The sequence below is a fragment of the Nyctereutes procyonoides genome, unplaced genomic scaffold (assembly GCF_905146905.1).
Source record: "Nyctereutes procyonoides isolate TBG_1078 unplaced genomic scaffold, NYPRO_anot_genome, whole genome shotgun sequence".
Classification (NCBI taxonomy): domain Eukaryota; kingdom Metazoa; phylum Chordata; class Mammalia; order Carnivora; family Canidae; genus Nyctereutes; species Nyctereutes procyonoides.
The window spans coordinates 38,654,847-38,725,712 of NW_026575134.1; the positions used below are offsets into that span (position 1 = coordinate 38,654,847).

A 70,866-nucleotide genomic window follows, 5' to 3' on the forward strand; every position below is an offset into this window, starting at 1 on the left:
ATGACCTACACACTGTGCTCTTAAGACTGCGGGCCGGGGAGCCAGCCATCCTGGGTTTGAATTCTCCTTCCAATACTTGGAAACTTAGACAAGTTTCGTAATGTCTTCGAGCCTCGGTTTCTGCATTTGTAAACTGAGAATATCATCGTTCCTATTGATCTTAACCGACCCTCCGGGTCTCTTTCGGCTAATTGTGAGGATTTAAATAAGATCACTGTCATTTGCAATGTTCGCTGAGCAAATCTCTCTGCCGGGCATCGGGCCTAGTCTTTTTGTCTAGTATCTTATAATTCTGACCACTGCAGTGGGTTATTACCTGATTTTATGGTTAATGAAACCAAAGCTTGGAGGGATAAAGTAGCAGAGCTAGCATTTGAGACCAGATGTTTTGCCTTCAGAGTTCACTCTCATAATCAGTGCAAAGCACGTTGGTCTTGCAAATGAGCCTGTTGCTGTCATGGCCCTGTGAGCCCCAACGGCAGCCCTGGGTGAGGTTTTCATCACTCACCCCATGGTGCAGGCAGATGGGTTACATGGCTGGTGCCGCCCTGCCGTGCGGGAGAGCCTCGGAGGTTCCCTGCCACGGAGCAGGTTCTACTAGGGTGCAGAAGCAGGGCCCTGCATTGGGAGAGCATACCTGGGCAGTGAGCTTGCAGACTTCTGGAGCCAAGGTCAGGGGTTCAGATCCCCTCTCTGTTTCTTGTAAGTCAAGTGCTCCTGAGCCCATGATGTACGTTTCAGAACCTCGGTTTACTAATCTGTAACATGGGAATCATGCTGGAAATCCTTTGATGAATTTTTAGTGCAATTAGGAAAAATAATTTTTTAATGAAAATTACGTTGGGGAAAGCGTGTAGAGGTGCTTACGCAGTGCCTGACAACTTTACTATCGGGATGTGATAAGCTCTAACCTATCGCTACAAGTCGTGTTTACTTGGCACTGTAGCTTAGGATCCCGACTTGAGTCCTCCCCTCAATACAGAACTTTGGTCTGGATGACTGCATTTACTTTTCCATTCTTTTTCTTTTAGAGATTTTATTTATTTATTCATGAGAGAGAGAGAGAGAGAGAGAGAGAGAGGCAGAAACACAGGCAGAGGGAGAAGTAGGCTCCCTGTGGGGACCCCGATGGGGGATTTGATCCCAGGACCCCGGGATCATGCCCTGAACCGAAGGCAGATGCTCAACCTCTGAGCCCCCCCCCGTGCCCCCATTTCCCCTTTCTAATCTCCCATCAGAGGTGCCTCTGGAGTAGGTGTCTTAAACCTCAGAGCTGACTATTAAGCTCAGTGCTGCCCAACAGGAATATAATGGGAACTGCACATGTCATCAAAAATTTTCTAATGGCCACGTTAATTAATAAAGTAAGAGAAACATGTAAAATTCTTTGTAATAATACATTTTATTTACCCCAATAGATTCAAGATATTATCATTTGTGCATGTAATCAGTATAACCAATTACTACTGAGATGTCTTCTGTCTTGTTTTTCTGGCCAAGTCCTTGCAGCCTGGCCTATGCATTCTACACCTGCAGCTCTTCTCCCCTGGCCCCGGCCACGTTCCAGCCACCTCGGCTGAGCGGTAACACACGGACGGTGCATGTCAAGCTTTTCCGTGTCACTTTAATGGCAACAAAATGGTGTTTGGCTTTTCCAGCCATCACTAACTTTCACCCCGAGACATTTTATTGATTTTTTATTATTTATTTTATTTTATTTTATTTTTTAATTTTAATTTATTTATTTTTTTAAAGATTTATTTATTCATGATAGACATACAGAGAGAGAGAGAGAGGCAGAGGGAGAAGCAGGCTCCATGCTGGGAGCCCGACGCGGGACTCCATCCCGAGACTCCAGGATCGTGCCCTGGGCCAAAGGCAGGCACTAAACCGCTAAGCCACCCAGGGATCCCCACCCCGAGACATTTTATTTATTTTTTATTTTTTAAAATGATTTTATTTATTTATTGACATACAGAGAGATGCAGAGACACAGGCAGAGGGAGAGGGAGAAGCAGGCTCCACGCAGGGAGCCCAACGTGGGACCCGATCCCGGGTCTCCAGGATCACACCCCAGGCTGCAGGCGGTGCCAAACCGCTGCGCCACCGGGACTGCCTCCCCGCCCCCCCCAGAGACATTTTAAACTCTGGTTTGGATCTCTGCACCTTTGTGGAGTCTTTGCCTGTGTGGTGTCCCTCTGCCCCCCAGTTGGGTCCTTTACCATCCTGTCAAATCCTCACACGGACCCCATCAGGTAGATACTATAACAACTCCCATTTTACAGACAAGAAAGTCGAGGCTGGCCATGGCTCCCTGACCGGTGGCGATGTGACCTGCGGGCAGTGGTGCTGTGCTCTGGGCCCTTCTGCTCTGTGGAAGACGACACTGTGGAATGAGTGGTGCTGCACCCGGGTGGAGTGGGAATGGGCTTTCAGGGGCAGGAGTGAGTGTCTGGGCAACAGAGGTATTCAAGAGGCCCTCAGACTGGGGTGCACTAGAGGAGATTTCCACATGGGATTGGAGCAGGAGGCAGGTTGGTGATCCTCTTTGCAGAAGCAGGGGTCGAGGAGGTGTCCCAGCTCCTGGGGAGGCTGGGCAGCCGCGATGGGGTGCCGTCGTCTCCAGTGCCTGCTCTGGCCCCAGGGTGGAGGGCTTGACTTCCCTGTCCCCGGGTCGTGGGGGGCCTTCCCCACTCCAGAGCCCTCATGCAGCCTGTGGCTGTTGGCGTTGGTCTTCTCCCCTGGAGGGCTTGGTCCCACATCCTCCCATTGTCAGCGCTCATACAGTACCTCATTAATTTAGACTCACTGTAAATATTTTTGGAAACACCCTGTTGCTCTCCTGAAGACTAGTAGGGCTGGGTGTGAGCGGGTCCAGGGTCCTGTCCGCCTCTTCCTGACCTCCTTCCGGCCTCTGCGCGGTTTCCTGTCCTAGCTGCCTCCTGCCCAAGCTCTCCTATGTCAGGCTAACAAAGGCGAGTGAGCTCCAAGGAGAAAGGCTTTCTCTGGACCTGATCTTTAGGGAAGGGAGGGGAAAGCACAGGGGCAGAGGGGACAGTGGGTGTGACCCGGTGGGGACACCTGGATGAGTACCCCCCCCACCCTGGGGCCTCCTTTTCCTCATTAGTGAAGCTGAGCATGTGGATAGATCACTGGTGGCAACCTTTGCACCCACAGAGACCACTTGGCTTGCTCTCCGTTCCCCACCCACCCCAGTGGCTTGTCATTTTGGAAGGGTTCTGTTTATCTGATCCACTCTGTTTGTGAAATAATAACTGATTCCTATTCTCAGTTCTTATTCATCAAAGCCATCCTGAACACCAGGGGGTAAGCAGAGCCACCATATCCAGTCTTGAAAATCCAAGCTGGAGGGGCCGCTACTTGACATTTATAGAGGGTGGTCTTTTTTTTTTTTTTGAAGATTTTATTTATTTATTCATGAGAGACATAGAGAGAGAGAGGTAGAGATACAGGCTGAGGGAGAAGCAGGTTCCATGTGGGGAGCCCCATGTAGGACTTGATCCCAGGACCCTGGCATCACTCCCTGAGCCAAAGGCACATAGATGCTCAACCACTGAGCCACCCAGGCATCCCGAGAGGATGGTCTTACTAAGGTGTCAGGGGTGACCTTTTTGCCCCCTACCCCCCTACCCCCTTTACTGTCTCCTAGGGCTTCAGCTTGGGTTGGGGGGTCAGTGGCCTAGCAAATGGGTCCCCACACATTTACCAGAGGCCCCCTAGTATAGGGAGGTGTGCTAAATAACTGCGGGAGGGTAATGTCAGGTGAGGGGTGAGGGGGTGGCTGGGGAACGTCAGGAAATGTGTTCAGACCCCCATTACTCACAGCCTGACGAACAACCCGTTAGGTGGGGGCTGCAAGCCACGGCAGGGAGAAAGGGTTCTGATCTGGTTTTGTCCGTCATCGACCTGCTACGCTGAGAGTCAGGTTGCCTCCCCTTTTTGACTGCTTTAGCAGGAAATCCACATCTCCAACCGCCTCTGGGAGCCACTGCCACAGTTCCCAGATTCGCCAGCTGATTCATTGTCCTCCTAGACAGGGACACTGAGGATCAGAGAGGGAAGAGCCCTGTCCAGGGTCACACAGCAAACGAATGGGTCGGTCAGAGTTTAGGGAGCACGGCAGCGCTCCGAAGAGGCCCTCTTCTGGTGGTCGGCTCTGTTTAACGTTGACCCTAAGTGGCTGTCCGGGTGAGCTTGCTCTGCAGCCCATCTCACTGTCGGAGCTCATTGAATCTGTTTTGCGTCCAGCTATTTTGTGTCTTCTCGGCTTCTAGAGCACATATGCAGGACGTTGGGGATGTCTGAACTGCTCACACAATTCAGCGTGGGCCCCGTGCCTCGGGTGGAATTTGGCTTATTGGAGCTGCTCAATATATATTTGCCAAGTGAATGACTTAGTAGCCAAGATGGGACTGGCTCCTGGGCCTGCAGGTTTTCCTCCGTTTGCAGTCTTCAGAGCAGCCCCCGACCCTGCCCTGGGTCCTAGGCCTTTGGAGTCCGCCCGCAAGTTTGAAGTAGCACCAAATGGCCGGGGGAGAAGGGGCTGCTGAGGGCTGAGGGGGGTCTGCTTTAATTGTCAGAGGCAGCTGGCCATTTGGTTTTGCTCAGATAAGCTGCTAAGGTGGAGCTCCTGTGTGTGTGAGTGCGCGCAGGGCTGCGGTGGGGGAGGGGGTGGTGTGAGGCTGGACAAAGGTGGGAGGAATCCCAGAGTGGGCTGGGAAGCCCCATTTCGTCCTCATCCCTGTCCTTCCCTCCCCTTCCCCTCAGATAACACCACCAGCTGTTCAGCACACAGCTGTGCTTTCTCCTGGGAAGGGGAGAAGAGGCCCCGGGGCCCTGGGTGAGTTCAAAGCAGACCTGTGAAGTGAGGGGGCTGGGGCAGGGCTGGGGGAGGAGGTGAGAAGTCAGCAAGGGGCAGAGAAAGACAGCTTCACTTTGATGTCCCCCCACCCAGAGCCTGGGGCAGGAGCTGGGCAGGTCCCTGCAGACCAGAGCCTTTGGGCCTTCTCCTTCACCCCAAGCCCTTAGAGACCCAGTGAACCACCCTTTCCCATCCCTCCAAGGAGGAGGCTTTTCCAATGCCTGAGCCTGGGACACACCGGCTTGTGAAAGCACGCACGCACCCGATGCACGTGCGTGCCCTGCGCACACGCATGTCCTGCTTGCTCACAAGTGGCCCCACGGCACACACAAGCCCTGCCCCTGAGTGCACATGCAGCCACACGCAGTCAGGGGCGGAGGGCCAAGCCAGTCTCCATTTCTAGGCCCGGGACAAACTCAGAGCTGGGGTGGGGGAGGGCCATTGAATCACTGACTCCAGAGGTCTCCCCCGCGGTCTGGGCTCTCCTCAAAGGGACCCGCAGCAGGTCTGGGGCGCTGCTGTGCCAGGAGCCAGTCATGCCAGGCTCCTCACAATACCCTGAAGAAATCTCTCAGGAGAGAGCGAAGTCCCCCGGGAGACCGATCAGCCTCTCCAGGGCAGGGCAGCCCCGGGGACACTGGCCAACAGCCCTGCCCTGGCTGCTGGTTTGCCATATGGCTCAGGGCAGATTATTCTGGGTCAGTGTAGCAAAAAAGGTGCCTTTGTTAATGCAGGGGAGCAGCCCTGGAGTGAAGACCCAGCCTTTCTCCCGTATTTTCCCCCAAGCGCACTCCTACAGCTTTAATTCAAAAGGCATTTACCAGGCTCCAATCTGAGGTGGGGGAGGGGGTTACCAAAAAAAAAAAAAAAAACGTACAGGTGTCTGCCCAGGTGTGCTCTGCTGAGGCATTCCTTCTAAGCCCTGGGGGCACATGAGATCAGGCTTCCGCTACTGGTCCTCTTCACTAAACTGTCACCTGTGTTGGGTGGACAGGGACCTTGGGTCCCAGGCTGGGTACAGTTGGCTGATTCTGCTCATTTCAGGCTGCCAGTGCTGGGGACACTCAGGCCACCTGCTTCCAGCTGGCTTTTGGCTGGAGGTCAGATCTCATCCATACTTCAGTCCAGCCCTAACTGGTAGCTACCTCCTAGTCTCGGCCCCCAATTCCTTCCCAATTTTCCCTAGTTTGGTTCCCCTGGTGAGAGCAACTGTTTCTTACCCCATCAGAGTCAGGGAACCTGGTGGCTTTCTAAAGAGATAGGCCCATAGCCTCTCCCACAGGGTCTCTATCTGGCTTAGGGCCCAAGTGGGAACAACTTGGGGGGGGAGGGGAGACCAGATTTGGGGAACACTGTGAGCTCACTGGCTCTCCGATGTTCCTAGCTGCAAAGGGCCTGAGTGCCCACATCTTTCTGGGAGAAACAAAGATCTGGATTACCTGGGGGGTCTTGACCTTGGACTTTATCCTCACATGTCCTGAGCAATTTTATTCATGACAGCTGCCATCAGTTGTGACCTGACCAGAGCCAGACTGGTTCCTGCCCACCTCTCAGGCCCCTTGTGATAGGTCAAGGCTGAGGTAGTCTGACATGGTTGAAGGTTAACCATTTTCACCAAAGTTTAGGGTCAGATTAATGAAGGCCATTATTCCACCTGCACAGACTTCTATTAGACAAACATGCCGGAGCAAGCAGGCCCCAAGCAATCCCTACCCTGTGTACTATGAGGTCAATAGAGCTCTCGCTCTGAAATCTGTGGGTGTCCTGACCACCGTTTTGCAGACTGCCAGGGTGCTAGTGGCTGGGTCCTGCTTGGCTTTCCTGCTGGCCTCAGGTGAGCAGGAATCCTCTTTGGAGGTGGTTGGCCACGGGGCAGTTTCTGGACCATGCTATGCCAACCCCCAATGATTGCCTGGCCGGGCTTCTCAGAACCTGTTCAATCAGGAGAGTGGGAAGGATCTCTAAAATATTTTAGTCAATCTTTAAAACATTTCTCTCAAGAGAGCTTATTTTAATGTGAATCACAGGTATCCTAGTGTGATCCTACATTTCTATGATGCTCAGCAGATGGCAAACCTTGCCAATCTAAAAAGGGTTGAGGTTTCCTTTTTCTTTTCTTTTCTTTTCTTTTTTTTTTTTTCGGGTAGGTTGGTGGGTGGGAGAACTTGAGGTTTAGTCCATGTGCTCAAGCCTTGGTTCAAAATCTGGCTGTGACAATTACCAGCCGAGCGACCTTGGCTATGACCTCACTTCCCCATGCCTTCATTTCCTTATCCGTAAGTGGAGATTAATAGGAGTGCCTACTTTCCAAAGTCGTTGTGCCAATTAAAGGAGATAGTAAGCACATATAAGATGCATGACCCTCTGAACCAGCTCCTTGTGAGTATTTGAGTTCGGGGCCCCTGTTTGCAGACCCCTGCACGAGGGTTTCCGGCCATCCCTCCTTTGAGACAAGGGATTCTTGTTTTACAAGCCTTTTACTTTGGGATGGGGCCATGACTTATCTCCTGATTTTGTGCCATCTTATCCCTGCGCAACCTTAGATGGACTCCTCCACTCGCGGGAGGTATACTTAAGAATGAAATCTTGTGTGGCCTTCCCTTGTTCCTGCCCAGAGGTCCTGGAAAGCTGAGCAGATGGGGCAAAGTGAGTTTGTCCGGGACTGTGCCCATAGCATCCCCTCAGTGGCTGCCCCTCCCTTGCCTCCTCCTCGGGCTGCTGGTCTCACAGAGAGCTGGTCCCCGAAGATTGAAGTGTATTGAAGTGTGCGTCTGAGGTTCCCAGAGCCTACGGGCTTTTCTTTCCACCAGCCACCAGTCCATCCATCCCTTTGCTCACTCCATCATTTAGTGATCACCTACTATCTGGCAAGCAGCGGCAGGTGCTTGGAAAGGAAGGAAAGCAAACCACAGAACTGTAGCGAGATTCATCCCTGTGACTTGGAGCAAGACATTTGCCTTGTTAGGCCTCCGTTTCCCCGCAGATTTAATCACCTGACTTAATGACTTTTGTCTGGACTTTCTTTCTCCTGCGACTTTGTCCTCCACCCTCTAAAACTTCCCAGGCCATCTGCAAACGGCGGCGGTCTGCCAACCTCGCATGAATCCTGGAGAAAGCCCCTTAACAGTGTCTGTAAACCATAAAAGTTTCCAGAGAGGGGGTCAAAGTGTGGAGGTGTAAAGGAGGATGGCCATGAGGGGGGGAAGAGGGGAGTGAGGTCTGGTCTGCGTGGGGGCTGGGAGGGCAGGAGGGGGAGGGTGGGGGCCAGACCAGCCTGCCTGCGGGGAGGGCTTGCCAGATGCTCAGAACATCCTGCGAAATCTCACACCCTCCTTGCCCCCCACCCGTCCTGGCTCCAGGCTCCAGCTCGGGCTCCATTTCAATCTGCATAATTCGCCCCATTTCTAGTGGATGGGAGGGGGTGAGAATGGGAGGGTGAGGAGGTCTGTGGAGGGGCTGCTCCAAAGGCCAGAGGAAAGCAGAGCCCGAGGCTGAGGCTGGGAAGAAGGTGGGTGGCAGCCAGAGGGTGGAGGCGGGGCCGCGAGGAGGGCAGGCTGCAAGCCCCAGATAATATTCTGCCCAGGGCAGCAGGGCTCCATTCCGTCCACTTGCCCAGGGAGGAGAAGGAGGAAAGAAGAAAAAAAAAAGTGGGCTGTAACTTAAAGATCTTAAGACTCCCAAGTGAGGGGTTGGTCTGGAGGTGGGAGGAGGGAGTGACCAGACACGGAGGAGACGGAGACTCAGGAGGGCGCAGGGAAGCGGCTTAGCTGAGGCCAGGACTCGGCAGGCAGGAGAGGGTGGGGGGACGGCTGGGCCCCAGGCAGCTCCTCGGCGGCTCCCTGGGGGGCTCTGGACGCCCTCAGCCCTTCCCGCCTGCCCTCTGAGCCGGTGCCGGCCTCAGCCTCGGGGCTGGTCCCCCGGGCCCCTTGCCCGGCCTCTGTCGGCTGCCGGCATGGAGGAGGCTGGCGATTTCGACAACTACTACGGCGCCGACAACCAGTCCGAGTGCGAGTACGCGGACTGGAAGTCATCGGGCGCCCTCATCCCCGCCATCTACATGCTGGTCTTCCTCCTGGGCACCACGGGCAACGGCCTGGTGCTCTGGACCGTGTTCCGCAGCAGCCGCGAGAAGAGGCGCTCAGCCGACATCTTCATCGCCAGCCTGGCCGTGGCCGACCTGACCTTCGTGGTGACCCTGCCGCTCTGGGCCACCTACACGTACCGGGGCTATGACTGGCCCTTCGGCACCTTCGCCTGCAAGCTCAGCAGCTACGTGATCTTCGTCAACATGTACGCCAGCGTCTTCTGCCTCACCGGGCTCAGCTTCGACCGCTACCTGGCCATCGTGAGGCCCGTGGCCAACGCTCGCCTGAGGCTGCGGGTCAGCGGGGCCGTGGCCACGGCGGTGCTGTGGGTGCTGGCCGCCCTGCTGGCCCTGCCGGTCATGGTGTTCCGCTCCACCGGGGACCTGGAGAACAGCACCAAGGTGCAGTGCTACATGGACTACTCCATGGTGGCCACCGCCAGCTCCGAGTGGGCCTGGGAGGTGGGCCTGGGGGTGTCGTCCACCGCCGTGGGCTTCGTGGTGCCCTTCACCGTCATGCTCACCTGCTACTTCTTCATCGCCCAAACCATCGCCGGCCACTTCCGCAAGGAGCGCATCGAGGGCCTGCGGAAGCGGCGGCGGCTGCTCAGCATCATCGTGGTGCTGGTGGTGACCTTCGCGCTCTGCTGGATGCCCTACCACCTGGTGAAGACGCTCTACATGCTGGGCGGCCTGCTGCACTGGCCCTGCGACCTCGACATCTTCCTCATGAACGTCTTCCCCTACTGCACCTGCATCAGCTACGTCAACAGCTGCCTCAACCCCTTCCTCTATGCCTTCTTCGACCCGCGCTTCCGCCAGGCCTGCGCGTCCATGCTCTGCTGCGGCCGGAGCAGGTGCGGGGCGGCCTCCCACAGCAGCAGCGGGGAGAAGTCGGCCAGCTACTCCTCCGGCCACAGCCAGGGGCCCGGCCCCAACTCGGGGAAGGGTGCAGAGCAGATGCACGAGAAGTCCATCCCCTACAGCCAAGAGACCCTCGTGGTTGACTAGGGCTGGCGCCTGCCCGGCCTTCCCCTGCTCTCTGAAAGTCAGGTAGCATGACAGCACCTTCTCCCTCGCACTCCACCCTTTCCCCTGCTCCCTGCCCCCCTGCCGCCTCTTGTCCTCCCTCCTTCTTGAGGCTTCTTTAGAGGTTTGTGGTTGAGTGGGAGGAGACTGAGCCCTGCAGGCTCCTGCTCGGCCACTCGGTATCCGTGTGACGGACCTTGCACGAGTGTCTTGACCCCTCTGGGCCTCCGTTTCCCCATTTGTATATACAACAAGGGAAGTTGTGCTGGCTCAACTGAACTGGGTTGCCCCCACTCCTTTTCTTGGATCTCCAGCTTTTCCTTTTCCCTCCTTTCTTCCTAATGCCCTGTCGCTTCTCCCTGCGCCTACTTTCTCCTCTGTCTGCACTTTCCAGCCTGAATTGTCACCTGCTGGCTCCAACCCGGTCTCTGGGTCTCCGGGTCTCTGGGTCTCCGGTCTCCGGTCTCCGGGACACACCTCCTCTTTAATCCCTCCTTCTTCCCCTATTCACCTCCCTGGTTCTGCAGGGCTTCCAAGGGTTAAGAATCCTGAAGCTTGCACACACTCTCTGGCTCCCCAAGAGTGAAGGAGGGACCGGGGCTGGTGTCAGCAAAGTTAGTTCCAGGCTATGCAGCTGGGAGCTCCAGAACTTTCTTGCAAACCGGACCATTTCACTGTAGTTTCGGGCACTAAGGATCCCAGAAGGGGGCCTTGCTTCCTGCAGCCCCTCCTTGATGCCAACTAGATGTGCTTTTTTTTTTGCAGATTTCCTCTCATTCAACCTCTATTCCTCATGGCAATCGGAAGTCCACGGGGTTGGTGATGGGACTGCCGGCTCCTAGGTGTCATTCTATGAGTGGGGAGTCGGGAAGGCAACGTCGAGGAAGAAGGGAGTCCGTATTTAGTCTATATGCTGCTTGGCTTCCCTTTCCAATTCCTCACCCCTCCAACCTTCTCTAGAACTGGGACCTGCAGGTGTCCCCACCACAGCCTGGCATCTCCAGGCAGGACACTTTTCTTGAGCACTGGTGCTGCTGGGTGCCAAGAGTTATGTGTGTGCGTGTGTGTGTGTGCTTGTGTGTGTACACAGATGAGTATAACAGGAAGAGCAGTGTGCCTGTGTCACTCGTCACTTGGGTGAACTACCCCCTTACTCTCTACTCTCTAATCTCTACCACTTCTCCACTCTGCTTGCAGCATCCTTGGGGAAAGAGGGACATAGTGAGGCAATATAGAACAAAAATGAGTTCACCCCTTCCCCCACTGGATTTGGGGGCTCTGACGGCTGGTCCGTGCTTTAAGAGAGATGTTCCTGTTAGGGCTGGGACCCCTCTGGGGAGATCTGTCCCCAAGGCAGTGGTCCCAAGCCCTGGGGAAACCCAATGTGCTGGGTGCCATCATTCCTAGTTCCATGAGGGAAGCAGGAGGTGGTTAAGAGCTTGCCTTGGCTCCTTTCCCACACCTCTCCCCTCTGCTCTGAGTCCATGAGTGTGTTCCCTACCACTCTTCCCTTTCCCCGGGTCTGTGGCCCCCTCCCTAAGGAACATGCCTTCTCCCTTTGCCTGGGGTGATAAGCACTGGGTGGGGTTTTTGTCACCTCACCACCAGGATGGGACCCATTGGCCTCTCCTGCTGGGCTGGGGGGCTGGGAACGATGACTGGAGCAGCTGTGGCAGGGCTGAAGGCATGACTTCAAGCCACCAGAGAGGCCTCAAGGACAAAATTGATGGTGGGGCCTTTGTGGGCTGGAGGCAGGGGTGTGTATATTCCAGGTTTTGTTCTTGGAGGCCTCCCGACAGGACGTGAAGGACAAGATTTGCGCCATGGAGGCAGGAAGAGCCCGGCGTGGTGTAAATGGAGAGCTTGACCATCCCTGGGATGGCGCCAGCTCCAGGAGCCGAGGGAGGAGGAGAAAGGAAGAGGCTCTCCTCAGCTTAATCTCCCCCTTGCAGACTGGAATCTTCCACAGACTCCCTTTCTCAGCCCAGGGCTGTCCTCAAAGCATGCGGTCAAGGTTGGAGGAAGCTACCAGAAGTGAAGAGGGTGCCTTTCTGAGGCCTTCCTCAGTGACCCCAGAGACCTCTTGCCTGGAACTCACTGGTGGCCCTGGACAGAGGATGGAGGCTCCCTCATCCCCTACCAGCCCCCTCTTTGGAACGTCTCTGCTATGTTTTCTGACCCTGATAGTCACTTCGGTTCATTCAATAAATCTGTTTTGTGTAATTGCTGTGTCCAGAGCCTCTTCTCACACAAGTGTCGTGGAATGAGGAAAGGCCCCCCTGTTTGCAGATGTCCCAGTGGGAGGTGACTTGGGCTGAGGGGGCACAGGAGGGAAGTAGGAGCTAATGGGAGTCAGGTGGGAAACTGGAATGGGAGAGGGGAGATGGGCAGAACTTGGGACAACTAGACCCAGGGCAGGGGTGGGAGTGAGCCCAGGAGAAGCACAGGAAATAAAGGCTGGGGTGGGGGGTGAGGTGGGGATAGGGTGGGGGTGGACAGCAGCTCAGATTTCCTGCTCGAAAATCGTGGGACAAATGGGTGCATATTTTGGAGTCCTGAGCGCAGGCCCTGGGAAAATGTTAGCATTCATTCATTCACTCCTTCACTCATTCATTGTCCCGTGAGCATCCAGTTAGCTTAGATGAGAAGTTCAGGTGCTGGCCTCCAGTTAGTGCTCACTAACTGGAGGCCAGCACCTGAACTTCTCATACCTGTCCCTGAGCAGCACCCCAGACCTCAGGAATCCAAATCTTCTGGACCCATCCTGGATGTTCCAACTGCTAGAAGCTCCTAAGATGATTTCCAGGGGGAGAGGCCAGGCTTGGGGACATCCCCATCCACACAGATCCTGTGGGCAAATGAAGGAGGGGTACACAGAAGACCAGCGGGTCAGAGACAGGAAACCGGGCTCTGGAGGGTCATTGATTTGGGAGAGGAAGAGTCTGAAACCATCCCCGGAGGGAAACACTAGGTGCAGAGGTGTTCGTCACCTTCCATGAGGACTTGGGGGACTGGCCGTGTCTGCCGATGACACGAAAGCAATCAGTGCAGTAGAAGGGACAGGAGCGAGAGTCACCGCGGTGTGTGCTAAGCACTTCCAAACATGTTGTCTAATCCTTGCAGTGCTCTGAGCGAGGCCTCCTAGACACTCATTCTGCTGACAAGGAAGCCAAGGCTCAGAGAGGTTAGTCACGGACTTGAGCGAGGTGACACAGCTAGTGCACGGAAGAACGAGGTCAGGACAGTTCAGGTTGTCCGCTCCCAAAGCCCACACTCTTGGCCACTGTTTCTCCTAAAGCACAAGTGAGGCAGGGCCGGGTGGTTGGGAAGGAGAGTGGGGGCTCATTGGTAAGGCACCAGCACAGGGACCGGGTCAGGATGGGGAGGGGAGAGGGATGGTGGGGAGTGCATGAGAGATAGAGACAGAGAAAAGGAGAGAGACAGAGACAAAGACAGAGATAGAGACAGAGAGAGACAGAGACAGAGAGATAGAGATGGAGACAGAGACAGAGACAGAGGTAGAGACAGAGAGACAGGAGAGAGAGATAGAGACAGAGATAGAGACAAAGATATAGGGATAGAGAGAGACAGTGACAGAGAGATAGAGACAGAGAAGGGGAAGGAGACTGAGGCAGAGAGAGACAGAGAAACAGAGAGAGAGTGAGGGGAGAGAAGGAGACAGGATGTGGAGAGAGAGAGAAGTTAAGGGGGGAGCAGTGGGTAGCAGTAGTGGTGGGAGGCAGGGAGGGAGCTGGACAGGGTGTCACAGCTTGTTTCCAAGTCTTTGGAAGCACATCAGGGAAAACCCAGCAGGAATTTACAACTGCAACAACAAACGATTTGAGGTTTTTTCTTCTCTTTTTTACAGATGCTGTAAAAGAAAAATACCTCACTAACCCTCCAGGGAAATTTGAGGTAAGTTATCCAAAAAATCATAAGATTGTAGAGCAGTTAATAATTCATTTGTCCACAGTTTCTTCATTTCTTCACCCACTCACCCACTCACGTGGTTACCCATCCAGCCCTTATTGACTACTTGGGTGACAAGCAGCGGGGTGGGCACAGGAGTAAATGGTGCACAGGACCCGGTGGGCTGCGGGCTGGTGGAGACAGTGAGAGGGGCATTTATAATCAGCAAGCTCTAAGCAGGGAGCATAAAGGTGCTTTGAGGGCCTAATGGAGGCAGTGGGATGCGTGTAGGCAGGCTGCCAGGGCAGACTTCAGAGTGCTTGCCGGGTGGTGGTGGTGGTGGTGGTGGTGTGCTCTGTGCAGAGGGATTATCCAGAGACCAGAAGGAGCACAGCCCCTGTGAGGAACTGCAAAGGTCCTCATCTGTGCTTTCTGTCACCCCCACCAGCTCTGGGAGGGGAGCCAAGCAGAGGAACAGAGAAAAATCTGCGCAGGTCTCAGAGAATGGATGACGGCAGATTGGGGCGGGACTATAGTCCAGGTCTCTAGACAGCTTGGGGGCCAGGGATTGTTTTTTAGAAGATGACTTCCGTTTCCCCCTGCCTGGGTTTGAACTGTTTTCCTTGAAGATAAAAGCCAGGGCCTCCTAGACAGGTGCTGGGAGTTCTGTCCTCTTACACTGTGCTCGTTAGAGAAGGATGCTGCAAGGGGGGGCCGATGGATCCCTGGGGAAGACCACCCCCAGAAGCCAAGATGACACAGCATGACAGGACCTAGATGTGACATCTGCCTTTCTCAGCTGGCACCACTCTGTCTTAACGCCAGGCAGTTGGAAGCTTGCGGGGCCTGATGCAGCAGGTGCAGCTCTCGTGAATTATTGCTCAAATGCTTATAAAGTCTCTGTAAGCAACGTTGGAGACAACAACAACGGAAGCTTAGAATCGAGTTGGCAATAAAGGAGTCTCAGACACGTTGGGCTGACTAGTTATAAAGAGGTTGCGAGAGTCTCAAGCAATGGTTGTTGATTTATTCATTCAACAAACTTTTTGTTCAGTGCCTACTATGTGCCTGGGCTGTCTTAGAACCTGGGGATACAGAGATGAACCTGCCACCATCCCTGGCTTCATGGAGTGACATGGAGAGCCTTACCTTCCACGTAAGGCTCTGCGGAGGGTGAGGATTTGTACGCAGGCAGACAGCAGGGAAGGGGCAGAGGTGGGACTAGAACTCATGCTTCCCGCTGCCAGGCAAGAGCATGGCTCATGGCTCCAGGTTTAGGAAACGGAGAATGTCTTTTATTGAGACTATGAAGAGCAACTGGCGAGGGTCAGAAAGATGATGGACTGCCAGCTGGGGTGGGGGAGGGCACAAAGATGCTTGAAGATGATTATTCACATTTCCTGTTACTACACCTTTTGTTTTGGATTTACAGAAAAATTGCTAATTTAATTCAGAGAGTTTCCATATATTCCACGTCTAGCATCCTTATTATTGACATCTTACATTAGCATGACCCTCTTGTCTTCATTAATGAATCTCTCTCTCTATATATATTTTTTTTCATGGATAAATTCTTTATTTAGATGCTTCAGTGATCAAGAGACAGAGCATAAACACACACACATACACACACACACAATATGTAAAGCCATTTCACAGGCAAAGGGATAGGCAATGGGGGGAAGAGGCCACAGAGCAGCTATGGGCTTCTCTGACTCAACAAAGGGGTGCCTATGATGGTTGTCACCTCTTCGAATTGCTGCTTGAAAGCTACAAGGAAAAATCCACTTCCAGTGAAGTCCCAGGCCATAAAACACAGCAGAGTAGGAGAAATCTAAGTTTGGGGCCTGGGGAACATCTTTTTCCTCATTGCCAAAACCTGTACCAGCTCTCCTCTCTTTCCCTGGGGGTCCTATTCTGTTCACTGGCCCCCCTTGGAGCTTTCCATGAGGCCTCCTCCCCTTCTAGTTTTTCCCCAGCTGCTGCAGATCCTTAGCACCATTCAGGAACTGTGGAGAAGGGGCAGGAGGGACGGCATTGCTCTGCCAGGACTATATCACTGCTCCAGGAGGAAACTTCATGGTCGGCAGGATGCTCTATACCTGGCCAGCATCTGGTCCCAGGCTCAGGAAAGCCTGTAATTTTGGGGGAAAGGGGAAGTGTCATATTAGCTCCAAGCTTCCATGGGGCAGCCACTTCCATCTACCCCTTGTCACCTAGGCCAAGGTCTGCTGTGAAAGCTCCAGGTTTCACTGGAGCTGCCTAGAGCCTGGGGAGCTCAGTTCGTTAGCTGTAGAGACTGGTTCAAAACTGAGCTGCAGAGGAAAGACAGGCCTGGGGCTCATGACATATGGCCCAAGGGGGCTGGGGAAGGGGAAAGGCCATCCTCCAAACTACTCTCCTGTGAGGACCAAGATCCACCCCCTTCCCTTGTCCTGACCTACAGGGCCCATTCTACAGGGGAAGAGCAGGGGTGGATGTGCCTGGACCAATCAGAGGCTATCTGTGCTCCACTCCTGCCTTAGGCCTCTGTGTTCTCCAGGTAGAAGAAGTGAGGAAGAGGGAGCCAAGGGCTGACCATGGTAATGGGAAGCTGGCTCATGGCTGGTTCAACCTGCGGTGCTGGACAGAAACATCTCTAGTCTCCCAAGGTGGCTGAGTCTTTCTCAATGGCCTGCCTGCCTTTGCATTGGAATCTGGCCCAGGTGTGATGCCATCGCTTTTGGTGACTAGTTCTTGTGTTTGCAGCCACTGACATGAGCTTGATACCGTTCTATGGAGTTGAGCATTATCTTACACATCTTGCAGGGGTGGGCCTTCTCAGCTGATGCGTCAGCAATAGCAGGGTCTGCCAGCCGCCCATAGTGTGCCGTGAATTTGAGCTGGTTTCCTGTTTCCTGTGTTTCTTGCCCACATAATGTTATTGAGCCATGACAGGGTCATTGTAAGTTGCATGGCCGAGGCTGCAGAACTTCACTGGGCCTATCATCTCTCTATCCTGGTACAAGGCTAAGGTGGAGGCCCCAGGGAAAGGGTTTGCAAAGCATTTTGACAGAGCTTCCACCTTAGTGGATTGCTGCTGCAGCTCTAAGTTCTTTGTGTGGGTCTTAGATAGTTGCGACGGGGCCACCACAGGGGAGGAACAGGTCATGTTACAGAAGGGGCAGCACTGGTTCTTGTCTTTGCTTCTGCTATTCTGACCTGAGTCTAGCTTCTTCATTTCCCCTTTTAATGTCTCCATTCCATGGATTGCTAGGCATCTCTTCACTTTGTTGGCATGTTTTTTGCTCTGGTAGCATGCCAGCTCCTGGGATTCGGAAATGAGCAAGGCACAGCAAACCTTACACTGGGTACTGGTAAGGAGATACTAGTTCTTCTGGATCATGAGTTCCACTTCTTCCCTCCCCACTGGTTGGGCCCCCACACACTGCTTCCTAGAGGTGAGGGGCTCCTCGAGGTCAAAGCACAGCCCGTGAGGTTCTTGTCCTTCTTGCTCCTGAGAGCTGCTGTGTGGCCTGGCTCTTCCACTGTCTGTGGCCTCCATTGTGCCCAGCACAGGATACTCTGTCTTTCCTCTGAATCAATATTGATACATTACTATGAGCTTAGTGCATATTTTCTTCTGTCTTCTTCACTTTTTACCTAATGTCCTTTTTCTGTTCCAGGATCCCATCCAGGTTACCTCATTGCATTTAGCCATCCCGTCTCCTGAGGCTCCTCTTGGCTGTGACAGTTTCTCAGACTTTGTTTTTTGATAACCCTGAGAGTTTTGAGGAATACTGGCCCAGTATTTTCTTCCATGTCTTTTTTAAACAAATATATTTTTATTTCTATATACCAGGCACATGCTAGATGATAAGGAAAGAGCAATAAATAATGTACAAGGGATTCCTCCTCTGTTGGAGTTTAATGGTGGATAATAGCATCATTTCAGGGGACAGAGAGGAGGCTCTGCAGGCACACACCCATCTTCTGATGCACACCACAGAGTGATCACAGGCAGGACTGATGTACTGGCTGAAGTCACAGGCTCATCTTTGGGTCTATTAGGCTCTAAATGTTTGACATTGTCTCCCACCTCCAAAGCCACTTTAGGGCTTATTTTCTTGCCTGAATAACTGCAAACCTGGCAATATGAGACAATATTTGTGTTCAATGGATATCTTGCCTGATGTCGTTTCGTACTTTATTATTTAGCCATATGGCATATATCTCTTGTCTGCTCAAAGCTGTGTCCTGTGTGGACATAGGATAATCAGAAGCGGGTACCCCCAAACTGCTTGAACTACCTTACTTGACCAGCACACTGTTCCTCCTCTACTTCGTGTCCTTTGAGCACTGGGACTTGGCCTCACGGTAACAGCTGTGAGAGCTGGTCTGTCTCCTCTGCCCTATGGGCAGCTGCTCTAAGGCAGGGGCTGTGTTTACATAGTTCTGTATACCCAGTGCCTGGAATGTGGCAGTGTTCAAAGGGTATTTGTTGAATTGAATAACGTGAGAAAGAAAGGGCGGGAGGAAAGATGAGAAAAATCAGATCTTTATTTGATAAGTTGATCTCTTTTGTTTTCATTTTTTAAAATTTAAATTTAATTAGCCAGCATATAGTACATCATTAGTTTCAGATGTAGTATTCAATAATATATCAGTTGCATATAATACCCAGTGCTTATCACATCTCATGCCCTCCTCAATGCCCATCATCCAGTTACTCCATCACCCCACCCACCTCACCTTCTGCAACCTTCGGTTTGCTTCCTCTAGTTAAGTACTTTTAAAAGAGCCCAGAAAAATGAAGTTAAAGACTGGTGCCAGAAAAGATGAACTGGGATTGATGAGCACTAAGATTCCTAACCACTGGCTCAGACCAAATAACATGGTCCTCTTAGAGCTGTTGCTTGGGAACCACAGAGCCAGAGCCCAGGGGGCACTTCTAATATTCTTGTAAGTAGGACACCTCAAGTTATAGCACTGAAACACTGTTCAGTGTTTGTGCTGGAAACTGTGTCTTCAAGTCTCTTTGGTTGGATGATGTTGTGCAAGGCTGGTTGGCTTCCTGGGGAAGTTATCAGTGAGCCAACTTGAGCCAGCACTGAGTCAAACAAATTCTGGGAATCTATGCTTGGACATCCACTGTTCATGGAGGAAGGACTCATGATGGTGGAGATGTACTGACTGAATGAACAATCAAATCTTGGACTTCCCCCTCTACAAAAATACTCAGGGAAAACTTCCCGTCTCTTAGAAAATCTGGGCCAGATTTAAGGGCATCAAAGAAGATTTGGCAGATTTTCTTCTGGGTCTGGAATATGTCCATAAGTTCAAGGAATCTTCCTGTCTGATGGGGATGAAGTGGCCTCTGGTGACAAGAGTGACCCAGACTTCACTCTAGGTGACCCAGGTCCAGTTTTTTTGGCACAGAAAGGACTTTGGTAGTAGAGATAACAGTGGCCCAGAGTTCGGGGACTGTTATCCCAAGGTGCCAGGATTGAAGGGCATGGATTTAACCCTTGCCCTTAGGAAAAAGGATGCATCAAAATGGTTGTTAGTTGGTTTCTGGGATGAGACCTGGAAGACCCTGAGTATCCTTGGGATCCAGCTGGCTGCAAGCTCTGTATTGGGAGTGCTGTTAGGCTGTCAGGCCCCTGGAGGCTGGTGGTTATTTGATGTGCTAATAAGCTATTTTTATGTTTGGGAAAAGCTGCACAGCAATTACTGAAGGAGTGACTAAAGATAGATGTTGCAGGCTGGAGAAGGAAGTGGTTTCCACTCTGATTGTGTCAGGAGACCAGGCAGCTCAACCTGCTGGCATAGAAAACACAGCATAATTGAGCTGGATAGGAGTGCTCTTACCTTTCCACTTTACTAGTGAAGGAAGTGAGGCTTTAGGGGTAGGGCAAGTGACTTTCCTAATGTCATTGCTAAATGGTGGGTGAGTTGGTTGTCTTAGTTCTCTTGATTTCCAGACCTGCTTGCTTTTCATGTCACCAAGTTCCATTCTACACTGCAGATGGCTTTGGAAGGGATACTTATCAGAGAAGACAAGCAATCGAATATAGTATTGACATGTCCAACTTGTGTCAGTGATGGCTTAACTTGTTTTCTTCAAAACAATGATGTTTGTCTCTGCTCTCCATTCTGTTAAGAGCACAGTTAGACAGGTGTAGTCTGAATCCCAATTCTTCTCTTGTTTGTGCCATCAATGCTCCTTAAACTTTAGTGTGCAGAAGAATCACTGGGGGATGTCATTAAAACACAGATTCTGATTCATAGGTTTAGGGTATATCCCAAGAATCTTGTTTCTGAAAGACCTTTGGCAAGATGCTGTTGGTTCAAGGAAGAAACTCAGAGGAGCAAAGATCTGGGGCACCATACTCATCAATGGACTGTTTTCTCATCTGTAATATGGGATAATAAAAAGTTACCCCATAGGACTATTTTGATGGTTCCATGAGGTAATTTCTACAAGGGCTTTGCATGGTCTCTGGCACATAAGAGGCAATCAATATTGTTTTAGCCCATTCATGCTGCTGTAACAAAAATCATAAGCTGAATGGCCTATAAACAGCAAACATTCATTTCTCACAATTCTGGAGGTTGGGAAGTCCAATATCACGGCCCTGGTAGATTCAATGTCTGGTGAGAACCCACTTCCTCATGGGCGGCCATCTTCTTGCTGTGTCCTCATGTGATAGAAAGGCAAGACAGCTCTCTGGGGTCTCTTCATAAAGGCACTAATCTCATTATGAAGGCTCCACCCTCATGGCTAATAACCTCCCAAAGGCTTCACCTCCAAACACTATCGCATTGGGGGTTAGATTTCAACATGTGAATTTTGGGGGGACACATTCAGTTTGTGGCAAATAGGTCTTAATTTTCTTCCATCTTTCCTTTTCACCTTTCTTATTACAAAAAAAAAAAAAAAAAAGAAAGTGACTTGACTCTACAGAAGGGTTGGAAGGTCTCTGCATTGAAAAAGAGCATAAGGAAGAAGGGAGTGTTCAACTCCAGGACTGTAGCTAATACTTTTATCTTGGTAGTAAACAGCAAAATGAAACTGGAGACTTTTGACAGAAGTTTGCATATAAAATTAATCTGGACAGAAGTTTGCATATAAAATTAAGTCTGTTGGAAAAGAAAGATTAAAAATAATACACTGCACAAATCAAACTCCAATAAAATATACAAAAAATAATACACTGTATATATATTTTTTACATTAAAAACTCACAATCTCGATAGTCTTTTAAGTCTGAACCTCAGCTTCTCTGTCTGGGGTTGAAGAAAAGGCAGTCTGATATAATTCCACAGTGCTGTTTTCAGGGCTGTTCCCTGGAAAGCCACTCCCCAGACCTGAACATCAGCTTCCTCATCTGTAACATGAGGAGACTGAATGAGATTTGGGCAGCCATCCCCTCCTCACCGTCATGGTTGGCTTTTCTTGCTTGATTGCTGCCCTAGCCAGCATGCTGGGCAGTTGGAGCAGCAAATGGGATTTTGAATTACATCACCTCTAAGAACTGACATTCTGGGATTCTAAGAGTTGCTGATAGTGGGAGATTTCAGACATTAGAGTTGAAGATGGCCGTTGAAGGATGACTGGGCTTTTGGCAACTTGAAAGCAGAATGGGGTTGATGGGAAGATATCTAGACTGACAGGACAGTGTGAGCAGAGGCAAGAGGGTAGGGAAGGGCCTGAAACGTTTGAGGAACAGGTCCAGCAAGCTTGTGTGCAGGGCATATGTACAAGGGAGTGTGAGATTCATTCATTCATTCATTCATTCATTCATTCAACAAATATTTATTAAACACTTACTGTATGGCAGTCACTTTGCTAGGCACTGGGATTACAGGGATGGATGAGATAGGCATGTTTCTTCCCCTTGGTAAGCTATCATTTTTGTGGGGGAAGATAGATAATACACAGGTGACATAAGCGAAACATTAAAGGGCAGGTTATAAAAAATGCTGTGAAAGAAATAATATTTCAGATAGAAAATGATGTTGAAAACAATTTTAGACAGGGTGTTCAGGCAAGGCCTTCTTAGAAAGTGACCTTTCAGTTGACGCCTGACAGAGGAGAGTGAGCCCACCATGTGAAGGGCTGGCTAAGAGAGTTCTGGAAGCAAGAACAGCAGGTGCAGAGACTCTGAAGCAGGAAAGATCTCAGTGGGTTCTTGGAGCTATTGTCACAGCCCCTGGAAGACTAGTGGACAGGAAGTCAGGGAAAGGGTGGCATGGGACAATGTTAGAGAGACAGGCAGGGGTCAGTTCATGTAGCAGGCAAGGAGGCTGCTACATGAGCTGCGGCAAGGAGTGTGACTTTATTCTAAGTGCAATGAGAAACCATCAGAAAAGTGATATGATCCAATTTGCATAAAATTACCCCTCAGACTGCTGCACAGAGAATGAATTGAAGGGGAGCAAGAGGGGGAAACAGAGAAGACAGCTAAGAAATCACTTCAGAGGCCAAGTTGAGAGATGATGGTGGGTTGCACAAAGGTGGGGTCCATGAGACTGAGAAGGGAGACACATTTGAACCATATTTTGGATTCAGGATGAATAGGACTTCTGATGGCCTGAGTGTGGGTGAGTGGATTAGGAGGAGGAGGAGGAGGAGGAGGAGGAGGAGGAGGAGAAGGAGGAGGGGAGAGAGAGAGAGAGAGAGAGAGAGAGAGAGAAGAGAAGAAGAAAGAAGGAAAGAAAGAAAGAAAGAAAGAAAGAAAGAAAGAGCAAGAGCTAGAGAGAGTGTCAAGATTTCTGTTTTCACTGTGGCGTACCTGAGATGCTAATAAGCTATCCTAGTGAAGATGTCTAGAAAGCAGTTTGACTTGCAAATCCAGAGCTCCGAGGAACGGAGGTTGGGCTGGTGATAAGATCTGAGCATGGTAGAGATGGAACACTGAAGAAAGTTGCTGAGGCCAGACAGGAGGAGACTGGAGCATTGTCCCCTGGATATGGCAACATGGAGGTCAATGGAGACATGGACCAGCCAGGATGGGTTGTATTCAGAGAAGACAGAGGGTTGAAGAGAGGATAGAGGTGGAGCTTTGGAGAATACTTACAGAAACCATGCTTCTTTTTTGTTTTAAAGATTTTTATTTATTTATTCATGAGAGACACACAGAGAGGGGAAGCGACATAGGCAGAGGGAGAAGCAGGCTTCCTAAAGGGAGCCCGATGAGGGACTCGATCCCAAGACCCCGGGAGCATGACCGGAGTCAAAGGCAGACACTCAACCACTGAGCCACCCAGGTGCCCCGGAACCAAGCTTTTCAAAAGCTTTGTCGGAAAGGTAAGCAGAGAAGTGGGAGCTAGCTAGAGGAGGAGGTGGGATGAAGAGAGAGCCTTTAAGCAATCAGAGCTTCAGGGCCATGTTTGTGTGCTGGCAATGATCTGAGGGAAAAAAAGGTAAGAGCAAGAGCAAGTCATAAAGGAGATAGTGCTTCCATGGAGAGGGGATGGCTCCGGGAGAAAGGCCTTCCAGGAGATCAGAGAGGGTATGAGCTGGAACATGTGTGAAAGGACCAGACTGATAAGAAGAGAGAACATTCCTTCTCCATATTAGTAAGGAAGTCAGAAAGGATGAATCAAGAAGCAGGTAAGTTGCTAGAATCTAGAAGGTGAGGGAATCCTGGTTTTGTGACTTCTCATTTTTCAGTGACTTGTAAGATGAGGTCATCAGCTGTGCATAAGGTGGGGAAGGGTATAATAAAGTTTTGAGGGCATAAAGTATTATCTTGGGCAATAAAAAAGCAACATTCCCAGGGAAGCGTACATCTCTGATTCTCCATCATGGGATTTGGGTCCATTGAACTTAAAGCAAAATCTCTTTACCAGGCTATGTAATTCTCTCTGGCAGCATTTAGCTACTGTGGTTTTAGGGGCAGAGAACATGCTCAGCAGGTGTTGGAGTTTTGCAAGGTGATTGCACTGGAGGAGAGAGACGCAAGGGTGAGTGGATTGTTTGCAAGAGAGTGGTTGTCAAGGACAATGGAATTTATGTGAGGAAGAAAACAAAGATGGGAGGTATTTGCCAGCTGGTGGGCATGGGGTGGCATCAATGGGTTGGTGGGCAGGATACGGGACATGAAGTGTGGGATGAGGGTACTGTGGCAAACAGGCTGGAACCACTGAAAGTAGAAGTCAAAGAGCAGGGTTTCACAATAGAGATTTCTTGTAATGGTCTGGTCTACAGTGTGGCTGTCGAGTGAGTAGCTGCAGGAGATAGGGGGGCAGCAGGGAAGATTCCTGGGGTGAAGAACATCAAGAAACAGAGAGGCCAGGTAGCTGGGAGAGTTGCACATGTAGAGATTGAAGTTTTGGAATTACTGTAGACATATGACAGTGAATATGATTGTAACCAGGAGCTCAAGTCTGTGGTGAAGGAAGGGTGATGACCAGAGGAGGGTAGCATGACCCCAGTGGGGAGGAGGGCACAAATATGAAATGAAAGTAGGGCCATGGCTAGCCTATATGATGCTTTTGTGAAAATTAGGAAAAAAAGTCCCTCTTCCAGAGGTAGCAGCCTGACCCCAGGATTCACAGCTTGGGGACTGTAGACTGGATTTTGCTTACTCCTCAGGTAGGCATCCTTGGCCAGGACACACCTACTTGTACAAGCTGCACAGCCCTGCCCCTTAGCCCTGGTTGACTAGCATAGAAGGAATTAGCTTTTCGCAGAAGAAATGTCCTGACAGAGGCAATGGGGAGAAAGGTGAACCACTCATTTTACAGATAGGAAAACTGAGGGCCAACCCAGCCACCACCCTTGAGTCTCTCTCCTCCGGTACAATCATCTTGCAAAACTCCAACACCTGCTGAGCATGTTGTCTGCGCCTAAAACCACAGGTCGAACATATAGGAGGTTGGGGGCAGAATTGGAACGAAACTCGGTTCTCCTGACTCAGCCCTACCTGCCATGCCCTCAGTGGAAGGGATGTTCTAGCAAACACTCCAAGTTGCAAATTCAAAAACATGTTGTCCCTCAAAGTTGCTTCTGTGGGAGGTGACAGACTTCTTTCTAGTGAGGCTGCCATTGTTCCAACCATTTCTGGAAACTCCGTCAGAGAAATGATCTCCAGAGCCAAGCTTCTGAGTCACAGAGACAGCCCACTGCACTGCGGGGCCTTATTTAATACAAAAGGCGTGGGACCTCTTCCTTTTCTGGTGTTGGGTCCGCGACCCCAAGATGTGGCCTGGAAACACGGCCTCTCTTCACTTTATTTCAATACACATTTACTGTGCACTCAATATGTTCCAGGTCTGTGAGATCCCCATCTAAGTGTGTGTGTGTGTGTGTGTGTGTGTGTGTGTGTGTGTCAGCGGGGAGGTTGATCAGGTATTGCTGTGAGGTATGTTCAGTCTAAACAGGTTTTATTTTGCAAGGCTGGCATGCATGAGGCTTGCATCCTTCTGGCATCTAAGATGCAAACAACAGCACCTCGCCCAGCTATTTATGCAGAAAATGAATTTAATAAAGAACACGTGTTAGGTAGTTTGTAGACTCTGGAGAATTAGGCTTCAGGAAGGAGCCTTCCTTGAATTATTTGGTTCTAATGGGGTGCACACACTGCTTGACCCACATAGTAGGTACCCAGCAAACATAGTTCTCCCCAGAATCCCCACACCCCTCTTTTCATCCTTTCATCCTGGGACTGGCATAGCACTTCTGCCACCGCTGACTCCCAGACCTCGATGATTTTCTGCCATTGCCCCACTCGGCCCGAAGACAGATTTCACGGAGTTTCTGGGACCTTGGGTGGTTCTCTAATGCAAACTCACACATGCAGGATGTGCAGGATCTTTGGAGGCCAGGCCACCTGCTGACAGGGCTGCAAAAACTGCCAGGGAAAGTGGAGTCAGCCTCCAGGTTGGGAGGTGGCGCTCAGATTATGTGACGATCCCCAAACATAGGGAGATTGTGTAAAAGAACAGTGAGCATTGCGGACATGACAAAGGTTGTGTATTAGGCTGTAGGCTTCCTTGGGTTCATTATGCTTAGAATTTGGGAAAGCTGCTGTAGGGCCACAGTGGTGACTGGGCCAGTGTCCTTCCTGGTCCAATGGCCCATCTTCAGAGAGAATGATCACCAGCTCAGAGATCTCATTGCTGATTTTTTTTTTTTTTGCTAAAAATTTAGAGTTCCCTTTAAAATGAATGTAATTTAAAGAGAAACAGACAGTTGTATCTCCGATTCTGCAAATGGGTGGTAGTCAAGGTCAAATCCTCCTGCCAGCAAACCTGTGTTCATGGAGAAAGCCAAGGGAGTCCACCTGGAAATGCGATTCCTCAATGATCCATCACTCCTTCTCTCTGGTCTCTATAATAAATAGAAGGATGACCCAGTGGCTCCCTGAGCTTGTTGAGAAAGATCCATCTGACAAGCATCTGTGGAGGGCTTACTAGGTGTCAGGTACTGGGCTTGAGCCTGGGCCAACGGGGCTTACTCAGGCATGAGTAAGATAAGGACTTTGTTTACAGGAAACACAGTTTAGTGTTGGAGACAGACAGGCTTACACTTAACTTTGTGTCCCTGGGGGATAGGGGTAGGAAAAAAGGGCCACGGGGTCTTTCAATCCTGGGACCATGTCTTGGGCCTTGTAAACTCATTTTCTCCATCTGTAAAGTAGAGATAATGGCTTAGCCCATGTGGTTGCTTGAAGGCGTAAATAGTGTAAAGTGTGTGGAGTAGCCAATGCCTGGCGCATAGTAGGCACCCAGCAAGCATAGTTCTCCTCAGTGTCCCCACACCGCTCTTTTCATCCTTTCAGTAAGAAGTGTGAGGGGATCCTAGAGAAGGTGGTGGTAATTCTTGATGGATTTGGGCTGGGCTTCTCATGATGACAGGGGGTTCTTTGGGCAGAGGGCAAGGAAGATGCTTTGGGCACTGGAAGCAGCATGAGCAAAGCCATGGAATGCTGTGTTTGGGGAATGGTGGACCGAATATCTGGTGGGAGGTTTGTGAGTGGGAGAGCAGACCAGCTGGAGGGGCCGTCAGGGGCTCTGTGAGTCATGCTGGGGGTCTGGATGTTCTCCTGGAAGCCTGGGTGGTCAGCGAAGGGCTTTAAGGCAGAGGACCATTCTCAGAAGGCCAGAGCAGCTGCTCTTTGGCTGGTGAAAATCTTTCTCCTTTATTTAGCATTACCCTGGTTCTTGGGAGTTCTCTGAATCTCTGCTTTGAGATAAGGATGGAGAAAGTGGACTGTTTCTTGGCCCTCATTAAGCCAGGGGGATATATAAAGTTGGCTGTCTTGGAGGGCACCTTAACACCATTACATTTCAAATAAGAACCATGATACTGCTATTTGTCGTACCTCTACCACTCTCAAAGCAATGTTAGGTATATTATGGAACTAATCCCAAATCCTTTAGATAGCTTTGTAAAGGCAGATATTATCATTTCTGTTTTGCAGAAGGGGAATCTGAAGCTCAGAAATGTCAGGCAATTTGCTCAAGTTCAGGTAATCAGGACGTGGCCCTGCCAGGGTCCAATGCCACGTCAGTCCAGCTGTAAAGTCTGTGGTGGCTTCACCATGCCATGCTCTTGAGTGCCGCTGGATTATTTCTAACTGGCAGGAAAACTTGCAACATGAAAACTCGATGTCTGTATCTGTCTGTATCTCTCTCTCTGTATTTGAATCCACGCTCTTATCTGTTTCTTATCTCTATTCCTATCTATCTAATGGAATGGCAGGAATTTACTTAGTATCTCAGATTCTCTTGCATTCTGTTCCTCAAATCTCTGCGAATTCCAGTGCACTCCCCTCTCTGGATGAAGAAGCTGAAATGTGGTCAACTGTTGCCATCAAAGATGTCCTAGAGGGAGGGTGTCCTGCCCTCCACCTCAGTCATGGGCAGACCCAGAACTGGTTCCATGAGAAAGAAGTTTGGGGAGCAACCTGCAAGGTGTGGTGGATTCCCTAGACTTTTATGTCTCTCTGCAGATCCTGCCAATCTCTTGGCAATGCTGGACAGCTCTGGTGGTTCATGGTGTGGTGGAGCAGATACACCTCACAGAGTTCAAGTATCAGCTCTGCTCTCACTACCTTCCTTGGGTGAGCTTGGGTGAGCTATGAGCGCCCTGAGCCTCGGGGCATAGGTGTTGGGCTGGGGGGTGGGGATGGTGACTGTACTTGCCTACAGGCTGTTGTGAGGATAAAACAAGATTCCTGTAAAATTCTGGGCATAGAAATGCTTATCAGGTGTTTTGTTTAAGTTTCTCTCACCTGAGGTGGAAATGTGTTAAGTCACATTTGATGGTCTTTTTGAGTATTTATCCCCAGTCTCATTTTTGAGAAGACAGAATGGGATGAGATGGTAAGGCTGGTTGGCCATGGCCGGGAAGAGTTGCGAGAAGAGAAGAAAGAACAAAGAAAAGGCTTATCAGAGGCAAAGCTCAGCACCTTTGTAACTTATTCAGGATCTAAGCCAGGTCTGCCCACGAAGGCGGTAGCAGATGCGCCTGGGGGGGCCCCTTTGCTGCCGAGCGTGTCCGTAAAAGGTTGGATGAAATCTTCATCAAGCCATAAATATGTTTTGGGCTCTAAACACAACCTTTCCTTAAAGGGCAAAATGCTCTTAAGTGGGGAGGCGACTTTATTTGGGTTTCCCTGGGGTGGGCAGCGGTCCACAGAAGGCCTCTGGCAGGAAGCAGCTCTGGTGGCTCCTGGCCAGGCCGGTGGAGACCTCTGACCTTCTCCCTGGCCATCAGGAACTTCTGCTTCCCCAGGAGGAGGAAAGTAGCAGGGAGGAGGGGAAAGCACAGGGAGGAGCATTTGGGAAAAAAAAAGGAGCTTTTCCGGAAAACAGTTGGCTGTTAGGGAACCAAGGTGAGTGGGAGGACCCTGACTGTTAGTCTTAAGGGGCTCCTTGGTGCTTTTGCTGGCTGTTGTTTATTTCCCTTGTTTGTTTGTGACCCTTGCTTCTTAAGCATATCTTGAAGTCACCGAGTGATGAAGGATCACCAGTCCCATCTCTCCATTTTGCTTTAGGTGACAAAGGCCCGGAAAGAGGAAGTGAATTCCCAGAGCCAACTGGACTCTGCACCAGCCCTTCCCTGCTCTCTGGTGCCATTTTGTGATCTAATTCTTCTAGAGTTGGGGAATGGGTGGTGGTGGTGGTGAATAATAACAACAGCAGCTAAAGTTAATTTTTTGCACTAGACATTTCTCGAGCTGGAGTATTTATTTCATGGGCTCAGTTTCATTTAATCTTGGGTGGTAGAGGTGCCATTGTGATCAGCTCCGTTTTCCAGATGAGAAAGCTGAGGTTCAGAAGAATGAAATGACCGGCCAAATGTGAAGTGATAACTGGCAAGGGAGGGTTGGGACTTAAGTCTTAAGGATAGATGGGGGATACCTTGGTGGCTCAGCGGTTTAGCACCTGCCTTCGACCGAGGGCGTGATCCTGGAGTCCCGGGATCGAGTCCCACATCGGTCCTTCTGCATGGAGCCTGCTTCTCCCTCTGCCTCTGTCATTGCCTCTCTCTCTCTCTCTCTCTCTCTCTCTCTCTGTCTCTCAGAATAAATAAATAAAACCTTAAAAAAAAAAAGGATGGGTGGGCCCCAGTGAGCCACTGCTGGGTGGCAGCTACTGTGTTTTACTCACCTCCCTCATTTTCTGCAAGGCTTGGTATACAGAGGTCAAATTGCCCAGTAAATTATTTTCCTGTAAGTGATGGTGAATTTTTTTTCTCATTTTACCTTTCTGTTGGGTCTTAATGCAGAGACCACGTGTTAGGTATTCAAGATTGATTAGCTCAAAATTAATTTTCATGGGTAAGAAGGAATTGGTTTACAGAGACAAGGTGTTAAGGTCCACATATGAGATCTGTGGTCTCCTTGAGATAAAAAAAAAATATGGCAAGAGAGTGCACAGTTAATGTTGTTTTACATTTACCCAGCTGTTACCTACTGAAGAGAGGTAACGTGTTGGGTGCTTCTTTTGCATGCGTTATGTCAACATCATTGCAACAATCTTGGGGGAGGGTGTAATGTTGTGATTTACAGATGAAATTTAGAGTTACACTAACTTTCCTAGGGCTACACTAAAAATGCAAGAGTGTGGTTAGGGACCTGGAACAATCAGAACCCTAAGTCTACTATGCCCAGTTACCCTTCAGGTGTTGGAAAAATCATTTAAATGGAGGGATAACCAGACTGACCTTCCATTCCTCCCACTCAGGTGGATTTATTTGTTTTTCCTCTGAAGAGTGGAGGGCTAATCCACACCAGAGGTAGGGAGTAAATTTAACAGTGACTTTGGATGGACCCAACATTCAGCATGGGTCAAGGGACTGGGGCTAGTGGGATAACACCAATGACTTCCTTGTGCTCAGAAATATTTGGATTACCAAGCAGACCATGCTGAATGAGAACTAATTCCAAGATTACCTCACTTACTGAAAAATTAAGCTGAAACAACCAAACTATCCACTGGATGTCTGGCTGTCTTGTAGCAGCTAAAGAGAGCAATCTGGACTCTTGTTACCTATAGCAAGGACAGGGGCTGCATGTGTTCATCCAACTGAGCTGCTTTTTTGAGGATTGCTAGTATGTGGGGACCCCTCCCCAATGTGAGTTCGCTCCCCAGGATCTATATCTACAAGCTGGGACCCGTCGAAATGGAAAGTGAAGTGTTTCTCTTCTGTTCTCTCTTTGTCACTTCCCCCACTGTTCTCGGTCCTTTTGGGCAGGACTGATGGCTTTTTGCTGGGGTGGCATGAGAAAGCCTGCCGATCTGCAGCTTCTGATGTCACAGGCCTTTAAAACACCAAGAAGCAAGTTTCCAGTCTGTAAGCTGTAAGGGCAGGGGGCTTGATGTGCTTGGTGGGGGTGCTGGGGAATCCTGAGGGTGTGGCAGCAGCTCTAGGAGGTCCCCAGAAGGGTTTTTACATGCTAGGAATATGCTAGGAATGGACAGTTGTTCCAAGCGCAGGGTCATCTTACGGGGGGATGTGTTTTTTTTAGTGGACTGAACTGAGCTGTAGCTGGTGAGGGTTGGGCTGGTGAGCATGTGTGTGTGTGTGTGTGTGTGTGTGTGTGTGTGTGTGAGTGTATGCATTACGCATTATGCATGTGTGTATGTCTGCATGTGTGTGAGTGTGTGTGTGTTCCTTTAGGGATGCTAGACTAGGTTTGGACTTAGCCCAGCAAAGCCCCTTTCAAGCAGAAAGCAGAAAGAAAGCTCAGTCCCTCCTTCCTCCCCACCAGAGCTTGGGTGGCTGCATGGTGGGGAAGGCATTTATAAGCTATTTTCTCACTTTCACACTGTCTCCTCCGTCCCAAATGGTGGCACAAACAGTACTTTTGTGAGAGACCCCGGGCGGGCGGCTAGGGTTCTCTGGTTTCCATGGAAACCATAAAGCCCACTGGAAGGGGGTTAGAGAGAGGAGGGGCAGAGCTGGCTGGGAGGCCCCCTCTCCAGACAAAGGGGAGGGACAAAGGCTGGGGGGAGGGGGAGCAGGGTTGTCACTGAAGACGATTTATTGTCCTTGTCTCATGGCTTTCCAAATTGCTTACAGGAGCCACAGGGCCTGGGGAAGAAAGATGAAAGGCACCGTGAGCTGTGTCCTGGAGCCTGAGCAAGATGCCAGGACGGAGACAAAGGGACTAGAGGAAGAGCCCTCTGCCTACCCCACTGCCTTTAAGATAACCCTGAATTCCCTGGACCACCAGTCAAGGCTGTCAGTATCTAATTCCACCAGAGCTGTCCACTTTCCTCGATTTCCTCCCTGACAGGCCCTTAGAACAAGTGTTGGCCCTGCCACTAGAAATACCTCCGGGGCAGTGACCTTGTCTTATTTATTTGTGCATTGCCAGTGCCTGGCTCCATAGCTGAACCGTATGAACTGATAAAATGTGCATACTTACGCCAGAACTGGGAGCCTTGGCTCCGAGGGAGCTCGGTGCCTGGAAAGCCCTGGTTCCTCCCGGTGCCCATGCAAAGTCCAGCCCTTCCTTCATGGCCCACTCAAGCCCCGCCCTCTCTATGACGTATTCCCAGCCCCCATGCACAACCACTGCCTTCAACGCGTGCACAGAGCCCCTTGATTTGCAGGCACATATGAACATCTGGTTTCCCTGAACGCCTGCATCTGTGCTTAGTTCCAGCCTCTGTTCTCTCTTTAAAATTCAAGCTCTTTCCCTCTGGTGGGAAAGGACAGGGAATCTGGAGGACAGTAATACTAATCAATAATCCTGTTTCTAATCATGAGTGCTTTGAACGCAAAGTATCATTCAGAGCAAAAACCAATCTGAGGGTGAGTCTTGGCTCTGCATCTACTCTCAGTGAACATGACCAAGACATCCTCATTCTCTGATCCTCATCTGGAATCTAGGTATTGTAAATAACAATTTCCATATTCTCTTCAGAGGGTTATTTTGAAGCTCATAAGCGTTATTAGTCAGGACAGTGCTTTGGAACCTGGCAGATGCCCTGACGCTGTGTGTTATTGTCATTGTTTGGGGTTCTGAATGTAGGGAGCCTGTCTTACTGATTTTATGCCATCCCCCATCCCACCCCATGTACAAGTGCTTAGCTATCATCCTGGGGAAACACAAAGCAAATGTTTGTTGAGTTGAGCTATAGATTTAGAGAGATAATAGCCCTGGGAGGGTTGACTGAGTCCAGGTAGGGAATCCCATCGTGTGGCCATCTGGAGCTTGGGTATTGTTAGGGTTTGGGGGGCATTTTTTTAGGATACCCAATCTGCAGGGATCAAAGGTCACAGCATAGGGCACCACAATTATTAAGAGGAAATTTAGAGATAGGATAAGGTAGGGTGAAGATTAAGAAATCCTTAAGAGTGGGGATTAGGGAAGCTCAGATTTTTTTTAATTAAAAAATTTTTAAATTTAAATTTTAGTTAACATACAGCATAATATTAGTTTCTGGAGTAGAATTCAGTGACTTACCACTTACATACAACACCCAGTGCTCATCACAAGTGCCCTCCTTAATGCCCATCCCCTATCTAGCCCATCCCCCGCCCACCTCCCCCCAGCCATCCTCTGTCCTTAAGAGTCACTTATGGCTTGTTTCCCTTTCTTCTTTTCTTTCCCCCTTCCCATATGTTCATCTGTTTTCTTTCTTAAATTCCACACATGAGTGAGATCATATGGTATTTGTCTTTCTCTGACTGACTTACTTCACTTAGCATTATACACTCTAGCTCCATCCATGTCATTGCAAATGGCAAGATTTCATTCTTTTTGTAGGCTGAGTAGTATTCCACTGTGTGTGTGTGTGTGACATCTGGATTCTTTCATCAGTTGATGGAAATCTAGGGTCTCCATAGATTGGCTATTGTGGTAATGCTGCTATAAATGTTGGGGTGCACATACCCCTTTGCATCTGTATTTTTGTATCCTTTGGATAAATACCTAGTAGTGCAATTGCTGGAGCATAGGTTAAAAACTTCTATTTTTCACTTTTTGAAGAAGCTCCATTCTGTTCTCCAGAGTGGCTGCACCAGTTTGCATTCCCACCAACAGGGCAAGAGGTTGGGGAAACTCAGATTTTAAAAATACTTGGGTACCTGTTGCCACTTTCATTTACAAATCATCATCTGGCTTCATTTTTCCAACTGCCTTGTGAATGTTATCGTTCCCATTTAGAGGTGAAGAGACATGCTCAGACCTGGCACTTCCTCCAGCGCTCCATATTAACTCCCTGACCCTGGACTGAGGTCTTGAGGTCCCATTGCCCTAATGGAGCAGGAGTAAGATGACCTTCGTAAAAGGCCGGCTGACTAGTTTCTCAGGGGAGAGAAAACCAATAGGTGTGGTGACTGTAAGAAAACATTTGGTTGGAACTCACAGCTTGTCATTCAGGAGTGAGCTCACAGCAGGGAAGAGAAGCCCAATAGAACTTCCTGAGTCGTTGCCTCCCCACCCCCCCCAAGTTGGGGGTTGGGGTTGGGGCTGGTCTCTGCATCTCCTGCCAGTATATCCACTCAACTCACAAACATCCATCCTGGTAGTGCATAGGGTGGGGGGACACGCAGGGGCAAGGAGTCTGAAGGGAGATGGGGAAGTAAACTGGTGATCACCAGCAGCTGGCCTCCCCTCCTCCCCGGCCCCTGAGCCTCTAGCTTCCCAGGGGCAGGGGTGAGTCTGATTAAAAACCGTTTGTCAGGACGTGCCCACCAGCTGCCGGCTGACCTCAGAGGCTGTTTAATGTCCAGCAACACAATGTCAGTCACAACCTTTGCCCTGTCGGCACCATTGGAGGATGGAGCTTATTCCAAGAAGGAAAACATCTTTAAAATAGAAGCTAGCCGCCTCAGCCCACCCCTTGGCTCTTCCTGCAACTTCAAGGCACTCGTTGAAGCCTGGAGGTGGCTGTTTTCCTTCTCCGGTAGAGCCAAGAAAGGGGCCAGGTGGGAGATTTACCAAGTGGAGCAGACCACTGGGACCAATTACTGTCTTGGATCCCGTGAAAACATTTTAATTTCCAAGGAAATGTCTCAGAAAGGCCCCTCACCCCTTTTACAAAGCGGGGAGGATCCTCCTTATTGTCATGCCATAGCCCCTGCCTGTTACCCACAAGGGCAGCACACGCTTCCAAGGCCAGAGCCACATGCTGCAGTAAGGTAACCACATGTGGCTGCTCAAATTTAAAATTATATTATTTGACATTAAGTACAATTACTGTTTTAGTTCTTCACTTGTGCTAGGCATGTTTCAAGTTCAGCCACATGTGGCTGGTCCCTATCAGACTGGACAGGACAGATAGAGGATATTTCCATCATTGCAGAATGTTCTTTTGGACAGCACTGGCCTAGAGCAATGGTTCTCTACTCGGGCTGCCCATTGCATTCCCCTGGGAGCTTATAAAAGGTCCTGATGCCTGGCTGAGGCTCAAGCTAAGACTCAAAGTGAATGGTTTAGGATGGGATTTGGCATTGGGAATTTTCAAATGTTCCTTAAGTGATTCTAATGCATGGTCAACACCGGTCTGCTGAGTACCAGACTTTACTTGTTATAAGGATCATGTGGAGCTTTTTAAGAAATGTACAGATTCCTGGAAAACTTCCCTAAGGCTTCTGATTCAGCAGGTCTGGGGCAGTTCTCAGGAACCTGTGTTTTTATTAAGCATATCAAGTAATTCTCATGGTCAAGTGGGTTAGCAAAAAAAAAAAAAAAAAAGTTGTGGAAAGCTCATGCACCCGGTACCTGTTAGGTGGGTTGTGCTGGGGCTTGAGTCATAGGCCATGCAGTCCAGCAAGGTGGGCTTTAGGTACACACCTATGTCACAGGTAAGGAGAATGAAAATTCAGGAAAGGTGAAGTCCTTTCCCAAAGTCACTAGCCAGTAAGTGGCAGCAATGGCCTTCAGACGTTGTCCGAGTGTTAAAGAAAGTGGGTTCTGGAGTCGTTTTGGTGTTTAAGTGCCACTAAATGTGTGGCCTTGGACAAGTCACTAAGCCTCTCAAAGTCAATTTTTCCTTCTTTGTAAATTGGAAATCACAGCGGTACATATCTCCTAGGGGTGTGGCAGTGGTTAAGTGAGATAATGCAGCTGAAGGACTTTGTGTGGTACCAGAGGCATGGGAGGAGCATTGGGTTACTGTCTGGAAGGCTTCTGGCCCTACTCCTGCTTCCATGTGGGCGTGCGTGCTCTTTCTCTAAAATAAATAAATAAAATCTTAAAAAAAGAAGAAGTCTCCTTGCTGTTGAGCAGGTGGGCCCAGGCTGCCTCCTGGCCCCACGTCCGTCCCCTGTGCTGCAGGACTGCAAATACAACTTCCTCACAGTAATGAAAACAGTAATAGGAACAGTAACAGTGATTTGTAATCAAGTAGCAGCTGCCACTCACCAAAAGCTTGAACTCCAGGTGCTGGGCTAAGTGCTTTATATGTCAATATGCTTAATCCTTTCTGCAAGCCTGTGACGCAGCTACTGTTACAGCTCTCTTTTTTTCCGTACCAAGAAACGGAGGAAGAGAGTCTCTAGTACACTCATCTGTGGTCACATAAGCAGTAATGAGCAGAACTGAGATTTGAAACCAGGTTCACCCCCAAAACTACTCCTCTAAGTTGTCACCCAAACAGAAAAAAAGAAAGAAAACATAGTGGAAACGAATTTTGTGTTTCACTGTATAAGGCACTTGCATGAGTGTGGAATCATTGGGTTCTTATGATGCACCTTGTGGGGTGGGGGTAGTTATCATAATTCCCAGATGAGGAAAATGCGGCCCCTGGAAGGTATGATGTACAAGGATCACCTAAGCAGTGGTAGTAAGACACAGAAGACCATGACAGCCACACTCCTGCTCTTTCCAAAACACCATCACTCAAGGCAAATTATACTTCTTATTCTCCGTCTGTGATCGTCCTCATCCCTCTTCTGCTTTGTCCATGGAAGATGAGGAGCCTTTCTCCTCGAGGGGTGGAAGTGCTTGGATTTGGTTAAGGCCTGAGAAAACACAAGATGGGAGTTATCTTGTTATCCATCTTGGTTTCAGTTCTTTCCCAAGGATGAGGGAAGATCCTGTGACCTCCAGATTCCCTGTAGGGAAATGTTGGCTCCTGGGAAGGCCATTCCCCCCTTCCTTTACTGAGTTCTTCATTTAGAACAAAAACTAGCTAAGTCGGGCACTGAGGGGGGCACTTGACGGGATGAGCACTGGGTGTTATGCTATATGTTGGCAAATCAAACTCCAATAAAAAATATACAACCCCCCCCCAAAACCCCAAAACCAAAACACTAGCTAAGTAGGCAGCAAGGGGCTGGAGCAAGAGAATGGGTGCCAGAGTTGGATAGATCTGGATTTGAATTGCTGTTTTTTTTTCTTGATGTGTGGCCTTAGGCACATCATTTAACCTTTCTGAGCCCCAGCTCATTCTACTGTAAAGCTAAGAATAATGTTTATTTTACATCATTATTGCAAGGGTTGAATTAGACAATGGTCATCAATGCCTTGCACTGCCTGATGCACAGGGCATCCCAATGGCAACCGTCATCATCTGTGATCACCCTGAACAGCCAGCCAAGCAGAGAAGCAGAGGGAGGGACAGCTGCCACGCTCCACCTGGAGTTGCCCCCTGGCCCCTTTCTCTCAGTGTTGATGCGGACAGAGGAAAGGGGGGTTGCTCCTGGAGAAAGGACAGAGGCCCTTTAATGAGCTCAGGAAAGCCCATCTCCTGACAATAACAGCCCAGGACTCTGCAATAACATCCTGCCAGAAGAGGCAGCGACAGGATGCGTGCTGGGAGTGGGAGCGTGTGGCTGCCCCACTGCCCGCCTGCCTGCCCGCCTGCCCCTTAGCCCCGAGAGGCTCAGGAAGTAGCAGCCAGGGATCAGAGAGAGATGAAGACTTCCCCCCTCCACATGCATCCTGGACTGATATAGAGACAGGAATATCAGCTGTCTTGGACAGAGCCTTCTGTTGGGCAGATTGTTAGTGCTTTCTCTGATCTGCTCCCACCCCACTGGTGCCCTTGCTTCAGCTGGAGCTGTTTCCTGGACCCACGCTCAGTGGCCTCCTACAGTCACACAGAGTCAAGGAGCAGGACCAGTAAAGGGGAGAGGTTGGTCCCCGCTGGCCAATCAAAGGACTCATATCTGTTGAAAGCCTTCTGGGTGCTGAGGATGGAGCTTGTCTGTGGAAATGCAATATGATATAGAGATACACCATCTCTGCCCCTGAGGGCTTTACAGTGAGTGGGGTACAGAGAAGATGAGCAAATACTGTGAGCTGAATGAAGTTTCAAAAGTCAAGGGAGCTTGGGGGGTTGTTGGGGGGTGGTGGGAGAGCATGGATGCTGGCTCCGTGGTGGAGAAGATGGGCACACAGCTGAAGGATGGGCAAGAGTTGGCCAGGCAAAGAGGTGTGAGCGTTGCTAAGGAGGGTTGAGCTGGGGCCGTAGCTCTGAGTACCAAAGGCTTGTAGCTGGAGAGGAGGCGAGGGCCAGTAGCTTTGTGGGCCAGTCACATCTAGACGGATGAACTTCATCTGAAGGGTAGGGTAGAGGGGAACCCATGGAAGCCTTTAAGGCAGGGAAGTGATGAAATTAGATTTTCGATCTGAATCTTGACACAGGCCCTCCAATCAGTGAGCAAAACTTCACAAGGGCCCTCTCTGCTCTCAAGCCTGGAGGAGATCCGAGAAAGTTGGTGGTCAGAACCACAGTCCTACAAACTGGAGGGCAGAGACCTGCTGGCACACAGCGGGTAGGCTTGGGGTAGGCTCACAGCCTGTCTCGGTCGGTTGGTCATACGTACAGTGAGCTGGGCAAGCCACTTTCACCTTCAAGACATATATATATATATATAAAGGTGGAACCAGATGAATCCAAAGTAAGTCGAAGCTTACAGTCTGGGGATACTTGGAAAATGCTGTCTGATTCTTAGAAAATACCTGATCAGGGATAGGGAGTGGAGGGAGAACCAGAAGTCTGTGTGTCCTGGGAAGTGGATGTCGTGCATGCAGAGAAGGGAGGGATCACCTCAGTGTGTTCACTGCCTGCTGGAACCGAAGTTGGATTTCCCATTACTCGCCATCCTGAGTGGCATTAACCTCTCCAGGTGGTGGGTGGGGGACACTCTCCCCCCACCCAGGAAAGTCTAGAGATCTTGCTTTCAGGACGCTCACACTCCGAGTCTTTGGAGGCCCTAGTCCCTAGAATCATAAATAGGGTCCATACCTCTGAAGTCAGGGAGGCAACAGGGAAAGATGTCCAATTGAATATAATAGGAGACCCTGGCTCTGCTAGTGAGTGACATGTTGTGTGATGTTGGGAACATGTCACTACTCCTCTCAGGGTCTTAGTTTTCTCATTTATGCAATGACAGAGTTTTTTGAAGTGACGGCTGTGTTCTGGGCTAGTGATCAAAGATGGAAAAGACTAGGTCCCTTCCCTCAGGCAGCCTTGAGAAACCTGTACGTTCAGTGCAGTGTACTGAGTATGAGGCTAAAGGGATGCTCAGGATTAGGGACCTAAGTCCAGTGGGGGAGGTGTAGGAGGGATTCCTGGAGGAGGAGGCTGCACTCCCACTTGAATGGTCCGTGGAAGACAGTTGGTAGAAAGAGGTTTGCGGGGGGTGGAGGGGGGAGAGTACTTTAGACATTTCCAAAGAACAAAGAATCTATCTTAGTCATGTTGCCTTTGGCAGCAGAAACTCCAGTTCCCCCCTCCCCCCACCTCCCCTGGGTCTGACTGATGCTCTGGAGCTCCTCTGTCTGCCCACTGGCTGGGAGGGCAGCCAGCACCACAGGTCTCTGGGGTGGACTTCTGAAGCACCCTCTGCTGGGATGAACTCTGAGCATAGCCCACAGTTGACTTGAAGTCACAAGCTGGCCTTGGGCAAAGTTTTCCACCAGTCAGCAGGATGTCTCCTTAGGAGCCTCAAAGACTTAGATCAGAGCCAGCATAGCCTTGGTCTCTGCCAGAATTTGCTGGAAGAGATGCCATCCACTGCCCAGGAGCTTCATAAGGGCAGAAAACCCAGCTTGGGAATATTTATTGAGTATAAATCCATCACAGGGTGACTAGGGGTGAGAGAAAACAAACCACCTCATCAAACAACACATACACACACACACACACACACACACACACACACCCCACACGGGAACGGGTAGGAAAGCTGTGGAGGAGAGGGTGTGGTCTCCTGGGAGAATCTAGTAGGGTCTGCAGGCTGGTCTCCATTCCTGGAAGACTCCTGTGCAGGGTTGCTAAAGGTGGGCTCTCAGGAAGGAGAAGAAACTCGATAGCTGAAGAATAAGGTGAGAGACAGGAGGCAGTCTGGCGTTCTAGGCAAAGGAACAGTATGAACCAAGGCTCTAGGATGGTGGTGGTGGTGAGGTAATGCTGAGGGGTTGGCTGGTAAGGCTAGCTCTGCTGGTCCTGCAGGCTGTACTGGGGCTTTTGTTCTTTACCCTAAAAGCAATGGGAGTGGAAGGGGCAGACCCACATGGGGGGGGGGGAGGGAGACTAATAGGATCAGATTTGTGTTTTGAAAAGAAACATCACCCTGATGCCTCCGAGGATGGATGGATCCGGAGGAGGAGGCAGTGAATGTGGCTGGATCAGCTTGACTCCTGCACTGATCAGGGTGGGAGAACAGGGTGGCCTGAGCTGGCTGAGGCAGTGGCCACTATGGGGCTGCTGAGTCGATATGGGTTTTGGAAGTGTGGTGGACGTGTTCTGGTTTCTGAAATGTCAGAGCTGTGGAGCATCACACAGTCATCTCGTCTACCTCCTCGTCTGCCAACATAAGGCCACTGAGGCTCAGAAATTAGGGACAGCAGAGCCAGCATGAGAGCCACACCCTGTGCTCCTCCTATACTCTTACAGTGGAGCTGTAGGAAAATAGTTGGAGCAAGAAGAAGCTTTAGAAATCAACTCGTCTAATTCTTACATTTTATAGATAAGGAAATTGAGGCCCCAAGGAATGAGGTCTTTAGGGCCAAAGGCCACCCAGGGAGTTAATTAATTAATCAATGGAATGGTCTATGCCTATATAAACATGGCTCTGTTGACCTCTAGATAGTGGGACATGTGTTTGTTCAGGAGGGAGATAACTTGGCAGGAGTCCCTCCAAATGCTTTCCCAAGCCTCCTTGCGCCCGCTGGCTCCTCTCTCAGCTGGCCTGGGGTTAGGGAATCCAGATGTCTGGGGCCATGAAGCCAGCTGGATTTTCCCATGTCATGGGTTCCCAGTGTTTGGACTCAATGGGTTCAGCAGCCATGCTGGTCGCATGGAGGGAAAGCCGAGCTGTTCTCTCCCTGAGTTTCCCAGCATCTGAGTTTACAGAGAGGGTTAATTTTCTTGGGTGCCTTGGAGGTGGCCCCTCCAGCCTGGCTAAAGCCACAACTGCAAGCTTGCCATCTTGTACGTAACCACAGGGACAGGGCTCTTTAGAACCAAGCATGGTGACAGGGTCCGACAGATGTTATCAAACATTGTGCAGCTTCCAGATGTAAGAAATCATTTAGAAGACGTGTTAATGTGGAAGCCAAAATGTTGGGATTTTCATTTTTGGGTGGGGGAGAGAAACAGGCTGAATATTTGAAATTGGGATTGCGTTAGAGAGTTCTAGAACTTTACCTTTGGCAGCGGAGTAGGTCATTGTCAGTGAGACCCTGGCTTTGTCCCAGAGGAATCTTTGGGGGGGGGGGATAGAAGCCTGCTTCAGTTCTCTGAAGATGCTCCCTCAGGCCCTCAGGAATGTTCAGGCAATGGGGACAGTGGCACCAGCCTTTGCAGAGCCTCCAGTAGCTGGGAAGATGGTGGCGTGTGGAAAAGCTTCCAGTTTTTGGAATTGTACGACCCTTGGCGTGCAAAAGGGGAGCACACTTGTGTCCTGGCTTCATTATGACCACCTGTATGACACTGGTACTCACCTCTCTGAGCCTCAGTTTCCTGTGGGGATGAGGATACTTATTTCACAGTGCCGTTGTGTGAAATGAGCTAGCTGATGAAACGCACTTAGTGTGGTGTCTAGCATTGAAAAAGTGCTCAACATCAGGGAAATACAAATCAAAACCACAGTGAGATACCACCTCACACCAGTGAGAATGGGGAAAATTAACAAGGCAGGAAACCACAAATGTTGGAGAGGATGCAGAGAAAAGGGAACCCTCTTACACTGTTGGTGGGAATGTGAACTGGTGCAGCCACTCTGGAAAACTGTGTGGAGGTTCCTCAAAGAGTTAAAATAAACCTGCCCTACGACCCAGCAATTGCACTGTTGGGGATTTACCCCAAAGATACAGATGCAGTGAAACGCCGGGACACCTGCACCCCAATGTTTATAGCAGCAATGTCCACAATAGCCAAACTGTGGAAGGAGCCTCAGTGTCCATCGAAAGATGAATGGATAAAGAAGATGTGGTCTATGTATACAATGGAATATTCCTCAGCCATTAGAAACGACAAATACCCACCATTTGCTTCGACGTGGATGGAACTGGAGGGTATTATGCTGAGTGAAGTAAGTCAATCGGAGAAGGACAAACATTAGATGGTCTCATTCATTTGGGGAATATAAAAAATAGTGAAAGGGAATAAAGGGGAAAGGAGAAAAAATGAGTGGGAAATATCAGAAAGGGAGGCAGAACATGAGAGACTCCTAACTCTGGGAAACGGACAAGGGGTAGTGGACGGGGAGGAGGGCGAGGAGTGGGGGTGACTGGGTGATGGGCACTGAGGGGGGCACTTGATGGGATGAGCACTGGGTGTTATGCTATATGTTGGCAAATTGAACTCCAATTAAAAAATATGTAAAAAAAAAAAAAAGAAAAAGTGCTCAATTTATGTTGTTCTTATTTGTCACTCTGGGACCCTGCAATCAACCAAGACTGAGTCAGATTGATTCAGAACAGAACCTTCCTCTTCGATGCTGGCCACTGCTAGTTGTCTCTTGGGGTTCACTGCCATGGCAACGGGTCGGTGCGGTGATGAGGAAGGCAATGGGGGCAGCCAAGCAGCCAGAACGCTGCCTGGCCTGCCGGCGCCACATCCAGCGAGGGCAGCAGCCTGATTCATGGGCGCCTGACCCGCTGGCCTCGTGTTGGGCCACCCTGGGGGAGGCTTCTTGCCCAGGGAGGGGCACGGCCTTACTGGCTGCGGTGTGCCAGGCCCCTGGGCAGTGGGCACGGTTACAGGTGCCACAGAGTCTTAGAACTGCCGAAGCAGCATATTAGAGCTGAAAGGGACCCCAGAGATGAATTATTCCAGTGTCCTTTCTTTACGGCTGAATACAGAGCAAATGGGTAATGAAGGCTTCCAGTGTGCCCGGCACGGTATGAATTTCTTCCCCCATAGGTTTATTTCTACAACAATCTTGCGCACTAGGTATAATTATCCTCATCAGGGAGTCAAACACCAGGGGTGTGAAGTCTGTCATCACCATGCACAGCGAGGATTTGCACCCAAGACTTCTCTGATTTCAGCTCCCACGTTCTTTCGACTCTTTGTGTTACTGTTTGTCTGGCTTTTGGGAACTCATCTGGCTTAGCCTTCTCTTGCATTTCCAGTGTCTCAGAGAGTGCTTCCTACGTATTAGGGGAATCACCATGAATGATCTCGGTGCCATTTTTTTGCAGGTAGGCTTCTGAAAATGGGCCAGGAAAGTATGTGTGTATCTGGGACCTCTGTCAGACCCAAGGACAGGAGAGGCCCTAAAGATGAGAGTCCTCGGTTGGCATCCCGGCGCCCCTCAGCAGCCTGTTCTCCTATAAGTTCCAGTCACACTGAATTCCAAGCTGAACATGTACTTCACTTCCCCTGTGTGCCTTCTCTCTCACTTTTCCCTACCCGAATCACCCTCATTTCCATCTTTAAGTGAGGAGCCTGTACCCACATTTCAGACGTTTCCTTTTCCACGATGTTTTCCTTGGTTCCTTTCAGGGAATCTGATCTCTTGCTTCTCTGAATTTCTGTACTACTTGTGGGTCTCCTGTGTATGTCCTTGATTGCATTTTGCATTGCATTCTGTTATCTTTTGAATGCATCATCCCCCTGCCATTAGGCCGTACACTCCTATTGGGCCTTGATCTTGTTATATCTTGGCCTCAACTGGGACATCTAGCACACTGGCACACACAGCAGCTGTCATAAATGTGGAATTGAATGCAGTTGACCTGGTGCAGAGCCCACCCCACCATCCTGGGTCCCCTGTTACTCTGATACTCTGGTGTTGAGCAGGATTCACCAGGGAGTAGGACTAGAACCAGACAGGCCTGGAGGTGGGCCTTGGTCCGCCTCTTCTCTCCCAAATGTGGGCTGAAAGCAGGTCCTCTCCAGGGACCTCTCTGACCTCGGCTGACCTTCACGAGGGCTGTTTTCTCATTCTCTTGGATTGGGCTGAGAAAAACAGGAAGAATCATTAAGAGACAGTGCCTTCTGAGCCAGCAAAATTATCACTGATTCTTTTTACAGACACCAAAAGCTTTGTGTATTGTGACAAAAGAGCGGGCTTTTCCTGCAGGCCCTGGGGAGAAGCCTCTACTAACCTCCTGGATCCACCCTAGGCTCCACTTTCAGCTCCCTTCGCCTTTCTTCCTCTTCCTTTTACACTTAGGATTGCTTGTGTTTTCCATACTTAAAAAACGTAGAGTTGGAGGACCGACCTCTCAGCCGTGTCTAAGATCTTTCCCTGGGAGATCTTCTGACTCCTTCCCATTCAATATGTGATCTGTAGACCAGTGAAATGGAATTCCCAGGCCCTTCCCAGCCTACTAATACAGAATCTACACCTTGAGAAGACCCCCAGGGAATTGTTACGCGCACCGAAGATTGAGAAGAGCTGCTCTAACCCACTTATATTTATTTTTATTATTATTTTTTAAAATAAGAGGTGGCATCTGGGCTCTGGAGAGGGAAATTGACTTCTGAGTTAGTAGCAAGATTAATTTGGTTTAATAAACATTTGTGGAACAGCTGCTGCACACCCAGCCCCATGCTTGGCTCTGTAGATAAAATTTGAAGTGTGGATCCTGGTCTCTTTGGTCTTTTTGTTATTCTTTCATGTTTCTAATATCACCTTGCCCACACAAGGGCCTCAGCAAGTGTTTGCTGAATTCCAGCCTCGGGTTGCTTCTTCTTCCCTGCAGCTGCCTTCTGTAATTACCAGCTTCCCTGGGTAACTCATAGCACTTTCAGAAAGAAATAAATAAGGTTTTTAAGGAGGAATTCAGATAGTGGGCTGTATCCTTCATTTTACCAACTCTGGAGAGTAGGATCCCAGGAGTCTAATAATGAGAGAGGGGGCCTGAAGTCCAGAAATCAGTATATCACAGAGGACAGAAGGGGAGCATCTATCTGTACTGGAACAAGGGGTGATTTCATACTGGAGAAACATCTTTGATGAAGCAATATGCAATATCTAAAAGGCCCGAATATCAGAGCTCGGCTCTGCTTCACCTAAGTGAAGATCTCTGGAGATCTGATCTCTATTGGAGTGTGTAGTTCTTCCTTTAGGGGCTTTCTTCCTGATTTAACATTTGCTTAAAGTAATCGCTAGAAACTACCTTTATTTGTAAGGCAGGCTTCACACCCCCTTATCTATTCATCAGAATAGAGACTGTGTAGTGCAGCTGCTCTCACTGTGATTCACAGGCCCAGCGTCTGCATCTGCACTTCCTTTGGCTGCTGTATCACCTCCGGGAGCTCCATATTCTTCTACTATTGTGGACTGGAACAGGGTTTTTAAATTTTTTGTACGGAAGGAGTCACATAACACTTTGCATCTGAGTTGTAAATGACTTTTCCTTTGGGGAGAAACATGCTGTCATGATGTGTTTCACAATGACATTTTCAGTAGTAGCTTGGGATGGATGTCAATACTCTTCAAGACCAATATGAGATGGGTTGTGCTCTTCTCTTTATTAATTCCTCGTGTCCTTGTCAAACTCTGTTAATAGAATATTAGTGTACTGTGCAGTAGCCTTTCCTAAAGCAAAGGAAAGTGATACAAATTTCCAGTGGTGTCATTTTTGGAAAAGTTAGAAACTAGGACTGAGGATTTCATGTGTTCCTTGTATTGGCCAAATTAATCACACCTAGTATAATTATAATATTTATATTTTTAAAGATTTTATTTATTTCTTTATGAGAGACACAGAGAGAGGCAGAGACATAGGCAGAGGAAGAAGCAGGCTCCCTGCAGGGATGCTGATGCAGGACTCGATCCCAGGACCCCAGGATCACAACCTGAGCCACAGGCAGATTGGGTACTCAACCACTGAGCCACCCAGGTGTCCCTAATAATAATTTTTTTAATATTAAAAAATAGCAGTATCTAATTTCTTATAAAGTTCCAGGCACTACTCTAAGCTTATTAATAGGGATTAGATCACAGAATCACTACTGCAGTGCCTTGAGACAGGCATTGTACAGAGGACAGAATGAGTCAGTGAAAGTTGAGTATCTTATCCACCTGGTAGGTGTGCTGTTGCGCTTGAGTGGTTGGACCCGGGAGCATGTGCTGTTACCCTTTATATAGTTTGCTTTTGGGTTGAAATAGCTACTCTGTATTTCAAACTTATGTTGCTGACACAATTTTGTCCTCAGTAGGTCTTTTCCTTATAGGATGGTGTTTCGATTGTGGATAGCTGCATAACAAATAGCCCTAAACAAAGAGGCTTAAAACAATGAGTTAGTTGTGTTAAAAGATATACTGTGGCATATCAAAAAAATTAAGAGGTCATTTGAGCAAAAGTCAATTTGAATAGAGCAGTGTCAACTTGGAAGTAGTAAGGAGAGGGCGTAAAAGCAAAGCAATTATTTGAGTGACTATAGCTTCATGGTTTCCTTATTTGGGAAAGACTAGTTGGCTCTTTGTGATTGGTTGTCCTTAGGTTTTCATTTTTTAAACTTGAGGCATTGCAGGCTTAGTTTTTGGTTTGCTCTTGTAGGTGACTAAGGCATTAAAGCCACCTCAAGCTAATGGCCTTCTTGGACAATTGCTTTTCTAGTCCTGCTTGGGGCTGTGGTTACAGGGTGGCTGGGGCTGGAACTTTTAGGACAGATTTACTAAAATGTCTGGTGCCTGGAGGGATTGGCTAGAAGGCTGGGCTCAGCTGGTACACTGGAATGCCTGAGCCTCTTTTCTCTCCACATGATCTTTCCATGTGGATTCTCCATCCATCTCCATGGATCAGACTTAATCCCTGGATGCTCAGAGCTCTCAAGAGCACACAAGCAGAAGCTGCCAGGTCCTTTTAAGGATTAGGTCTGGAACAGGCTCAGCATTTGGTACCTTCTGCTACCTTCCCTTAGTTAAATCAAGTCAGAGAGCCAGTCCAGATTCAACATGGGAATGGTCTACTCAAGAGTGTGAATATTGGAGGCATTATTCCACGTTTGGAGCCTAGTTGTCACAGCTGGCCACTTTGACCTATCTGATATATGACACTGGGCTGGGAGGGCAGATGTGGATTTTGACTTTTTCACATTTCAGCTATGTGATTTAGACAAATGACATAAACATCCCTCAGTTCCTAGTTCTTTCTCTGTACAAGAGGGAAGCTAGCAGTAGTCACTATCACCAATTGAATATCACTCTGTGCCAGGCACTGCTCTGAACCTTCTACATATAGGAACTCATTTAATCCTTCCAGAGTCCCTATAAAGTGGCTACCATTGTCCCTTCAAATGAACAGAAAAATTCAGACAAAAAGAGGTGATGTTACTTGTCCATGTTCACATGGCTACCAAGTGGCAGCACTGGGATTTGAACTTAGGCAGTGTGGCTCCCTAGTCCATGCTCTTTATTTTGTTCTCCATTTCTCAGTAGAAGCTGCCTCCCAGGGAAACACCAATGTGATATTGCAGATAATGTGCTTGGTGCATGTGTGGTACAATGTAAATGCACAAAAGTTGGTGGTGGTTATGAATGTTCACAGTATTAGCATCATCCTGAGAAGCCCGGCTCATTACCATCACCATTTCATTCCTTGGCTAAGATGAGTACAAGCTGTTTGTTCCCATATATCCTTATATGATTCTATGTAATATTCCCATTTCAAACATATCTGGGCCCATCTGAAATATAATTTGTTTCCTGGATTTGCTTATTGTCTGCAGCTGAGGGAGTCTTATACGTTCCTTCTAGGAAATCACTTTAAACTGATGCTCTAAAAAAAAAAATAAAAAATAAACTGATGCTCTGCCTCTAGCACTCAACTGTGGATGTAAATCTATCTGTACTCTAAAAATGCTTCTGATTATCTAGGCTTGAACTCAGTCCCCGAAGCTCCAGTGTTCGGATTAACATCTACTGGGACCCTGGAAGTGATGCAGAGCATTTAAACCAAGACTGTTCAGATATATTTTACCATCTCTGGGCTCTTAGGTTTGGCTGTTTCCTGACATTATGAATCTGTTTGTGTATCTGCTTCCTCCTTCCTCCTTCTAATTTACTCATTAGAGGTTTCTGACTTACTGGTTGTTGGCTGTTGATATATTTTTTTCTTTTTCCATAGAATTAAGACAGCCTTTCTGGTACTTGGGTCTTGCTGAGTTGGTTTTTAACTGAAGTTAAAAAAAAAGATGAGGAGTTATTCTTTATTATTCCTTTGTTCTTTCTCCTCATATCCAATACATCAGGGAGTCCCACTGGCTCTGCCTCTAAGGTGCATCCTTGGCTTGTCTCCTTATCCACCACCCATCCTGGTACCTGTTAGAACATACTTCAACCACTCATGCAGGAGGCCCCTCCCTGATCCTTAGCTCACATTCCTTCCCAACTGTTGAGCATTACCTATATAGCATCCAGAATGACCTTTGAAAATGTAATCAGAGCATATCATTCCCTTGCTTAAAACTATCCAGTGGCTCACCATGACATTTACATAAATGTGAAGTCTGACCAGGGTCCATGAGGACCTACTTGATCTGGGCCTACTTTTTTAACCTCATTCCCCAGCCCTCTTTCTGCTCTATTCTCTTTGCAGCACTTGTCACCATCTGGAATTATTTATTTTTCTTGTTTATCATCAGATCTACCTTCCTCCACAGCCACCCCCATTTAGAGAGTAGCACCAAGGGGTAGGGCCTTTATCTTATTCATTGCCATATAGTCAACATGTGAAACATGTGCTTAGCATATGGAGCTGTGTGATCAATATTTTTGAATGAATGAAGGCATAAACCATGTCTTTATATGGGAATCTAACTCTTTCAGCTAAGAGGCCTATATAAACCATTTCCACAGCTATATACACAGGGATTTCTTTTGAATACTGGTTTATTTTTTATTTTTTTAAATAAATTTATTTTTTATTGGTGTTCAATTTGCCAACATATAGAATAACACCCAGTGCTCATCCCATCAAGTGCCCTCCTCAGTGCCCGTCACCCAGTCACCCCCACCCCCCGTCCACCTCCCCTTCCAACACCCCCCCTAGTTCATTTCCCAGAGTTAGGAGTCTCTCATGTTCTGCCTCCCTTTCTGATATTTCCCACTCATTTTTTCTCCTTTCCCCTTTGAATACTGGTTTAGCTATAGAAATAGAACCCCCTGTTTTGTAAAAATCAGCCACATTATTATGTATTTTCTAGAGTTCCACGCTGTTTACTCCCACAAGATTCCATGAGCTAAGTGTAAAACTGGGGGGTGTAGGGTGGGAAACACATTTGATAATAATTTTTTTCATAATTCTTTTGTAGTGGCTTTTTAAATCTATGATCTCTGCCTTCCGTGGTGAGTGGGCTAGGGGTAATGCCGAACAACACAAAGTAGCCCACATTTTCTTCATGGGTAGCTTCCTAACCACCATTCATGGGCAGCAGCTCTTTCCGATCACTCCCTGTTATTACTCCAGCGAAAAACCTATCCTGCAGCAGTGATTTCTGGTAGACATTCTGATCTCTGAATGCATAGGCCAACTCTTTAGCTTGGTGATATTCTTTCTCAGTTTCCTTACCTCCCATCACAATGATCATTTCAATGGGGAGGCTCTTCCTTTCCTGAGTTCGTGTTGGATTATTGTCTGTGTGCTTCAAACACTTTTGGTTTCAGCCCAAAATTGATCCAAGTCAGGTTTCTAATGTTTTAACTAATATTAAAGCAGTTTGTAAGTAGAAATGAAAAGGAAGAGAGGGAATAAAAAAATTGGAGCATTAAAAATTGAAAAAGCTGTTTCTAGACCTAAATGATTAGAGATAAAGTTGGAAAAGGCCTTGAGCAAGAGGCCCATGGAAATTTTCCAGTTAAATTAACTTGGCCAAAGAGAAACAATTATGAATATGAATGTTCTTATGTATTATTTCAGATAATTTCAAGGTTACCATTAAAAGAGAAGACACCGGGGAAGAGAAAGCAAGTAATCAAGGTCAGCTTGAAAACACCTTTAGGAAAGAGCTTTGTGTGTACTGAAATCTGGAACTTAGTGGAAGCAGATAGAATAAAAGTCTACCAATGTAAGAAGTAAATTGCTAAGAAACTAGGAAACTGGATTCAAAAATTTGACCATTGAGACCTAACACAAAGTTCAAGCCAGCATGCTTGCACCAGCAGGAATCTAGTTAAAGAAGATGGGCAACTCCCAAAGAGGGCATGTTCCCCAGTACCCACTTTAGATATGACTGTGGTGGATAACGGAAAAGGGAGAGGGAAGAGTCAGAAGCTACAGAGAATGACTGACAAAGGAGTTCTTACCAGAAATCAGGGTTCACAACTAATAAAGCAGCTTGATCTGAGCTCTTCATAATGCTCTCCACTAAAATTTTAGAATTATTATAGATCATGACTGCTGTGTGTTTTTGTTTCTCACTCTCTATACAAGGGTTTTAGTTTGCTGCTACGCTGTCCTTGGGCCACCATTGTAAATTGGGTAGGTGTAAGTGGATGGGTGGGTGGTAACTTTCCTTTTTAGCTCATGGGACATTGGGTCACAGGAGGCCCAGTGGAGAGTACTGTACCACTGGTGGTCCTGAGCTTTGAGCTGGATGCGGCAACAGTCTAAGATATGTGTGGGAGGAAAACTGAATGACAGGTATTTGGTGGCCAGCAGAGCAGATGGTGTTATAGATTGGTGGGGTTTCTCCAGCCTTGTTTCCTTTGCCTTCTAGGTATATACTAGTCTACTCCCTTGAAATTAAATGGAGCCATGGGACTGAGTTCAGGCCGGTGAAATATGGTTGGAATTGATGTAGTTCCAGGTTAGACCCTCCAAAATGTCTCTTGAGCTCTGTCCACTGCGGAGGATCCAGCGGAGGACTGTGTAGCCTCAGGGATGGCAGAGCCAATAGATGGAAGGAATAACTCATGGTGGGCAAAGCCTATGACATGCATTAGTATGTGACGTGAGCAGGAAAAAAAAAGCTTCTATTATCACAATTAGGCTTGATCAATGTGATAATCAAAGCTCTGTGCAATGAAACATACAGGATATATGTGTCAGTGTTACTTATTACCCTCCAATTTTGTTTCACCAGATGATTATAGAGGACCTCTGTGGCTAAAACTGACTTCTGATTGAGACTGGATTTTATCTATGTCTTATGGGGTTCTTGTCCCCTGAAGTCAGTTAGTCCCCAGGAATTATGAAATGCCTAAACCCAAATCTACTACTTACTAGGTGTGTGATTTTGGGCATGTATTAATGTGTTTGAGCATCAGTTCCCTTATCTGTAGATGGGTATAATAATAGTACCTATCTTGGATTGTTGTGAGAATTAAGTGAATCAATCCATATACAGTGATCAGCACAGCATCTGGCACCTAGTACACGCTCAATAAACTTATATCATCATGATTGTCTACATTATAAGTTGTTAGGTATACACTTGGCATAAGGTCAGCATTGAACAAAATATACAAGGTCTGGACTTCTGTGAGATACCTGCTCATTCCATAACTCTTATGCTTAATTTTGCACTTGTTCAGTGTAGTCTCTATTAAGTACTTGATTTTAAGAGAAAAGGTTTTGCATCTGTTTTGCATCTCTCCAATCTACTTTAGAAAACATTGGTTATGGTTAGGCATGTTCTTTGTCTTTCTGTGTGAGTGCTCTGAGTCAGTATCTGTGTTCCTGTTAGTGGCTTTTTTCTCCCAGTGCAGTGTTTGTCCATGCCCTGTGGCAAGTGGAGTGGGAGGCATATAGGATGGCGAAAATCCTTATTGGTGGAAGGAACCACTTCCTGTTTAGAGCCATTTCCTGCTTGGATCACTTCCTGCTCTGAGCCACTTCCCCTGCCATTGTACTTATAGAAGTACACTTTGCTCCTTTTTTGGGTCCCTTTCCCCGGGGTACACTGCCCAACCATCTCATTTCCAATGGTGTGTAGGTCACATTTACAAGACCTAAGAGGTCGAAAATCCCTTCCCTTCTTTATTAACCTATGAGAACAGAGACTGAATCTATACCAGTGATGGCATCCTCTAGTCCCTACACTATGCTTTTAGATGCCTGTTTTACCTGTATGCCTAAGATAGGGTCCTTATGCCCACACAGCTGGTGTGGACCATCTCCCTGGCACATGCTCCTTAGTGATGCTAATTAGGCAGGCACACCCACTTGCCTTGGCATGTTTTATAGATGACCCAAGCTGCAAACACCAACATGTATAAGACATATGCTCTCCTCTTTGTGTAATTTCAGGCACCAAAATATGCCTACACATAGGGGTGTGTGCATACAGACACACGCGTATTCTTTTTTGCCTGGTAGAAATATGCTTCTGTGATGTTCCTTCTACTCCCACACATGCCCCTCCATGGTTGGCACATCTCCTAATTATTCCCATCTACTCCCTCCCCATAGACCTTTTGTGTGTATATTTTGGCACACATCCTCTTGTTTCTGCCTAGTTCTTCTCTCTCTTTTTCTTTCCCTGCCTCCCCCTCTCCTCTTCACAACTCCTTAGAGAATTTGTTAAACTATACACTCTTTATTATTAATGTACATTTATGAAAAATTCTTCACAGTTACAAAAGTGCATGGTTATAAAATCATCTCCATACAAAGGTTGGCATCTTCCCTTTCCCCATCCCTCCCTAACCCTCCCACCCCCAGACATCAGCATTCCACAGGACAATAGCTTAGAAAAACTGAGAGCTCAGTGAATCCAGAGCTCTCCACCCAAAGCTGTGGCAAAACATGGTGGTGATTTACATAGGACTTTGCAACTTGCCTCCTTCATCTTCCTTTTGCCTCCCCTGAGGTGGGTAGAGCAGACAAGATTCTCTAGCTTTGGGAAATTGTTCTTCTGAGAAATGGGCAAAGATGTCTCCTTATACTCTTCTAGAGCTGAAAAGGATGTCAGAGCAATATCCACAAAAACATCTATAAGGAAAATGGAGCCTATAGGTGTTTCCTGATGGTTGAAGATAAATGCCTTTCTTGGGCTATTCAAACCATATGCCATCTTCCTTGAAAAGAGCTAGCAAACTCTATAGCAACTCTGGGGACCTATTTCTGCAGAATTTCCCGGTACTCCCTATGGGAATGGAGAAACAGGTGAGGATTTGTCTCCAACTGGTCCAGTGTGGTGTGGTACAGATTGGGGTCTTTGCTAAAGAACAATTTTCTTGGTGCACTATCATAGCACTGTTGGTTAGCTAAACTTTGATATCCTCTGGCCCAGCATAAAGGAAGCTTCTGTGATAAAGACAAATCTCTGAGAGATAGAGAATGGAGGAAAGCAGTCAGGCTGTTGCTAGGTTGCCTCAGCCACACATTTATCTCTTTTTATATTTTTCTGAGCAGTGATCCCTAACCCAATCCTAATGGGATTCCACTTAGTGTACCAAGTGATGCAATGAACAGATGGCGGAGTATACTGTGTCAGAGAACTGAACTCAAGTTCCAGAGAGGTTGGCCCCATATCAGTAGATACCCAACATTCATGGAACTTCATGAACAGACACATTGCCTCAGAGATGCCCCAATATTTACATGTTAACTAGTCTGAAAAAACTTATTCAAGGCTTGTAGGAATATCTTCATGGTTTCTTGGTCAGCAGGATTGTGTGAACATTTACAACTAGCGCAGCTATATTACCTCTAGAGAGGTGTGCTTCTAGAAGCTTGGTTCTGATAGCCTGCACAAGAGGGTGGTGGTGATGGGAGATATGGAATTCCTTGGCAGGTGAGAAGTTTTATTATTGTGCTTTAGCTAACTGGGGACCTTCTAGCTGCTGGAGAAGAATCTGTTCTTTAAATGTTATGTATCTTACTCAGAAAAATTTGCCATTAATGGGGACAAATAGTCTTATTAGAAAGGACATTTGAATTCAAGGGGGTATTAGGTGTCTTGTTTCATTCTAGTTCTATGCAAAAAGGTACATATCTTAAAATATATTAACTATATTTCAATAAATAAGAGTCTCTAGGAGATTATAATAGATGTATAAGGTGTCCCTCTATGGGAGGCTTAGCTATTTGTGTCGAGACTATTTCTAAAAGTTCCTCTCCAAATATATTAGGCTGTTAGCTTGACTGTTGAAGAGTAGCCTGGGTATAATGGAAGAGGACAGCAGGCACAGTTCTACTCCAGATGCCACAGGAGCAGGATCTTGCACAAATGTTATTAGTGAGATGTAGGGGATACAAATTTCAAGTACCCCAGGTCTAGCAAAGTTTCTAGGTGCTCTTTTGGTTGACTAGCTCAGGGAAGCATGAGTAAGGGAAGACTTCTTGGAAGTTGACATGCTTTTTTTCCTTTATTCTTCTCTCAGGAGGATGGGGTGATGCAACATTGTTGGAGCTGGGGGGCAATGTAGAAAGCCCCTGTTTTAATCTTTATCCTGGCCAACCTTACCAACATGTTGGACTGTGCCTTAATTTCTTCTCCTATCCTGCTGAGGTTCTCACCCCACAGTTCTCTTGCACCCTTTGTATCACTTGCAACACAACACAGCAGGGCTTGAGTAGGAGGGGTTAGCACAACTTCCTCTCTTGTTTCTCAAAGAATTTTTTTTTTGCATGACTACCACCATGGCAACTAGTTCTAATGTGTTATTTACACTTTGCAAGGCAGATGACTCCTATTCAGGTGTTATTTGTGCTGCTTCTATGTTTCATAGGCTGTGATTTGCTCTCCTCTGAGCACATCGAAATCTGTGCAGCAGCTGGATTTTGCTGCCTTTTATTTAGCTGATCTACTGGATGTTCATGGCTGCTGAATCCAAGAGCCCCACTACCCTGCCATCCTGGCCATTCTCTTCCCCAAGCACCTGGGAAAGCTGGAGAAAGAGCCAAGTTGAAGTTGAGTCTCAACTTTTCTGCTTTGGCAAATCACACCTGCTCTTGAGTCTCTATTTTCCATTCTTCAGAATAGGAGTAATTATGTTTGGTTTGTCTCCCACTTAGGGTTGTGAAAAGTCAAGAAGAATGACGCTGAACAGCCTGTTAGGAGCTGTCCAGTGCTGAACAAATACAGGGAAGGATCTGAGGAAGCTGATGATGATGATGGAGTTAACAGCAGCAATGATGATAATAGTGCTTTGCACATGTGGTTAACTTGATTTGTGATGACTGATTAGACACAGTTTCCCTGAATGGAGCTGCCTATCACCTTCCTTCTAGAGTTTACCCAGATAGCCTTGGGTAAGATACTCAGCTCTCTACAATTAATTCAACTGTAACATGGAAATAATAAAGACCACCAGGCAGTGTTGCTGTGAGAATTGAAATAGGAGAGTCAGTAGATTTAAAAGTGCCCAGAAGAGAGCCTGGCCATCATTGGGAGCACTTATTCACCAACATTACTTTAATTTGAACTTATATAACTTTAGAGGGAACTGTGGTGTTCTCCGGCTTGGATAGGGTAGAAAGAGCACAGACTTTATTTTGCTTGTTAAGCAACATGTGACTTTAAACTCTCTTTGAACCTTCGTTCCCTCATCTATACAATGGGAACAACAACGCTTACCTCACAAGATTGGTGTGTGCATTAAAGAGAATTGCCTGTGGAGAGAGCATATCACAGTGTCTGACACTGGCAAGTGCTTGGTAATTAATAGCTCTCATACCCTGATGCTTAAATGGGTGAATTTCTTGGAAGAAAGAGAAAATCCTCCTATAGTCACAGCTGTGGTGGCCTTTTCTTCCATCAGTCTTGGCTACTCTCATGCTACAGTGCACTTTCCTGGTGAGATCCTTTGGCATGAGCACCGTGGCAAGAACAGTCACAAAATTAGGAGTTCCAGGGTGCCAGGACTCTTGCTGCCCCATTGCTGGTCCTCCTGCTTCCCTCTTCTGAAGCCAAAGCTTGAGTGAGAGTCAGGAGAAGATTAGATACCTCCACTTGGTACCTGGGACCTCACTGGTAGGCTGCAATTGATGGATGTAGTATGAGGGGCAGTCCTTAGGAGGTGGTCTTATCTGGTAACTTCTGGCAGGAGGAGGCCTCGGGGGCTGGCATGGAGGTGTTCTCGCCCTTTGGAGGCAGTGGTAAGCAACTCCAGGAGTTGAAAGATTCGGTGTCAGAGGGAAGTTTTGGTCCTGTGCCACACCTGCTCTATGTACTTAAGTTACAAGGATTAGTCTCCGTTCTCACACACCATGCATGATCTGGCCTCTGTCATTTGCTCATGTCCACCCTTCTTTATCTAATTGACAAAGCAGACAATTTTTGATGACTCAGTTCACAAATTGCCTCCATTCTTGTAATTCTCTTGGACTTTCCTAGGCACAGTTGATGATCCCTCCTCTGGGCTTTCATAACTCCTCTGAGAGTGCTGACAAATTGTCTTAAAGGGAATAGTTTTTGAATCTCTCTCTTCCATTAGAGGTAAGAGCCTTGGGGGCAGGGGCTAGGTCAGAGTCACCTGACATTTCCAGTTCTGGCACAGTGTCTGGCCCACAGTTGAAGCTCACACAAAGATAGTTTCCTGACCTTGTTTGGGTCATGACAGAGGTGGCCGGCGCACCATGAGCCAGAGTGAGCAGTGTCTGGTGGTCAGCAGCAGTGGTGGCCAGCAGCATGGAGGGACACCAGGAGCCCACATCAAATCTCTTCCTCTTCACTGGCCTTGCTCCAACGGTGGCAGCAGTTGGCTGTGATGCCGAGGAGGAAGTTGGTGGCCACGGAGGCAATGGAGACCACGAAGCCCACAAACGCAATGAAGAGGTAATCATCCAGGGTCAGGGTCAGGTGGCAGGCCTTGAAGCTCTCCTCAGTGAGCGAGAAGAGTGGGGCGCCCTCGACTTCAGGGGGGCCTCGGCACTCAGCTAGCTGAGAATCTGCAACACAGAACCCAGGAGTGGTGAGGGGCTAGAAGAGAGGAAGCGGAATGGATAGCTCCCCACCTCTCCCAAGAGAAGTTGATTTTTTTAATTGAGTTTCTTCTATGTATCAAAAATTTTACTTACCTTATTTGCTCTCCTCAATAGCCCTTGAATCAAGTATTTTTATACCTGCTTTTATAGTTGTGGACATCGATGCTCAGAGAGTTTAGTAACTTGCCTCTAGTCCAATAGTCACTACTGATGGTAGATCTGGAGTTTTCGTGGCACATTATGTTCTCTTACAATAGCCTCCTAACTGTTTTCTAGCTTCTGCTTTTAAACCATCTTGATGCAGGTGGCTGAATATCTGAAGTCCTGTCATGTACTCTGAGCTTGAAACCCTCCCCGGACTTCTTACCTTCCCATGGAATGAAAGCCAAGGTCCTTACCATGTCCAAGGACTCTTCTCATCTCTTTCCCTCTACTCCTTGTTCACTCTGCTTCAATCCACCCACCCTTTTTGATCATTCTTCCATCACCGTGAGCGTGTCCCTTTTCAGGGTGGAGAGAAGGTGCCATTGTATTTGTCTCATTTATCTCCTGAATCCTAGCACATCTCCATCTCTTGCTTCCTTGAGGACTCTGCTCAAATATCACCTTATTAATGGGTTCTTTCTAAATCATTCTATCTAACATAATAATACCACACTACCTTTCTCTGGGTATTCTCTACTTCCCTACTCTTCTTAATTTTTCTCCATTATCTTGGGCACCTGGGTGGCTCCCTGGTTGAGCGTCTGCCTTTGGCTTGGGGCATGATCCCGGGGTCTTGGTACTGAGTCCCGCATTGGGCTTCCCACGGGGAGCCTGCTTCTCCCTCTGCCTATGTCTCTGACTCCCTCTCTGTGTCTCTCATGAATAAATAATCTTTTTTAAAAAAGAATTTTTCTCCATCATATTTATCATGTCTCATAGTTTCTTTATTATCAGTCTCCTCTCCCTTAAATATGTTTTTCCCATGATGTCCCTAGTCTCTGAATAATTTCCTCTTTATGAAAGTGCTCAATGAGACTTTGTTAAATGAATGTGTGGATGGATGCTTCCAACTCTGAAGCTTTGGGTCTTTCTATTATCCCATGTGGCTTTTCCAGGTATGTAGAGTATAGGGTTAGGAATATGGGCTCTGAAGATACTGTTCTGGGTTCAAATCCTCTTTCTACTTCACACTAGGTGTGTGATTGTGGATGAGTTACTTAACCTCTGTGTGTATTGCTTTCTTCATCTGTAAAATAGTGTCTATTTTATTGGGTTGTAGTGAGAACTCGATGAGTTAACATATGTAAATAATATATTCTAGCTGGATAATAAGTACTATGTAAGTGTGTGCTTTTTTTATTATCCTAAGCTGGTCTCCCTGGACAGGTCAGTGAGGGTCCTGCCTTGGAGATGAGAGTGGTGTCAGGGAATAATTCTGCCAAAAAGTGCCAAGCACCAGCTTTTCAGCCGGCAGCCATTCCTTTGTTCAGTAGATAAATATTAATAAAGTTTTCACCTTGGGCAAGTCTTTTTTGACCTTTCTGGCTCTTGTGCTCTCCCTCCATAAGAAGGGGATAATTCAACCTAAATTATCTAAGAGAGTCAATGTGAAGAAGTTTTCTAAATTAGGTGGTGCATAAATGCTATTTATTCATTCTATGGTTTTTGAGAGCAAAGAATAAGATGATTGATTTTAGTTGACCCCTTTGACAAGTGGATGAACTTCATTCTCCTCAGAAATGAGGAGTCGGTTTTAGGAAGAAGATGCAATCTCTCCAAACTCCAGGTGGAGGGGTCCCTGTAGGCCACATGTGCAGCACTCCAGACCCTGCTCAGGACAAGATCACGCCTGGAGTTGACCATCAAGGGCTCTCATCTTGGAACTGAAGATGCTGAACTCCAAAGTCTACTGTGTACATGACTGAGGTGGTGGCAAGATAATGTGAAGCTGGGGAATGTGGGGGAACTGAGGGCAACTGGTATGGACCCAGCAGAAGAGGCTCTGAGTGCAGCTGGCAGGACCCTGAGTGAATTCAAAATCAGAGCCTAAGGGCTGCTGAAGCCCTCTAGTAGGTCAAGAGACCAGTCTTGAAGCTGAGTTATATCCCAAGGGCACTCTTATGTCCCTCTTTGTTGGGATTTGTCAAAAAAACATGGATAATAGTGGAAGAAAAGGTGACAAAGGAAAAAGGATTGCTTGGTCTTACCCACCCTGGCAAGTTCTTTCCACCCAAGAGGAAATATCCTGGAGAGTGTGATGTGGTGAAAAGTATGCTCTGCAGAGAACAGGGAACCTATGTTTCTAGTTGTGGCCACTGGACAGTTACTTTCCCTCTTTGGAGCTCATCTGCACTGTCATGAGGCTGCACAGATGGGATCTCGGACCCCTCTCCTACTCTCTGGGAGGTTGTGCTTCTTCTGAAGGGCAGCGGGGGCCTCAGAGATCACAGAAAAGAGGGGCCCCCCTGGTGTGGTGGAGGCTGTGCTCCAGAGTACCCTCTTTGTCTTTAGTGCACAGGAGAGAGGAGAGAGTATGCAGGCTGCAAAGGGTGGGCAGGTGGGCAGATTGCTCCAAGCAGCCTCCCCCTCATGCCCCCTAGCATTGCCCCATCTCTGTCCCCAGCTATTTTGGTCCCAGAGAATTTCCTCCCACAGCTGTGTAGAAACAGTGGAATCGTGACCCACAGCCCCCCCAAACTATTTTGGTTCTGGGCTCCCCACTCAGTCCGCCTCCCCCTCCTACCTCATTCAGCATCGCTCTTTCTGAACACACTCTGAGCCAGGCTCTGGGAAAGCCCCTGAGATGGTCCTGCAATTATTTCCTGTTGTTCTGCTGCTGTGGGCTGGTGCCAAGGCTCAGTGTGGCCACGCAAGAGCTGATGGCTAGGCACAACAACTAAACATTGCCTGCCGCCAAGTGAGGCTAGAGCCCATCAGGCCTGTGTGATTCCAGGCTCCTTCAGTTCCCAGTGCGCCCTCAGTTGAGATTGGTTGGTCAAATTGCCACATCCATTGAGGTTGGTCAATTGCCCAAACCTTGAGGAGCTCTGCCGAGCCCCTTTGGCCAGTCAGAACTCAGACCCTGCCTCCTTGTGTTAGCTTTGGACCTGACTCTTCAGGATATAGCCAGAAGGTGGCCAGACTGCCAGGGTTTGAATTCTGACTCCCACACTTAACAGCTGTGTTGCTTTGGGTAAGCTACTAAACCTCTCTGTGCCTTGGTTTCCTTCTCTATAGAGTAGTGGGTGCGTGTGTAGGTCTCATCATGGTTCTTATGAGGATGAGATGAGCTAAATAGGAAATATGCTTAGGATAAAGCATAATATTAACTGGAAGATCGTCAGTACTAAAAGAGTATTAAACATTTCTATTTCTTTGAGTTTTCCCAGCACTTACAACACTTAAAAAGCAGCCTGGCTGAGTAGAACAGGACTTGGAAGTCAAATCAGCTTGGGTTTTATCCATGGCCCCGATACTCTCTAAATGAGTGACCCTGGGCAAGTCTTTTCATTGTTCTAGATTTCAGTTTCTTCACCTGCAAAATGGAGGTCATAGAAGTAGGGGTAAATAATGCGTGCTGAGCTCTTAGGTCCTGATGAAAGCTCAGGACCCACTGTCTTTTATTAGCTAGTCTTGCTTACTATCTGTCTGCCTCATTAGGTCCTAAGCACCACAGAGGCAAGAGCGGGCTGTGTGTCATTCATGAATGGGCTCCTGGCGCCCAGCATGCACAGCAAGGGCTGCATGGATAAAGTGAGCGGGCCGGTGCACGCAGAGGCCAGCGCAGATCAGGGCACATGCTGGTCCAAAGAGCTCGCAGTGCCTCCCTGTTTTTTGGAGCCTTTGCTCGCAGTGAGGCAAGCCTCCCTGTCCCCCGGGCTGCCCAGTTCCTGCCCACCTGCCTTACCCGCCGTGCAGCGCTGGATCCGGTTCCGCAGCCACTTCAGCAGCGGCTCCATAGTGCAGCCGCACACCCAGGGGTTGCCGCCGATCTGCAGGGTCACCAGCCCCGGCAGGCCCTCCAGGGCCTCGAGGCTGAGGAAGGCAAGGCCCCCGTAGCTGAGGTCCAGGTCTCGGAGCTGCACCAGGCCCTGGAAGGCCTGGGGGTGCACCCTGCGCAGCCACGGGTTGTGGCTCAGGTCGATGTGCACGAGGCCGTGAGCTTCCTGGAACATATCAGCTGGCACGTGGCTGAGGTTGTTGTAGCTCAGATCCAGGTGTGCCAAGCGCTTGGCGTGCAGGAAGAGGCCTGGGGGCAGCTCCATCAGGGAGTTGTTGCGCAGATCCAGCACCCGGAGCTCCATGTAGCACGTGAGGTAGCCGGGTGGCACGGCCGCGATGCGGTTATGGGCCAGGCTGAGGTTGCGGGTGTCCATCGGCAGGTCTGGGGGCACGGAGAACAGCCGTTGGCTGCTGCAGTCTACCACCTGGTTATGGCACGTACAGAGGACCGGGCAGCTGGTGCCGGCATCCGAGTGCATCACCCCGGCTGCCAAGAGAAGGGAGACCAGCAGCACGGCCAGGTGGGGGGGCCCAGGCCAGGGCAGCTGGGACCAGGTGTCACCCATCTCAGGCAGCTGGCAACAGCAGTGCTGTAGGGAGCCCACTGGGGCTGAGGCCGTGTCCATGAAGCAAGAGTCAGTGCCTCCGAAAGACAGCTACATCAGGGCCAGAGTCCTGGAAGGTGGGGCTTCTGGGCACGTGGTATCATGGCTCAAGCCTTTGCCCAGAGCCTCTAAGCACCAGAGGGCTCCCTAGGTGAGATCCACAGGGAGTACCCTTTGGAGCCCAGGGGGCAATCAATCCAGCTGAGGTCCCTCAGGATCTGAGAAGATGATCAAGACTTGGGAGAGGAAGGAGCTGAGGATGGGGCTGGACCTGCTGCTAGCAGGTCGTGGGTGTGGAAGGGTCCTTGTAGATCTGTGTTCCTCTCACCCATGACTGCTGGGTGCTTCCTCTCTGTATTATGTTGGAGAGGTGGTGCTGGTGGGTGGGAGGAAGGACATGAAAGGTGTCTGTTGAAGGTCCTGGGGCATCGAAAAACCCTGAGCCGTGTCTCACGTCTGGGACCAACTAGGAGGCCAGGTCTCCAGCATGGGAAGTCTCAGAAGCCATTCTTTCTGGTAGCCCAGGGGACTCGAGTCCAAGGGGGTCCTGGGGCGGGTGTTTTGGGAAGGGAGCCTGGCGGGGAGTGGGTCCCCATGGGCCTCCTGAAAGCCTGAGTCCTCAGCCTCAGCATCTACTGAAATCCCCAAGGAGGTTCTTCTTTTCCCAGATTGGGGAGGACCCGAGTGACACCCGCTGTCGGCTGCCAAGTCTGGAAAGAGCCATATGTCCTGGTGGTGCAGGAGGCGGGCAGCTAGGACGGCTTTGGCGACTTGTCCTGAGCCGGGGCCACTCTCCCCGCCCGGCTCTGTGTTCAGCAGGCCGGGACAGAATTTCCTCTGTCAACAAGGAAAGCACTCAGGCAGAGACCGCTCAGCCCTCTCCCCCCAGCCCTCTCCTCCCTGCAGCCCCCCTAGGTTCCCTGCTCCCGTGTCTTCCCTGCTTCTAAAGGAGTCTTCTGCATACTGTGGGTCAGGTGCGGGCAGGGTCAGAGAGACCCCACCCTCCCGTTGTGGTCGCCTGTCCTCCTTGGGGGTTCTGTCCTGGGGGAGATGTGTTTGCTTCTCCTCCTAGCCTTGCCCCTCAGCATCAAACACCCCACCCTTGAACAACTCTAAGAAAATATGCACAGGCACGTTCATCTGGTCGTTTGCATAGCCCTTTCAGACGCGGTTAGCACTCCACTCTCCCTCCATCGCCCTCTCCCTCATCTTCTCTTTCTCTCTCTCTCTCCTCTCTCCCTTTCTCTCTCTTTCTCACACACACACACCCACATGCACACATTGTTCTCCTGTGATCCCCCCACATTCTGCCCTGCTCTGTGCTCACACCTCCCAGTTTTCTGCCCAGCTGCCTTCTGTACACGCACTCCTGCAGAGCCCTCTGTTCAGTCTGCCCCCATTTTTCACCCCCATGCACACCCCTAATGCTAGTGCCCATTCTACAAGCACCCCACTCTGCCCTCCAGTGTGAGCCCACGCCCACATTCGGTCAGGCAGAGAGACAGCACGATCACACACCCGGTGTCTCAGCCCTGCCGTCCACCCGCATCCCTGGTGGCCCCCGCAGCCTGCATCTTCCGTGGCCCCTGGCTGTCCTCACTTGTCCTCCCTCACCCCTTCGGTCTGGCACTGCCTCCCTTCCCAGCACTTTCAGCCTCAATCCCGCCCACTGGGAAATCACCCAGTTCCTTTATCCAGACCCATTTTTCTGAACCCCAAGGTCTCGCCTTCCATTCCCAGAGGCCCTCAGGGGTCCACTTACTCGGTTCCAAGGACACAGCCATCAATCTGCTGCAGACACGGGTCTCCCTCCCTCATCCTGGAATCCCGCTCGCTGCTTCAGGAGAACAGATTGCCTCCTCGGCACGTCCCCTCCCCCGGCCTCTCCTCCTCCATGGCTCCTGGATCCCGGGGCAGCATCCTCTGTGGTTTCCCGTCCTGTGCTCCCGGTGCCTGGCCGTTTCCCTTCTTTTACTCAAAAAGGGGAATCAGAGAGAGGATGCTTAGAAGAAAGTTCACAGAATCCGAATGCTTCTTCCCGAAACTCAGCTGGTGCTGAGGCTGCTGGGGTATGTGGCTTCCGCCAGGTCTTCCCCTCCCTCCGCCTTCCTTTCCTCTCTCCCCCTCCTCTCTCCCTTTTTCGCTCCCTTTTTTTCCTCGAGGGCCAGGTACTGACGTTTCACTGTCTCTTAGCAACTGCCTCCACATCTCTGAGCAACAGGAGAGCTGGCTATGGACCCCACTAAGATGAGAGAGACTGGAAGGAAGCAGTCGCAGAATCCACAACCACCTGCGGGGTCCTAGTGATAGGGCAAGGGGGGCAGGGGGGTAGGGGGCAGGGGGCAGGGCAAGGGGAAGGCAGAGAGGCAGGCAGGCAGAGAGCGCAAGAAGGCCCAGTGGGAGAGGTTGGAGTGGGGGTAAAGTAAGGATCTGGAACCTGAGATGGAGGAGGGCCCAGAAGGGAAAATAGAGATAGGTTGGAAAGGGGAAAGGAATTTCTTGAGGGCAGGGGGAGAAATTGGGGAAGGTGATGAAGACATGAATAAGAATGGAAGGAAAGAGGAGAAGTGCATGTGATAAGTTTCCTCACTTGACGGGATATATCTCTTCAGTCCATATGTAGCACCTGCTTCCCTGGGTCTGAATATAGTTTGGTCCCCAGGCACCAGGTGGCTGAACTGGCTCAGGGCTTGTCCAGGGACAATTATAGAAGGTTAGACCTTTTCTGTATTCCTTAATTGTTCCTAAGTCCTGACCTCACAAGCTCGGAGAGTTTTGGGACATAAAGGGCCAAGTGACAGGTCCAGGCAGGGTACCTGGGGCTACAGACACACTCAGGTCTATTTTTAGGAGGATGGAAGCTTCCAGAACACCTCATAGTCTTGATCTCTTTCTCCAGATCCCAAGGATTCTGTCTGCTATCCCATTTCCAGTTTTTCAAGCTCCCTATACCTCCCCCCACAGACTGACCTCACATGAAGGTAAAGTCTTTGCAACATCTCTTTTCTTGATGACCCATTGAACAAATTTCTAGCCACATTGCATTTGAAAAACCAGCTTGACCAGTTGCTTTGGTCAAAGAGCTGGCTCATTTCTTCATTTTAATAATTGTTTATTGAGCACTCACTGCGAGCCATGTGCTTAGCTATAAGATGGGCATATAGTTGCCAGTAGGATGGATGAAGACTTTGTCCTTACAGGGGTCACCTTAGTCCTGTATGTTCACTTAGTTGATCTAGGGCCTCTTCTTAAGTCTTTGGGAGAAAAACCAAAATCAAAGAGCAGAAAACACATGTTAAGTTGTACAGATTCTAGGCATGTACAAAGTCCTCAAAATCATTGTCTTCTCTAACACAATTCTTTTTCCTTTATGGTCTTAGAAGTTCTGCTGCTGAGCATTGTCTTCATATTATATTCATTTTGAATCTTTCATGTTCTACAGTGTCTAGTGCAGGGTAACACAGTACCTACTTCATTAATATTGATATATTGAATTGGTTGAGGTAAATATGGTTTGTATCTCCCCCTCCCTGACAAAAGGGAATGATTCTTAAACTCATTTAAGAGCTTAGAAATAGAATGTTAATCTTAATGCACAAAACAGAGCAACACATGGAGACAAGTAATCCATTATAAACAAGGACTGTTGGCCACAGTAAAGCAAAGCTAGCATGATACTTTACTAACATTAACTGCAAAATGATAGAAAACAGAATTATTTCAATAGAGACTAAGAAAGGTGGTCAGAACATTTCAATATTTAGTGTTGACTAAAGGCACATTAACATACAAGTGACAAATAATGGAAGTTTTCTTCCTTTACATAGCATGAAATTTATGTTTACAATAAGACCAATAATATGAGTAAAGGAAACTACCTGTGAGAGTTTCCTTAAAAAATAGGATCTAGACAAGAATGCCTGTCACCCTTGAAAACAGTTTTCTGGCTTTTACAGTTGGGATAATGATGATGTTTAACTCATGGAGTTATTATATGCTATATGAGTCGTTATTAATAAAGTACTTAGAATAGACACAGTGAGCACTACAGATGTGTTTGTTAAGTGAACAAATATAATACAAGGCAGAGTGTAAAATTACTGAAATCTTTATGCAGAAGGGAAACCCAATTGCCTGAAGGTGAGAGAAGAAAGGAAAATATCCAATTTGCACATGATTTGAATGTATTCTGGTGCAGGATAAGCCTCAAAACCCTCAGAAAACCCCCACTGACCATTGCATATAAGGCCATTGTATAAGATGTCTTCTCTAAAACAAAACAAAACAAAACGAAACAAAACCAAAAAATAAAAAAAGAAAGTGAGGATAAGTGTGACCCACCAAGGCAAAGGACTGGGGAAGGTGAAGGATGGATGATATTCAGCATTGCTCTTATGCAGTGTTCCTGGCCACTTCCTTTAGCAAAATGACTTTCTCCTATGTAGCACGCTTGCAGCAGGTGTGATTCAATTTTGAGCCCCAGTAAAATGATTATTACATACCATGGCCTTTTGTGTTCTCTTGTGAGCTATTGAAACTGTGACTATTCAATCATGAATGTCAAGGATTTACTCTACTGGGAAAATACACAGAAATTAATCTTAGAGTTGTAGATACAAATGAAAAAATCATTTTCCTTATTATAACTTCTTGACATACATGGCAAACGAGTTAAGATAATGACAGAAAACCTTTAAATACATGAGAATAAATGTTCAGGGACAATTATGAAGCCTCAGTAGACTGAAGATACAGGAAGAAATGGAAAGTTAATCTCTCTAGTTGGTGAGAAAGCTTAAAAATAGAAAAGATGACTTTGAATTTTATAGTATAATAATTTAGTGAGGTATTTAGCAGAATCTGGTGAACTGGTGATGAAGCCATTTGGGAAAAAATGGACAAGGATGCACGGATGATGTTAATGAAGATGATGATAATGACGGGGAAATGCTGAGTAGTAGTGGTGGTAGACTTTCCTAACCAAAAGATTAAAACACATATTGCAAACTGGAAATCAGCCAATGGCATTACCTAGTGTTTGTGCTTTGGAAATCACCATGGGATGCACCATGCTTTGAGGAAGTGATTCTCACCATCAGAATAGAGAAAATGAAAATTGGGAAATGAAACCAGTGTTGAAAGTCATCTCCAAGCATGAAATGTTATTGAGACATTGGCATCATACCTCATTTTTATGCATTGAAGACATTCCAAATGGTCCAAAGAATTAAAGAGAGAAACAAATAATAACAAAATGCCTATCAGGGAGTGAACAGAAAAGCATATTTGTCCCAATCATGGAAAGAAGATGTTTTGTCTTTCTGTGTGTCAAGGAAATAAGGAGAATGTCATTTGCAACAAGATGGCTTTTGACAAACATGCAACATTGAAGACATAAGTTTTCCTTGAGCAAAAAAATAACAAAACCAAATTACAGAGAAAGGAAAGAAACTCAGTGGAGAAACAGATTTTAGACATAAGTGATTTGAAATAATCTGTGCAAAATATGTTAAGAAATGCTTACAGATATCATTTTACTTTTTAATTTTTAAAAGATTTATTTATTTTAGAGAGAGCACTAGCAGGGGGAGGAGGGAAAGAGAATCTCAAGCAGACTCTCCACTGAGTCTGGAGGCTGAGGGGAGTATGTGGCGGGGTGCTCCATCTCACAACCCTGAGATCATTACCTGGGCCGAAATCAAGAGTTAGTGCTTTACTCATTGAGCCATCCAGGGTCCCTCCGATATCATTTTAAAATTGATAGAATAATAAATTCCTCTAATGCAAATATAGAAAATAAAGTGTTATATAGGTTAATTATATCTCAATGAAAACAAAATAAAACAAAACCCCAAACACCATGGTAGACAATATCCTAAAATGGCCTTGTGGTATGTTGAATAAGGCCCCCCAAGGTGTTTTTTTCTAATCTCTGAAACCTGTAAGTATGTCACCTTTTATGGCAAAAAGAACTTTGTATATGTGATTAAATTAAGGACATTGAGATATCGAGGAAAGTTCCCTCTATCCCTACACTCTGAAGAGTTTTGATCAGGAATGGATGCTGTATTTTGTCAAATGCTTTCTCTGCATCTAATGAGAGGATCATATGGTTCTTGGTTTTTCTCTTGCTGATATGATGAATCACATTGATTGTTTTACGAGTGTTGAACCAGCCTTGTGTCCCGGGGATAAATCCTACTTGGTCATGGTGAATAATTTTCTTAATGTGTTGTTGGATCCTATTGGCTAGTATCTTGTTGAGAATTTTTGCATCCATGTTCATCAGGGATATTGGTCTGTAATTCTCCTTTTTGGTGGGGTCTTTGTCTGGCCCACAGCAAATATCATTCTCAATGGGGAAGCACTGGGAGCCTTTCCCCTAAGATCAGGAACCAGACAGGGATGTCCACTCTCACCACTGCTATTCAACATAGTATTGGAAGTCCTAGCCTCAGCAATCAGACAACAAAAAGACATTAAAGGCATTAAAATTGGCAAAGAAGAAGTCAAACTCTCCCTCTTCGCTGATGACATGATACTCTACATAGAAAACCCAAAAGCCTCCACCCCAAGATTGCTAGAACTCATACAGCAATTTGGTAGCGTGGCAGGATACAAAATCAATGCCCAGAAATCAATGGCATTCCTATACACTAACAATGAGACTGAAGAAAGAGAAATTAAGGAGTCAATCCCATTTACAATTGCACCCAAAAGCATAAGATACCTAGGAATAAACCTAACCAAAGAGGTAAAGGATCTCTACCCTAAAAACTATAGAACACTTCTGAAAGAAATTGAGGAAGACACAAAGAGATGGAAAAATATTCCATGCTCATGGATTGGCAGAATTAATATTGTGAAAATGTCAATGTTACCCAGGGCAATTTACACGTTCAATGCAATCCCTATCAAAATACCATGGACTTTCTTCAGAGAGTTAGAACAAATTATTTTAAGATTTGTGTGGAATCAGAAAAGACCCCGAATAGCCAGGGGAATTTTAAAAAAGAAAACCATAGCTGGGGGCATCACAATGCCAGATTTCAGGTTGTACTACAAAGCTGTGGTCATCAAGACAGTGTGGTACTGGCACAAAAACAGACACATAGACCAATGGAACAGAATAGAGAACCCAGAAATGGACCCTGAACTTTATGGTCAACTAATATTCGACAAAGGAGGAAAGACGATCCACTGGAAGAAAGACAGTCTCTTCAATAAATGGTGCTGGGAAAATTGGACATCCACATGCAGAAGAATGAAACTAGACCACTCTCTTGCACCATACACAAAGATAAATTAAGGACATTGAGATGAGATCAGCCAGGTGGGTCTAATGTAATAATAAGGATCCCTCAAAGGGAATGAGAGGTAAGAGAGTTAGAGAAGGAGAAGTTAGATGAAGGAGAGTTAGGTGGAGGCAGAGGTTGGAGATGCTACTTGATGACCCTGGAGATAAGGAAGGGGCCAGGAGTCAAAGAATGAAGCCTCTAGAAGCTACAAAAAGAAAGGAAATAGATTCTCTCCTGGAGACTCCAAAGGAATATAGCCCTGGTGACCCTTGTTAGGCTTGTGACATCTAGAACCATAAGATAATACAGTTCTTTTAAGCTGCTAAATTTGTGGTAATTTGTTACAGCAAGGGGTAACTAAAATAGTCCTCAAGATTTCCAACTCATGTACTCCCTGATCCTTGAGTTTCATCCAAGTCTGTGAGTATGATGGGATATCACTCCCATGATTTATCCCAATTGTAAGTTGACTTCGTGTTAAACAAAAGGGAGATTACCCAGGCTGGTGTTTCCTACAGGTGAACCCTTAAAATGGATAATGTCCATTGCCAGCTCTGAGAATGGGGTGGGGAGACATGTGGAAAGGTGCTGAGAGCTTTTTGGTTGCTGAGACTGACCTCTGGGCGACAGCCAGCAAGGAATCTGCAAGGACTTGGATCTGCCAATGAGTTTAGAAGATGGCCTAGAGATCCAGATGACAATGTAGCTGGCCAATGTGTGGACTTCATTCAGCCTCATGAAATACCCTGGGTAGACAGCCCAGCCATGCTGTGCCAGGACTGTGCCAGGACTATAGAGCCATAAGCTTGTACTCGAGTGTTGTTCTAAGCCAATCAGTTTGTGGCAATTTGTTATGCAGTAATTGAAAACTGATACAAACGTCATGTGGAAAAATGCTTGATTTCACTAGAGAGTAAGTGCAGAACAATGAAAAGCATTTTGTGATAATAGTTAAAGCAGTAATGATAAGGGCCCCTGGGTGACTCAGTTGGTAAAGCAATTTGTACTCTTGATTTTGGCTCAGGTCATGATCCCAAGGTGGTGAGATGGAGCCCTGCTATCGGGCTCTGCGCTGTGCATGGAGACTGCTTGAGATTCTCTCTTTCCCTCTCCCTCTGCCCCTCCCCTTTAATAAAAAAAATCCAGCAACAACAACAAAAAAAATCTGTGAAATTCCATGTGCTGGGTTTGGAGGAGCCAGATTTGTGTACATATTGTGAATTGTGGCACCTGGAGGGGTACTGGTGCTGCCTGGGAAGCATGTGGAATCACGTTAACTCAATAAAGCAGAGCAACATTCAACTCATAGTAAATTGCTAACTCATAACTCATACTGCAGCACTCATTAGCTGTGTCACTCATCCTCGCTGTGCTCGGTTTCCTCATCTCTGGAATGGGCGTGGTTTCAGTATGTACCTCACAGGGCTACCAGGAGGTTTGAAAGACGCAACACAGGAAGAACCTGGCACAGTTCCTGGTCCTTTTTAGAAGCTCTATGTAGTAACCCATTACTATTATTATTTGTTTTATTATATAAAAAGTGAATTGTTTTATTATATAAAAGTGAATTGAATGCCTTTTTTTCAGTCTTTAAAATGTCTTGATTCAACCTGGAAGGCATTATGATGTGGTGGAGGCCTGTGTAACACAGTGGGTACAGCAAGGACTATGGGACAACAACAACAATGGCAACAACAACAACACCTGACTGGGGGGGAATTAGTAAAATGAAATGACCTATGTAAAATAGGTCGTTGTACCTGGCATACTGCCAACTCTCAACAAACTTTCACTGCTATTATTGCCTTTATTTCAGGAAGAAGTTGGTGGAGATGAGTTTGGAACCACACCTCCAAACACTGCACTTGTTTTTGGGCAGTAACCCCAGCCCATCCTTTTTTACTTGGGGTCAGCTTGCACTTGCTTTCTACTCTTTGGTTCCTGGACGCCTGGATTGGTGCTTGGGCTCTTTCCATGTTTGCTACCTTCTGCCTTGGTGATTCCCCATATTCTCCTTTTGGAGTTGGATGTTACCATCCTGCATCATTCCTAAACGGTTCAGAGCAGTGTGTGTGTGTGTGTGTGTGTGTGCATGAGCACGCTCCTGTGCATGCGTGCACATGTGCAGCTCATGTGTGCATGCATGTGTGCACGGGTGTGCACACCTTGCTGTGTGTAGAGGAACTGAGAAGGCGGATACAGATGTTCTGCAGGCACAAGTGGTAAAATCTCATAATTGCATATGTCAAGATGAGGCGCATTCACATGTGATGTGGGGAGAAGGAAATGTGGAAAGGAGGCCAGGGCTGATGGGAAATGAGGGGTCAGTGGAGGTAGTTGCTTTTGCCACCCAGTGTTCTGGTGGCCAAATCTTTCTTGGAGTCACTGCCAT

At 48.0% G+C, this 70,866-nt stretch overlaps 2 protein-coding genes and 1 pseudogene across 2 annotated transcripts; 1 reads left to right on the forward strand and 2 right to left on the reverse strand.

The window, feature by feature from the left end:
• Nucleotides 1-8,501: 8,501 nt before the first annotated feature.
• On the forward strand, nt 8,502-12,212 carry APLNR (apelin receptor). Its single transcript, XM_055301336.1, has 2 exons — nt 8,502-10,019; nt 10,761-12,212. Exon 1 carries the CDS (start codon nt 8,835-8,837, stop codon nt 9,975-9,977), a length of 1,143 nt encoding a protein of 380 aa, XP_055157311.1. The 5' UTR covers nt 8,502-8,834; the 3' UTR covers nt 9,978-10,019; nt 10,761-12,212.
• Nucleotides 12,213-16,542: 4,330 nt separating this feature from the next.
• Nucleotides 16,543-42,290, reverse strand: LOC129494192 (zinc finger protein 346-like; annotated as a pseudogene).
• Nucleotides 42,291-56,312: 14,022 nt separating this feature from the next.
• On the reverse strand, nt 56,313-61,252 carry LRRC55 (leucine rich repeat containing 55). The gene is made up of 2 exons (XM_055300766.1): nt 60,477-61,252; nt 56,313-56,548 (listed from the first exon to the last, which is right to left on the reverse strand). Exons 1-2 carry the CDS (start codon nt 61,195-61,197, stop codon nt 56,313-56,315), a joined length of 957 nt encoding a protein of 318 aa, XP_055156741.1. The 5' UTR covers nt 61,198-61,252.
• Nucleotides 61,253-70,866: the final 9,614 nt, after the last annotated feature.

Coding starts and splice junctions, on each gene's coding strand:
- LRRC55 (XM_055300766.1), bottom strand. CDS start 61,197: ATGGACACGGCCTCAGCCCCAGTGGGCTCCCTACAGCACTGCTGTTGC. Junction 56,549..60,476: donor GATCCAGCGCTGCACGGCGG/GTAAGGCAGGTG, acceptor TCTGTGTTGCAG/ATTCTCAGCTAGCTGAGTGC.
- APLNR (XM_055301336.1), top strand. CDS start 8,835: ATGGAGGAGGCTGGCGATTTCGACAACTACTACGGCGCCGACAACCAG.